This window comes from Triticum aestivum, chromosome 5B (genome assembly GCF_018294505.1).
Source record: "Triticum aestivum cultivar Chinese Spring chromosome 5B, IWGSC CS RefSeq v2.1, whole genome shotgun sequence".
Lineage (NCBI taxonomy): Eukaryota > Viridiplantae > Streptophyta > Magnoliopsida > Poales > Poaceae > Triticum > Triticum aestivum.
In genome coordinates this window covers 39,463,159-39,535,247 of record NC_057807.1, presented here as the reverse complement: position 1 = coordinate 39,535,247, position 72,089 = coordinate 39,463,159, and positions in this window count along the sequence as shown.

The following is a 72,089-nucleotide window of genomic DNA, read 5'->3' as shown; positions in this document are numbered from 1 at the left end:
GTCATGTATTTTAAAATGTTCAACATGTTTCAGAAAAATGTTTCACGCGTACACCGAAATTGTTAAGCACCTATTAAGAAATGTAAGAGTATTTTAAAATATGTTTAGTACCTTTCAAAAGATCATCTGTATTTGAATAAATGTTGACCATATATTTGACTGTGCTAAAAAATGTTGCTAGTAAAATATACATTGTGTATTTAATAAATATATAACGTGTATCAAAACGATGTTTCACATGTATACTAAAACTGTACAGTGAACACTGAAAAAATTAGACATGTATTAAAGAAAGACAAAAAAAGATTAAAACAGATAAACAAACATAAAATAACAAAGAAAGCCCAATCATAGGAAAAAAAGCACGGAAGAAGCAAAATAAAACCAAACAAGAAAAAACAAGAAAGACTGAGCAAGCTTCCTGGCCCGGTTTTGCTTATCTCAGCTTACGGCCCAGTATAACTTCTTCTTTCTGCTTGATTTTTCTCATCAGGTTTTTGTTTGCTCATTTTGTTTTTTAATTTATTTCTGTTTATCTCTCTTTTTTCCATTTCCAATTCATTAAACTTTTGCTCGAAAATCATGAGCTTTCTGAAATTGTGAACAATTGTTTCATCCACAAACTTTTTCAAATTCATGAATGTTTTCTCTAAATTAGGGAACATTTCTAAAAAAAATCTTGAATTTTTTTGAAGCCGTGCTCTTTTACCTTACTTCACAAATTTTTATTTCGAGTTCGTGTACAATTTCCTTTTCACGAATATTTTTTTAAGCCATGATTTTTTTTCAAATTCATGGACTTTTCTACAAATACGCGATTTCTTTCAAGTCTATAATGTTTTCAGAATTTATGATCTTTTTCAAAATTCTTTGTTTTATTTAAATTCATCAAAATTTTCGAGCTCGTGAACATTTTTCAAATTCATGAAGTTTTTCTATAATTGAAAAACTTTCTTTCAAATTCATGAACTTTTTTAAAATTCACGAGCAGATTTCAGTGCCACGAACTTTTTTTTTGAAATTCATGAGCTTTTTTTTCAAACTTGTGAACAATTATTATTTTTTCCTCGCCATGAGATATCAATATTTCTTGTAGGTGACATTTCATTTGATTTCAGATTTGAATGTTGGAGCTTATTGAGAAGAAGGATGCTTTATATAGGTAGCTACGAAAGTAACTACTATGGTAAGCTGAGGGGCAAGCCGGAGGTTACCTCTTAAATACAGAGCTAGATACAATGTATCGGCCGAAGCGTGTGATGTTTCTTTTAGTGTATGTTTGTGCTTTACGACATTTGGTGTGCGCAGAACTGAATATCTTATTCCATGTAATACTTTGCCAAAGAAGAATATTTAACAGTTGCGCTTCGGTACACCCCCCTACAAACCGTATAAAAAGGTAATATGGGCCTTCCACACTTTCATATGTATATACGTATAGGACCATATGCTATTTTTTCTCTTCACTTAAAGTTTCACCTTTTTTATAGTGTAAAAGTAAAGCAGCCAACTAGGTTCGAACTAGGGACATCCTGTTAGACTATACACCAACGTTACCAACAGGCCACATTAGCACTTGTGATATTTGGAGGTACAAAAGCTTTCTTAGTTATAATGATCAATGGTTTTCTTTCTTTTTTTGGCTGAGCTTTCATATGTTTAATCTTTTCTCGTTTTAATCATTCTTTTAAGTTCGTGAACTTTTATTAAATTTACGAAATATTTTCCAAATCTCTGAATTTTTTGAATCAACTTTTTTCCAATCCGCGAACCTTTTTCAAAATTGATGAACTTTTGTTCACATAGACATTTTTTTCGAAATTGATGATTTGTTTTTTTCAAAAGCCGGCTGGCAAGCTGAGGTTCCCAAAACCGGGAACCTTTTTTTGCAACATTCTTTAGTGAACTTCGTTTTTGAAAATCAACGAAAATTTTCATATCCGTGAACATTTTTTCTAAAAATTGATGTACTTTAAAATCCGTGAATGCTTAGGCCGGCTTAACAGGTGCTTGACAGGAGCGATGTTGTCGCCTAGTTGGGCCAAAGCCTAAGCATTTTTTCTTTTATATTGTTTTCTTTTATTTTTCTGTTAAGTCTTTTTTTCTACTTTTTGAACTTTATTATTGTTTTAAAACTTGGTTACTTTTTTTAGATAATAATTTTAAATACTTTTTACTTCAAACCTGACATGGATGACAAAACAAACAACATTTTTAACAGAGGGTGCTCGGGTGGCCACAAGGCTCCATCTGAGAGCACCCTATATCCGGTGAAATTTATTCAAATACACAACAAACATTTTTCAAATATATGGTGAAATTTTTGAAATGTACGCTAAACAAAATTGCTATACACGATGAACATGTTCTTATACACTGTGAATATTTTTTCCAATGCATGGTAAACATTTTTCTTCAATATGAAGAACCTTTTTTAACATGATTTATCTTTTGGAAAATGAACAAAATTAGAATTTTGAACTTTTATTGGTTCTGGCATCGAGTAACCCGACCGACTCAGGCACCCGTCGGTTCTGGTATTTTATTATGTTTTCATTTTACTCATTCAACGCATGTCATGGTTGATGCATTTCCTCTTGACCAGCACCCTCCTATTCTCCTTTATATACTAGAGCTCCACCGATTAGACGCTAGAGCAAGCGAGGTGGTACTAAAAAACTTACTCCTGTGATCAATTCACTGACATGCGCGCAATACACTTTTTTTTAGGATAGCCTACAATTTTTTTTAGACTATGTGTGTTGCACCTTCAGCCTTCGGAGGTCCAATATTAAAACAAGAACACTTTTTGCTATTGCGAACAATATTTCGAAAAAACAGAAGAAAAAGCAGGCAAACAAGAACCCAAACAAAAACAGGCTTGCCTTGATTAGTGTTTGACAACCTCAGTCGAGTTTAAAATTCCCAAAGACAAAAACTATAGGACATTTCATGTATTTTCTAGGGTTTCCCCGGTAAAAAAAAACTAAACACGGGCCGGACATGACACAATGTGCATATGGTGTCCGAATTCGTTCAAATTGTATGTGGGGGGCTACCATGGGCAGGCCCACCCATTGAATTTTTTTGGTGGCATTTCATGCATGACACCAAACACACCATGCACAACCTGGACCTCTCGGGTATGCCGGTACAGTAAGTCTCGAAGCACTTTTTTTCTCACCTCCACCAAATGGACCCAATTTTTTCACATAAGGGAAATATCATGGCAAGCATGCATGCCAAGTTTTGTTGGTTTCCGGCTTTTCATGCATTTTCTAGGGTTTTTTCCTATGAAAAAAATTCTAAAACACAAGCCAGACGTGACACAACGTGCGTTCGGTGTCTGAATTCGTTCAAATTTTGTTTGGCGGACTGCCATGGGCATGCCCACATGATGGCAAATTTTGGTGTCATTTCTTGCATGGCAACAAATACACCATGTTCAACCGGGACCGGTCGGGTTCGTCGGTAGGGCAAGTCTCCAAGCACTTAATTTCCACCTCCACCAAACGTATCCAATTTTATTTCCACACAATGGCATCACCATAGCCAGCATGCATGCCAAGTTTTGTTCTTTTATGGCATTTTATGCATTTTCTACAGTTTTCTCAGTGAAAAGACACTAAAACACAAGCCAGACATGATGCAACGTGCGTTCGGTGTCCAAATTTCTTCATTTTTTGCGTGGGAGACTGCCATGGGCATGCCCACATGCTAGGAAAATTTGGTGTCATTTCATGCATGGCAAAAAATATACCATGTTCGACCGGGACCGAACGGGTCTGCTGGTAGGGCACGTCTCGAAGCACTTTTTTCTTCAACTCCACCAAAAGTACCCAATTTCTTTTCCATACAATGGCATCACCATGGCCAGCATGCATGCCAAGTTTCTTTCATTTCTGGCATTCTATTCATTTTCAATGATTTTCCCAGTGAAAACCCCTAAAACACAGGGCGGACGTGACGCAACGTGGGTTTGGTGTCCAGATTCTTTTAATTTTTGTATGGGGGACTACCATGGGCATGCCCGCATGCTGGCCAAATTTGATGTCATTTCGTGCATGGCAACAAAAATACACCCTGTTCGACCGTAATCGTTCGGTTATGCCGGTAGTGCAAGTCTTGAAGCACTTTTTTTCACCTACAACAAATGTACCCAAATTTTTCCCACATAATGGCATCACCATGGCCAACATACATGCCAAGTTTCATTCATTTCTGGCATTCTATGCATTTTCTATGGTTTTCGACGTGAAAACCCCCTAAAATACAGGTCTGGCATGACACAACGTGTCCGGTGTCCGAATTCGTTCATTTTTGTGTGGCAGTGGAGCTGCTCTAGTGTTGCTTCGGGCCCCAATGTCTCATATCCATCGGCGGTCCACTCCTTCGGCAGCCATGCCGACGATGGAATGAGCAGTCCGAAGCAGCTGAACTCCGCATGCGGCCACAAGAGAGTTGACGGCCAAGATCGACCGTCCCACTGTCTGAAAGTGCAACTATCCCTGGATGGTTTTGGTAATGATTAACAACACATAGCTCATTGAAGTAATGCCATTACAAGATAAATATTTCAGGAAAAGTTCAATGATTGGCATGGCATGGATAAGGAATGTGGACCCCTCAAAATGCTAAGGACGAAAGATTGGCTCAAGCTTCAAAGTCCAAGACTCTAGATTTTCTATTTTAGTGATCCAAGATCACATTGAGTCTATAGGAAAGCCAATACTATTAAAAGGGGGTGAGGTGTTGCTTAATGGCTTGCTTGCTCAAAATGCTTAGTGATATGCTCCAAAAGCCCACAACCACTTTCTCATATCCACACATATGTCCCAAACCAAAAGTCAAACTCGGCCCCACCGATTTGATCCATCCGGCGCCACTGAGTTCATTTGACATAGCCACTGCCAGAAGCCCTAGTCTTTTCGGTCTCACCGATAGGGATCTCGATCTCACCGAAATGGGGTTGCAAACTCTCTGTTTCCCTTCGTAACATTTCGGTCTAACCGAGATGAGCGATCGGTCCCACCGAGTCTGCAATGCAAACTCTCTATTTCCTTTTCGTAACGCTTCGGTCCCACCGAGACGAGCGAATCGGTCCCACCGAGTTTGCCTGACCAACTCTCTGTTAGCTTATTACCAAAGTCGGTCCAACCGAGTTTGAGTAATCGGTCCAACCGAGATTATGTTATGCCCTTACCCTAATGACATCGGTCCCACCGAGATGACATGTCGGTCCCACCGAAATTACCTAATAGTCACATATGTACTAAATCGGTCCGACCGAGTTTTCTGATTCGGTCCCATCGAGTTTGGTATAATGTGTGTAACGGTTAGATTTTGTGTGGAGGCTATATATACCCTTCCACCCTCTCCTCATTCGTGAGGGAAGCCATCAGATCATGCCTACACTTCCATTACCCATTTTCTGAGAGAGAGCCACCCACTCATGTGTTGAGACCAAGATATTCCAATCCAACCATATGAATCTTGATCTCTAGCCTTCCCCAAGTTGCTTTCCACTCAAATCATATTTCCACCAAATCCAATCCTATGAGAGTGAGTTGAGTGTTGGGGAGACTATCATTTGAAGCACAAGAGCAAGGAGTTCATCATCAACACACCATCTATTACCATTTGGAGAGTGGTGTGTCCTAGATTGGTTAGGTGTCACTTGGGAGCCTCCAACAAGATTGTGGAGTGAACCAAGGAGTTTGTAAGGGCAAGGAGATCGCCTACTTCGTGAAGATCTACCCTAGTGAGGCAAGTCCTTCGTGAGCGATTGCCATGGTGGGATAGACAAGGTTGCTTCTTCGTGGACCCTTTCGTGGGTGGAGCCCTCTGTGGACTCGCGTAGCCGTTACCCTTCGTGGGTTGAAGTCTCCATCAACGTGGATGTATGATAGCACCACCATCGGAACCACGACAAAAACATGCATGTATCCTATTGCGTTTGCACTCTCCAAACCCTTCCCTTTACATTCTTGCAAGTTGCATGCTTTACTTTTCGCTGCTCATATATTCTTTGCATGCTTGCTTGAATTGTGTTAAGATTGGTTGACTTGTGCTAAGTTGTTAAAATCTGCCAAGAACTAAAATTGGGAAAGGTTAAGTTTTTATTTGGTTAAGTAGTCTATTCACCCCCCCTCTAGACATACTTTCGATCCTACAATTGGTATCAGAGCTTTGGTCTCCATTTTCCTTGATTTCCATAGCTTTTGGTGATCATAGCCTTGATTTCACAACCTAGGAGAGTATGGCGTCTAGCGAGGGAAATTACCATCATAGAGGTCCTTACTTTGATGGTACTAATTTTGCTAGTTGGAAGCATAAGATGAAAATACATATTCTTGGACATAACCCTGCCGTTTGGGCTATTGTGTGTATTGGCTTGCAAGGTGAATTCTTCGATGGGAGAGAACCGAACCGTGAAGCTACCGCGGAAGAATTGAAGATGCTGCAATACAACACTCAAGCTTGTGATATCCTCTTCAATGGATTGTGCCCCAAAGAATTCAACAAAAGCAGCCGCCTTGAGAATGCAAAGGAAATTTGGGATACTTTGATTGACATGCACGAAGGTAACGACTCCGTCAAGGAATCCAAATGGGATGTGCTTCAAAGTCAACTTGACAAGTTCAAAATGAAGGATGGTGAAGGTGTCGCTGAAATGTAATCTAGGCTTGCTCTCATTACAAATAAGATTGCCGGCTTAGGAAGTGAAGAGATGACCAACAAATTCATCATCAAGAAGATCCTAAGAGCCTTGGATGGAAAATATGATACCGTGTGCACATTGATCCAAATGATGCCAAATTACAAAGATCTCAAGCCAACGGAAGTCATTGGAAGAATTTTTGCTCATAAGATGTCACTCAAGGATAAGGAAGAGCTTCACAACAAGTCAAGTGGTGCTTACAAAGCCTCATGTGATACTCCTACATCATCAAGTGAGAACAAACCTTCAATGAGGAATTGAGCTTAATGGTGAAAAACTCCAACAAGTTCTACAAGAGTAGAAGCAAGGAAAGAAGTTCCAAGTCAAGGTCCTACAATGACAAAAGATCTTTGAGTCGTGAATGTAATTGCTACCATTGTGGAAGACCTGGACACTATTCCAACGAGTGTACGGCTCCTTACAAAAGGAGAGAAGATTCACCCAAAAGGAGAAGTAGAAGAGACAAATCACCACCAAGAGAGAGGAGGAATAGAGATAATCATTATGAACGAAGAACCTCCTGGAGAAGCAAGGATTCGGAAAGGAAGGACAAATCATCAAAGAGCCACACAAAGCAAAGACATCAAGCTCATGTTGGTGAATGGGTATCCGGCTCCGACTCCGACCATCACTCTGAGAGAAGCTATCACTCCGACTCTGAATATACTCAAGATGAAGGTGTTGCCGGTCTAGCACTTGTCTCAACCAACTCCTACGACATATTTGACTCACCAAATGAAGGAATTGGAAGATGCTTCATAGCTAAAGTACCAAAGGTATCACACCCCGAGTATGTTGATTTCAATAGTGATGAAGATGACTTGTTAGGAGATGATGATTTACTTGTCGACAACTCTAGTGATGAATACTATGATGAAACGTTAATTAATCATGCTAATCAAGATAAACCGAATGACAATGATAAGGAGAAGATTGAGCGCCTAACTAAAGAATTGAACACTCTTAAGTTAGCTCATGAAACTACCTTGGAAGATCATCGAGAACTTTTAAAGACTCATGAGAAGTTGTGCTTTGAAAAGCTCAACCTTGAGCAAGAGCATGAGTTTTTAAAGGCAATCAATGATGATCTTCGCAAGAAAAGTTCTTCTTACATTGCCAAACGTTTACTCTTATCTACTTACATGCCACAAGTCAAGTCTAGTAACAAGAGTAAGAAAATAGCTTATTGAAGGGAATTATAGAGAAGGGTGTCTACAAGAGCCTTGCCGGGAGTAAGCAATTTGAGGAAATTGTACGCAAGCAAGGAAGGCACCGGAAGAATCAAGGTGTTGGTTTTGAACGAAAGTTCAATGCCAATGGAGTTGAGTGGGAAGAAGATCAATACCCCAAGACGAAGTTTGTTCCCCAACAAGAGAAGTATGATCCTACTTCATTTCAAGGGACACAAGCTCAAGATGATCTGCCACCACAAGACCACAAGCAAAAGGGCAAGGACAAGCTTCAAGAGTTGATTGATGCATTTGAAGAAGCTCCCAAGGCCTTGGTCAAGTGGGTTCCCAAGACTACATCAAGCTCTACTTCATCAAGTTCCACTACTACCTCAAGGATTCCCATCAAGATGATGTGGATCCCAAAGAAGAAGGACTAGAGAGTTCTTGAGGGTGACTCCGCCAATATACTTCACTCATATCATTTTGGCAAGGACAAGTGCAATCAACTTTCACATCTTGCACTAGTTCAAGGAGTCACAAACCCTCTTGTTGGTAAGATAAGGGACAAGGTAACCTAATGCTTTCATGGACATCATCTTGTGTGTGCATCACTCTATGTCTATGGATATCCTTGCTTGTTCCTTGTGGGACTAACCCATGTAGGTATTGAAAGTGCAACTCACTCCAATGAATTGCTCCAGATGATCAACAAAGTTGAGCACCCACATCTTCAATACTTACATGAAGTCATCATCGACAAAACCCAAGGTTAGTTCATCCCTCTTAGGGGGGATCTCACATCTAGGGGGAGCTTTACTCTAAAGAATTGAGCTAAAGCAACTCTAATGGTGTGAACACAACAATGCTTTATGTAAAAGTGGCAACCCCACTTGTGCTTAAACGATGAGTATGACCTATGATCAAATGTTCTCATTTAACTCCTAAGTCAATATACTCATATATAGATGACCTAGTCATCGCCAATTGTTTGATAGATGCTAGAATTGGTTGTGCATGCTTTGCCACATACTTCATTTGCCATTTTATTGTATGAGCATGTTGGTTGCATATTTTACTCATTCGAGGACATTCACTTGTTGTTTTGATAGTTAGGATCTTTTTCCTTTGCCAAGTGGATGGACAAGAATGCCTAAGAACCTTCTCTAGCTATCTATGCTTTTCTCGTCTCAAACTCTATTCATGCTACATCACAAAGTTTGATCAAGTCAGATTCGAACCAGTATGTGTGAGGAGCACTCGAAATCCCCGATTCGTCATAGACTTAAACTTCCAAAACCTCTTTGTGCATTTCGGTCTGACCGAGAAATCCATTTCGGTCAAACTGAGTTCACTAAGTTGATTTAGGTTTTCATCTCGGTGCAACTGATTTGAACACTTCGGTCACACCGAGTTGCAGCAACCGCTCGCGATTCTGCAATATCGGTGCCACCGAGTTGTTCCACTCGGTCACACCGACAGGGTCGGGATATAAATACCCACGGGTGAGATTTTGGAAATTACTTCAAATCTTCTTGATACGTCTCCAGCGTATCTATAATTTTTTATCGTTCCATGCTATTATATTACCCCTTTTGGATGTTTATGGGCTTTATTTTACATATTTATATCATTTTTGGGACTAACCTACTAACCGGAGGCCCAGCCCGTATTGCTGTTTTTTTGCCCATTTCAGTATTTTGAAGAAAAGGAATATCAAACGGAGTCCAAACGGAATGAAACCTTCGGGAGCGTGATTTTTGGAACGAACGTGATCCAGAGGACTTGGAGTGCAAGTCAAGAAGCAATCGATGCGGCCAGGAGATAGGAGGGCGCGCCCACCCCTGCTAGGCGTGCCCCCTGTCTCATGGGCCCCTCGAGCGGCCATCGATGTACTTCTTCCTCCTATATATACCCACGTACCTTGAAAACATCCAGGAAGCCAACGAAAAACAATTTCCACCGCCGTAACCTTCTGTATCCGTGAGATCCCATCTTGGAGCCTTCGCCGACGCTCCGCCGGAGGGGGAATCGACCACGGAGGGCTTCTACATCAACACCATAGCCCTTTTGATGAGTTGTGAGTAGTTTACCACAGACCTTCGGGTCCATAGTTATTAGCTAGATGGGTTCTTCTCTCTTTTTGGATCTCAATACAATGTTCTCCCCCTCTCTTGTGGAGATCTATTCGATGTAAACTCTTTTTGCAGTGTGTTTGTCGAGATCCGATGAATTGTGGGTTTACGATCAAGTTTATCTATGAGAAATATTTGAATCTCCTATGAATTCTTTTATGTATGATTGAGTTATCTTTGCAAGTCTCTTCAAATTATCAGTTTGGTTTGGCCTACTAGATTGATCTTTCTTGCCATGGGAGAAGTGCTTAGCTTTGGGTTCAATCTTGCGGTGTCCTTACCCAGTGACAGAAAGGGTTGCAAGGCACGTATTGTATTGTTGCCATCGAGGATAAAAATATGGGGTTTATATCATATTGCATGAGTTTACCCCTCTACATCATGTCATCTTTCTTAATGCGTTACTCTGTTCTTATGAACTTAATACTCTAGATGCATGCTGGATAGCGGTTGATGTGTGGAGTAATAGTAGTAGATGCAGGCAGGAGTCAGTCTACTTGTCATGGACGTGATGCCTATATACATGATCATGCCTAGATAATCTCATAATTATTCGCTTTTCTATCAATTGCTCGACAATAATTTGTTCACCCACCGTAATACTTATGCTATCTTGAGAGAAGCCACTAGTGAAACCTATGGCCCCCGGGTCTATCTTTTATCATATAAGCTTTCAATCTACTTTTATTTGCATCTTTACCTTTTGCATCTATATTATAAAATACCAAAAATATATTTATCTTATCATACTATCTCTATCAGATCTCACTTGCAAGTGGCCGTGAAGGGATTGACAACCCCTTTATTGCGTTGGTTGCGAGTTCTTTGTTTGTTTGTGTAGGTGTGTGGGACTTTTGAGGAGCCTCCTACTAGATTGATACCTTGGTTCTCAAAAACTGAGGGAAATACTTACGCTACTATTGCTGCATCACCCTTTCCTCTTCAAGATAAACCAATGCAAGCTCAAGACATAGCAAGAAGGATTTCTGGCGCCGTTGCCGGGGAGGTCTTCGCTCAAGTCAAGACATACCAAGTACCCATCACAAACTCATCTCCCTCGCATTTACATTATTTGCCATTTGCCTCTCGTTTTCCTCTCCCCCACTTCACCTTTGCCGTTTTATTCGCCCTCTCTTTCCCAATCTTCTCCTCTCGCTTTGCCGTTTGCCTTCCCGTTGCCATGGTCGAATCAAAAAGAACTAAGGGTCCTCTCCTGGGTTCTAGTACCTTGGATAACCCCTCTATCCTCTCTAGGCTCATAAATAATGATGCTATGGAAAGACCCACCGGGGTCACCAATGAGAGCTTAAATAATTTTGATGAAGATGACTCTGGAATTTTTCGTTATTTACTTGATGAGTATTTAAAAGATGCTTGGGATAGGTTATTAAGAATTCGGGCTAGCTATGTACCACAATATCAAATTGAGGTTTACTTAAAAAGTTTCTATGTTGGCTTACCCGCTTCTTTCAAGCAAGTTCTAGATTCTATTTTTGAAGAAGGTTTTCTTGAAGGGGGTGCTATAGATACGTATGAAAGAATGAAAATTATATTTGGGCACCCCGTGAATGATAAGGTTGAATCTACCACCCTCTTATGCTTTTATCAAAATGAAATTATCAAAGAGATGAAGTCTAGTTTAGATGCAAATTTCCGTAACGTGCTTAATCTTACTTCCTCCATTAATGGCAATGTGCTTTCCCAAAATAGAAGGATGAATGCCATAGAAAGGAAATTTCCTCTTTTCTTTCGGAGTGCCAAAGATGGCACTACTTAGATCTATCTTCGCTTTTATGCCTAGCTAGGGGCGTTAAACGATAGCGCTAGTTGGGAGGCAACCCAATTTTATTTGTATTTTTTTTGTTTCTGTTTAGTAATAAATTTTGCATCTACCTTCTGTTTAGATGTGTTTTTATGTTTTAATTAGTGTTTGTGCCAAGTAGAACCTATAGGATAACCTATGGTGGTAGTTAATTTGATTTTGCTGAAAAACAGAAACTTTGTGCGCACGAAATTAGTTTTGTTAAATCACAGAAACGTGGTTTTGCGTTGATTCTTTTTGCTGATGATCAATAGAAAAATTGTACAGGACTTCCTATTTTGGTAGGATTTTTAGAGTTCCAGAAGTTTGCGTTAGTTACAGATTTTTACAGACTGTTCTGTTTTTGACAGATTCTGTTTTTCGTGTGTTGTTTGCTTATTTTGATGCATCTATGGCTAGTAAAATAGTTTATAAACCATAGAGAACTTGGAATACAGTAGGTTTAACACCAAAATAAATAAATAATGAGTTCATTACAGTACCTTATGTGGTGGTTTTGTTTTCTTTCACTAACAGAGCTTATAAGATTTCCTGTTGAGTTTTGTGTTGTGAAGTTTTCAAGTTTTGGGTAAAGATTTGATGGACTATGGAATATGGAGTGGCAAGAGCCTAAGATTGGGGTTGCCCATGGAAACCCAAGACATTCAAGAGTAGCCAAAAGCCTAAGCTTGGGGATGCCCCCGGAAGGCATCCCCTCTTTCGTCTTCGTTCATTCGTAACTTTACTTGGAGCTATATTTTTATTCGCCACATGATATGTGTTTTGCTTGGAGCGTTGTGTATGATATTAGTATTTGCTTTTTAGTTTACCACAATCATCCTTTCTGTACACACCTTTTGGGAGAAGCCCACTTTATTAGAATTTTCTAGAATACTCTATGTGCTTCACTTATATCTTTTGAGTTAGATAGTATTTGCTCTAGTGCTTCACTTATATCTTTTAGAGCACGGCGGTGGCCTAATTTTGAAGAAATTTATAGTCTCTCTTGCTTCACTTATATTATTTTGAGAGTCTTTTAGAACAGCATGGTATTTGCTATGGTTATAAATTGGTCCTAGAATGGTGAGCATCCAAGTTGGGTATAATAAGAACTATCATAGAAAGTGCATAAAACACTAGGATCAATTTGATGCTTAATAATTGTTTTGAGATATAGAGGTAGTAATGTTAGAGTCATGCTAGCGGGTAATTATGAAATTGAGAAATACTTGTGTTCAAGTTGGCAAGTTCCGTAGCATGCACGTATGGTAAAAGTTGTGTGACAAATTTGTTGCACGAGGTGCTCTTTTGATTGTCTTCCTTATGAGTGGCAGTCGGGGACGAGCGATGGTCTTTTCCTACCAATCTATCCCTCTAGGGGCATGCGTAGTAGTACTTTTCTTCGAGGGCTAAGTAGACTTTTGCAATAAGTATATGAGTTCTTTATGACTAATATGAGTTCATGGATATACGCACACTCACCCTTCCACTTTGCTAGCCTCTATTGTGCCGCGCAACTTTCGCCGGTATCATGCACCCATTATTTACCTTCCCAAAACAGCCACCATACCTACCTATTATGGCATTTCCATAGCCATTCCGAGATATATTGCCATGCAACTTTCCACCGTTCCATTTATTATGACACACTTCATCATTGTAATATTGCTCTTTGCATGATCATGTAGTTGACATCGTATTTATGGCAGGGCCACCTTCATAATTTTCATACATGTCATTCTTGATTCATTGCATATCCCGGTACACCGCCGGAGGCATTCATATAGAGTCATATCTTGTTCTAGCTTTGAGTTGTAATTCTTGAGTTGTAAATCAATAAAAGTGTGATGATCTTCATTATTAGAGCATTGTCTCAGTGAGGAAAGGATGATGAAGACTATGATTCCCCCACAAGTCGGGATGAGACTTCGGACTTTAAAAAAAGAAAAAAAAAGAGAAAGAAAAAAAGGCCAAAAAAAAGAAAGGCCAAAGAAAAAAAAAGAGAAGAAAAAAATATATAAATGAGAGAAAAAGAGAGAAGGGACAATGCCACAATATCTTTTTCCACACTTGTGCTTCAAAGTAGCACTATGATCTTCATGATAGAGAGTCTCCTATGTTGTCACTTTCATATACTAAGTGAGAATTTTTCATTATAGAACTTGGCTTGTATATTCCAATGATGGGCTTCCTCAAAATGCCCTAGGTCTTCGTGAGCAAGCGAGTTGGATGCACACCCACTTAGTTTCTTTTGTTGAGCTTTCATATATTTATAGCTCTAGTGCATCCGTTGCATGGCAATCCCTACTCACTCACATTGATATCTATTGATGGGCATCTCCATAGCCCGTTAATACGCCTAGTTGATGTGAGACTATCTTCTCCCTTTTCGTCCTCACAACCACCACCAAATAGCACCATAGTGCTATGTCCATGGCTTGCGCTCATGTATTGCGTAAGAGTTGAAAAAACTAAAGCGCGTTAAAAAGTATGAACCAATTGCTCGGCTCGTCGTCGGGGTTGTTCATGATGGGAGTATGTTGTGTAATGAAAATGAAGCATGGCCTAACTATATGATTTTGTAGGGATAAGCTTTTTTTGGCTATGCTATTTTGATAGGACATGATTATTTGATAGTATGCTTTGAAGCATTATTATTTTTATGTTCTATAAGCTTTTATCTTGAATCATTTGGATCTGAAAAATCATGCCACAATAAGGAAAATTACATTGAGAATTATGCTAGGTAGCATTCCACATCGAAAATTCTATTTTTATCAGTTACCTACTCAAGGACGAGCATGAATTAAGCTTGGGGATGCTTGATACGTCTCCAACATATCTATAATTTTTGATTGTTCCATGCTATTATATTACCCCTTTTGGATGTTTATGGGCTTTATTTTACATATTTATATCATTTTTGGGAATAACCTACTAACCGGAGGCCCAGCCCGTGTTGCTGTTTTTTGCCTATTTCAGTATTTCGAAGAAAAGGAATATCAAACGGAGTCCAAACGGAATGAAACCTTCGGGAGCGTGATTTTTGGAACGAACGTGATCCAGAGGACTTGGAGTGCAAGTCAAGAAGCAATCGAGGCGGCCAGGAGATAGGAGGGCGCGCCCACCCCTCCTGGGCGCGCCCCTATCTCCTGGGCCCCTCAAGCGGCCATCGACGTACTTCTTCCTCCTATATATACCCACGTACCCCGAAAACATCCAGGGAGCCAACGAAAAACAATTTCCACCGCCGTAACCTTCTGTATCCGCGAGATCCCATCTTGGAGCCTTCATCGGCGCTCCACCGGAGGGGGAATCGACCATGGAGGGCTTCTACATCAACACCATAGCCCTTCCGATGAGTTGTGAGTAGTTTACCACAAACCTTCGGGTCCATAGTTATTAGCTAGATGGCTTCTTCTCTCTTTTTGGATCTCAATACAATGTTCTCCCCCTCTCTTGTGGAGATCTATTCGATGTAAACTCTTTTTGCGGTGTGTTTGTCAAGATCCGATGAATTGTGGGTTTATGATCAAGTTTATCTATGGGAAATATTTGAATCTCCTCTAAATTCTTTTATGTATGATTGAGTTATCTTTGAAAGTCTCTTGGAATTATCAGTTTGGTTTGGCCTACTAGATTGATCTTTCTTGCCATGGGAGAAGTGCTTAGCTTTGGGTTCAATCTTGCGGTGTCCTTACCCAGTGACAGAAAGGGTTGCAAGGCAGGTATTGTATTTTTGCCATCAAAGATAAAAAGATGGGGTTTATATCATATTGCATGAGTTTATCCCTCTACATCATGTCATCTTTCTTAATGCGTTACTCTGTTCTTATGAACTTAATACTCTAGATGCATGCTGGATAGCGGTCAATGTGTGGAGTAATAGTAGTAGATGCAGACAGGAGTCGGTCTACTTGTCACGGACGTGATGCCTATATATATAATCATGCCTAGATAATCTCATAATTATTCGCTTTTCTATCAATTGCTCAACAATAATTTGTTCACCCACCGTAATACTTATGCTATCTTGAGAGAAGCCACTAGTGAAACCTATGGCCCCCGGATCTATCTTTTATCATATAAGCTTTCAATCTACTTTTATTTGCATCTTTACTTTTTGCATCTATATTATAAAATACCAAAAATATATTTATCTTATCATACTATCTCTATCAGATCTCACTTTCGCAAGTGGTCGTGAAGGGATTGAAAACCCCTTTGTTGCGTTGGTTGCGAGTTCTTTGTTTGTTTGTGTAGGTGCGTGGGACTTTTGAGGAGCCTCCTACTGGATTGATACCTTGGTTCTCAAAAACTTAGGGAAATACTTACGCTACTATTGCTGCATCACCCTTTCCTCTTTAAGAAAAACCAACGCAAGCTCAAGACGTAGCACTTCTCAGCCCGTGCGTGTCCTGCTCTGCCTCCTCGGGTCTCCGGACCATCTCCTCGCTGCCAACGACCTCCCGCCGTTGGACTCTGCCGCCGTCGATGGATTCTGCTCCGCCGTCGCTGCCGTAGCGAACACTCGTCGTACTAGGGTATGTGTTCGACCCCTAGTGTTGTCTTTTTTCACTCCGATTCCTAGCACAAGGACAATGCCATGCTTCTTGCCACGAATGAGATTAATCTATCTAGCTAAATCTTCCTTAGGACTAGATTGATTCGAAAATTTTAGGGTTAGCCCACCGCAGAACTCATCTCGGACTGACCGAAATGTAGAAATCAGTCTCACCGATTCGGCTTAGGCCATTGCACATGCGCTTTTTGGTCTGACCAAAGCGTGCAAATCGGTGTGAGAGAGTTCAGGATTCTGTGAAACTCTATCAATCTCGATGCCACCGAACGGTGACTTGGCCCAACTGAGTTCACTAGTTTAGGTTCCAAGTGTTGCTTCGGTATCACCGAGTTTGTCAATTTTGTAGCTCCAAGATCACTTATGTAGAGAACTAAAACTAAGATTTTTGACTCAATTTGTTTTGCAAAACCTCTGTACTTTGTGATGCTCATCTACTCTACCTCATCTACAACCTATTCACAGGGTCTGCTGACAGTTTGCCTGCAATATGTCTGACTAGAGTGATAGCCAGAACAGGTCTGAACAGCAAGGACAGTTAAGTGAGGTCACTAGTCCCTCCAGCAGCTATGATGAAGGAAGAAGGAGCACACCTAGTAACTTGCCCAAGGCAGCTACTAGAACAAGGAAGAAGAGAACTTCTGATTCAGAGGATGAAGACTATGTTGCAGCTGAGGATGAGGCCACTTCCAAGAAGAAGGTGGTGAAGAAAGAGTTTGGCACTGTTGCATCAACAAAGCCAGGCATGAACAGAAAGGCACCAGCTAGGAGAGTGCCTACATCCAAGCCAAGGAAAGTTGCCACATGTGAAACTATGAATTTCACCATTGAATCTGAAGGAGAGGCAGCTGGTGAGGACAAGAAGAAGAGGGCAAGAACTACAACAGCTAAAGTTCTTGGAAAGTCCTCAATTGTGAGATCTGATGATGAAGAGGAAGAGGATGCTGCTCCAGCACCTAAGGCACAGAAACTCATGGGAGATGCTATAAAGTCAGGGGTTGCTGCTAAGCCCAAAAATGCTCCCAAAGCTGCTGCTCTAGTTCCCAAGACTGCACCCAAGAGGAATACCAGGAATATACCTGCTGAGGAGAAGAATAAGGCCCCAGTGCATGTGACTGAAGAAGAGGAAGCTGAAGCCCAAGTGCTAAGGAAGCTAAAGCCAAAGATCACAGACCATAATGATGCACATTCTGTTGCAGAAGACATGAGGATCACGAAGGATGCAAGACTGAGACAGTGGACAAAGGCTGACCCATATGCTGTCAGGAGGAGAACTGCTGTGGATTATAGGTTCCACACAAAGGAACAACAAGATTTCTATGAGACAATCCTGCTTGACAAGAAGCCCATAGTGTGTGACATGAGATGGGTTGACTGGACCTACATTAGAGAGAATGAAGATCACTTCCCAGGTGTTTATGATAGCTTCAAGGCATGTGAAGTTGACAAGTTTGTTGGCCAGAAGCTCACAAAGTGGAATGATGAGCTGATCATGCAATTCTACTCTACTGCTCATTTTTATCTAGATGGTAGAATTGTATGGATGTCAGAGGGTACAAGGTACCCGTCTATAGTTGATGAGTGGGCTAGATTGATCAATGCTCCAGAAGCTCATGAAGATGACTTGGATGTCTATGTCAAGAACAAGGATCACAACTCAATGGCTAGCATGTACAAGGAGATTCCTAATGCAGACCTGGAGACTCACAAGTTTGGCTCAGTGAAGCACTTACTGTCAGGCCTGCCTACTATCGATACCATTCTGAGGCACACTCTGTTGCCAAAATCTGGAGATCACAGAATGATCAGAGGACACTCCATCAACTTCCTGCATATATTTGATGTCCCTCAAAAGTTCAAAGTGATGAGTCTGATTGTGGAAACAATCAAGAGGACAGCTGCAGATCAGGAGAGATCTTGTGGGTATGCTCCACAAATTCAGGTGCTCATCAACTCCCAGATGGGCACAGGCACATATCTGTTGGACAAGGAGCATTTACCCCTCAGGCCAGACTTTGAGGACAGTATTGTTGTCATGACTGAGGAAGACCTATCCTCTTTGCAAGCACATGAGAAGAGAGAGAAGGCAAGGGCAGAGAAAGCTGCAAAGATGCCAACAGCTGAAGAGGCACCTCAAGTGTTCTTGAAGAGCAAGCAAGATCATCTTGGATATCTGATCCAATCCACCTTGAGGACTGAGAAGGGCTTGGCCACCCCGTGTCAAAACCAGGAGAGCTTGGAGAGGATCATTGAGCAGAAATTCTATGATCTTGATGTCAAGGTAACTCAGACTCAGTAAGTGGTTGAGAAACTTCAGGAGGTAGTGGAGGAAAAGAAGGGCAAGTCTACTACATATGCTTTTACTAGAGTGCCTAGAAGTCAAAGGTCTGCTGCAGTGCCTATCCCAGACACAAGAGCTACTACATCTGCACCAGCAGCCACAGCTTCAGTGCCACCAGCTCCAGCAGCCACTCCACCAGCTCCAACCACATCTACAGACGCTTTCGTCCTTGGAGTCATCTCTACACCACCTCATGAAGACCAAGCCCGAGAGACGCATAGCACTATGCATATTTTTAACTTTTTGGTACTTGTTGCCAAAGGGGGAGAAATATGTACAGATCATAGTCTTCGAGAGAGAGTGTTGTTTTGTCTCTCTTTGCATTTTACTTGCTTGAACTTTATTGTGTGTTTGCTTGTTACAATATGCCTTTTGTGAGATACTTGGATGATCATGTGTTTGATCATATGCTACTTTAATGTGTGCTTGAATGATATTATCCTTCTTATCCATTTATGATCATTCACTTTGCTTGGTGATGAGTGCATGTTTTTCAATTATTATCATTTTGAGCCCTCCACCAAGATGTATGTGACATGGAAGAGTGACCCATGATCCTAACACATTGTGCATTTGCAGTCCAAAGCAAATTTTAAATAATGCACAAACTTAGGGGGAGCTCTTGTTTATCACATACTTCTCAAAGCGACAATGTATTTCAATCTTATTATCATTTGCCGAAGCTTTGATCTATATGTTGTCATCAATTACCTAAAAGGGGGAGATTGAAAGTGCAACTATCCCTGGGTGGTTTTGGTAATGATTAACAACATATAGCTCATTGAACTAATGCCATTACAAGATAAATATTTCAGGAAAAGTTCAATGATTGGCATGGATAAGGATTGTGGACCCCTCAAAATGCTAAGGACAAAAGATTGGCTCAAGCTTCAAAGGCCAAGACTCTACATTTTCTATTTTAGTGATCCAAGATCACATTGAGTCTATAGGAAAGCCAATACTATTAAAAGGGGATGAGGTGTTGCTTAATGGCTTGCTTGCTCAAAATGCTTAGTGATATGCTCCAAAAGCCGTCAACCACTTTCTCATATCCACATATGTCCCAAACCAAAAGTTAAACTCGGCCCCACCGATTTGATCCATCCGGCGCCACCGAGTTCATTTGACATAGCCACTACCAGAAACCCTAGTCTTTTCGGTCTCACCGATAGGGATCTCGGTCTCACCGAGATGGGGTTGCAAACTCTCAGTTTCCCTTTGTAATGTTTCTGTCTAATCAAGATTTGCGATCGGTCCCATCGAGTCTGCAATGCAAACTCTCTGTTTCCTTTTCATAATGCTTTGGTCCCACCGAGACGAGCGAATCGGTCCCACCGAGTTTGCCTGACCAACTCTCTGTTAGCTTATTACCAAAGTCGGTCCAACCGAGTTTGAGTAATCGGTCCAACCGAGATTATGTTATGCCCTAACCCTAATGATATCGGTGCCACCGAGATGACATGTCGGTCCCACCAAAATTTCCTAACGGTCACATATGTACTAAATTGGTCGGACCGAGTTTTCTGATTCGGTCCCACCGAGTTTGGTATAATGTGTGTAACGGTTAGATTTTGTGTGGAGGCTATATATACCCCTCCACCCTCTCCTCATTCGTGAGGAAGCCATCAGATCGTGCATACACTTCCATTACCCATTTTCTGAGAGAGAGCCACCTACTCGTGTGTTGAGACCAAGATATTCCAATCCAACCATATGAATCTTGACCTCTAGCCTTCCCCAAGTTGCTTACCACTCAAATCATATTTCCACCAAATCCAATCCTATGAGAGTGATTTGAGTGTTGGAGAGACTATCATTTGAAGCACAAGAGCAAGGAGTTCATCATCAACACACCATCTATTACCTTTTGGAGAGTGGTGTCTCCTAGATTGGTTAGGTGTCACTTGGGAGCCTCCGACAAGATTGTGGAGTAAACCAAGGAGTTTGTAAGGGCAAGGAGATCGCCTACTTCGTGAAGATCTACCGTAGTGAGGCAAGTCCTTCATGGGCGATGGCCATGGTGGGATAGACAAGGTTGCTTCTTCATGGACATTTTCATGGGTGGAGCCCTCCATGGACTCGCGCAGCCGTTACCCTTCGTGGGTTGAAGTCTCCATCAACGTGGATGTACGATAGCACCACCTATCAGAATCACGACAAAAACATCCCTGTCTCCTATTGCGTATGCACTCTCCAAACCCTTCCCTTTACATTCTTGCAAGTTGCATGCTTTACTTTCCGCTGCTCATATATTCTTTGCATGCTTGCTTGAATTGTGTTAAGATTGCTTGACTTGTGCTAAGTTGTTAAAATCTACCAAGAACTAAAATTGGGAAAAGGTTAAGTTTTTATTTGGTCAAGTAGTCTAATCAACCCCCCCCCTCTAGACATACTTTCGATCCTACACTGTCGGATCCAGAGCTCGCCATCAATAAGAGTACGGGCGACGGGAGTCTGGGGAGGAGGCGGCGTGTGGCGTCTGGTCGGCCCAAGCTTTTTATAGCCGGGGGGCTGGAGGGGGTGGGGGTTGAAGGGCGCCGCATCGGTGTGAATACGGGGGCAGGCAGTGCAACGCGACGACTTAATGGCAGGGCGGGTGATGCAGCATGCGGGCGACAGGCGGTAGCGGCACGGCAGAGGAGACGACAGAGGTAGGCGGTAGGGGGTGCAGCCGTGATTGTCACCCTGTCACGTTCAACCGCTCCGCGTGCGACGGCTCGTCACGCAACACAAATATCGTGACCCAGCGCCAGAAAATAAATCACTACTGCCCTAGGATGAAAAACAAAAAATCCTAAAATCTGTCACAACCAGCCATCGTATTCTAATGGCTAGTTCGAATGTGCTAATGACCTCCGTGTAATAGGTCTCCAATAAAAATCACGGCACCCCAGCGGATGAAAAGATACGCCTTGCAACGCGGACGTACAAATACATATACGTACTGCGCGGGCGGGCAGGCCACTTTTTCAAATATATGACCATCATGCCCTTACCGACAAAGAGGTATCGGATAATCTGAGTCGTCATGTGTTTAGGGAGGGTGTACTGAAGCAGAAGTGTTGAAGGATTTATACTGCTTCCTCTAGCCATTGAATAGGTATTGAGCTCTATATATTGTATCAAAATATGTTAATGATAAAAATATTTTTAGTTATTCCGCTACATACTCCTATTAGTTTTAAACATTTTAAGCTGCACATTAGTTAGCATCTCCTGCATGGCCTTTTAAACTTCAATGCAGCTGTACAAGGTCTGTAACGATTTTTTCCCCAGTTTTGTCTTGATTTAGACGTTTGTAGTTACACATGTTGTGTTTGTTCACAATGCTAATCATGAGGGTTTTACAGGAGGATTTAGACTCACACAAGCTTTCATTATTGTAACAAAGCTGCTGAACTTAAACAGATGTTCTCCCACATATCCATGCCCAAACTGAAACCTATATAATTTACGCCATTTAACCATAGCAATGTTTTCAGAATTAAAGAAAATATGACATTACTTTGCTTCTGTTTTTCTTGTTCTATATGTTTACTGTCATTCTGCTTCCCAGGAGGAACTACTACTGTTTCGACGCAGAAGGCAGCTTTGAAAAATCATAGAGTTCTAAAGAACAAAAGGAAGGCCGACTATGGTGTCTGGGTGTTGTGATAGTGTTCTAGTGTGTTCAAGTAACTAGGCTTGTTTCAGTGGTGAAATCTGCGATCAGACTGTATTTTTTTATTGACTGATTGATGCATCGTTGGAATCTTCAAGTGATATTATGTATCCAATGAGATTATGCCAGGTGTTTAGAATTGTTGGTTATTATGGTCTTTGCTGGTTGCCACTTACAGAACTTGTAGTCTTTCTAAAGCTTGTTTAAAGATGCTGCCTAATTTAGCGAGAGCTTTCCTGCCCACAATGAAACAATGACAGATGTGGTCAGTGATTTCGGTGTAAAGCTAAGTTAGCTTGTTGAAAATCATACAGAACTTGATTCAAACTGGCTTTGTAATGGTAAACAATATCCCCTTGATAGTTCATTGATCGTCTTCTCCTCATGATATGATACTGGAAGGATGTCATGATGGAATTGTATCTTTTCTGCATGCATATTTTCTTAGTTTAGATTTGATAACTGCACTGTTTTGTTAGAAAGTGCCATGCTAAGGTCATGATGGAAAATTATTTACATTTCTCATCTATTATGGATATATTGCTCTCCTTCAAGGCATTATTGGCCTAAGATGTTATTATATACGCGGCATGTTACTGGATGAATATGATTTGTACTTTACAAACTCCTTACAGATGGAGTAGGAATGTAGGATCCAATGAATAGATGGTGAAAAATAAATGAAACACTTGCTTTGATTTGTTCAAATTTAAAGAAATGATTAGAGCACACTTTTATTTGCAAGCCGTATAAGAAGAGGAATATGTTAGATAGACAGAAGATAAAGTTATTTGCAAGCAAACTCTGCTTGTCTGCCATATTTTGCACACCTTAACATCTAATTTTCTTCTTACCAGAGGTTCATCGGCCAACGGAAGGACTCTCTGCAATATCAATTCCAGTATGTCGCTTTAGTTGTTCTGTGATGCAGGGTAATATTTTCTTGCAATTTTTGCAACTTTTACCTTTTCACTTCGGTTGGGGGAAACATATTGTTTATAACAACTGTTACGGTGATTGGCAATTTTATGAGCCGTTCATTCACCCTAATCCGACGGTAGAAAAATAGAAGTTACGAGGAGTTACAAAACCAAAATTACGAGAAATTACAAATAACGGTGGGACCAGTTAGTTATTTTGAGGGTAGATTCGTCATTTAGTTTGGAAAATTCCCCATGGCAATGTCATCTCCCGATCCATTCGTCTCATATCACCAGTCACAACGATGTCGGCCGCCGCTCCTCTTCCCTGCACAGTGCCGCGACGCCGTCGACGACGCCACCTCTTCTGCCTACGCGAGGAACTGGGAGACGGCACGGGGCGAGGTCCTGGAGGCAACCCCGGCTGTGCTTGGTCATAATGGTCGCAAGAGGGAGCCGCGGACACGAGGACCTGGGTCAGGAGCTGGCCGAAGACGTCGGCGCAAGGGCCTTGGCCTGGTCGTAGTGGGGCGAATAGCTCTTGTGCAACATCTTTCGTGGGAATTGAAAGGAGTGAGACGTTGTTCGACGGAACGACTTTGGTGCGACACTTTTGAGTGAGTAAATAGCCCAGACACGACATGGCCCTTAAGCTGAACTGATGCCCTCATTAGCTGTTATGTGCTGGACCCACAACTTATCCACATAAGCGTGGGACCCAGCACTTGTCTAGTAAGCGCGGGACCCACCTCTTCGCACGTGCCCGTCCACCCACCGTCGGGACGCACCTCTTCACCCCTTCGCCCATGCCTGTCTGCCCGCCGCTGCCCATTGCTTCCCCTTTCCCCATTCTTCCTTTTCTCCGGCGACCTAGTCCAGATGTCCACCTCCTCCGCCACACACTCAAAATGGCGTCAGTATGGTCCAGTGCCGCTCACAAGGTGCCCGTCATGCCCACGACCAGAGCCTCTGAAACGGTGGGTCAGTAGGACTGATGAGAATGGAAATCTTGGGCGGGAATTTGTGAAGTGCCTGAGCAAATCAATGGCAGGAAGGGATGGCAAGGTTAGATCTCAGTTCTTAGCCCGTACTTTCACTATTGTTTGCTTTGATTTCTCCATATTTTGTTTTTTTCCCTCGAATTTTGAATTTAGGGTTCATGTTGTTGTGTTCAGATCCTGAAGAAATGCACACATTTCGAGTGGATGGATGATTATGTTGAGAGGATTCAGCTTGAGGGCTATGTTGATTCGAGCGGGGCCGCAACCTGGGAGCTCAATTTGGGCGGGGTGCCGCAGATGAAGAATTTTAGGAGCTCAGACAGAGGGGCGGGCAGAGTCGTGCCGATGGCGAGCTATGCGCGCAATGCTACCCATGCTGAACCGCACTTGGAGTCTCAACTGACCGAGAAACTGAAGAAGATCAAGAAAAATCAAATGGAGATGATCAATTTGCAGAAACAAGCAAATATCATGGCAGGGGGGTTTTATTGTTGTGTCATTGCTCTGTTTATGTTTTACTTGCTACAAGTAAGCTTGCACGTGCAACACACGTCTCAGCTAATGCTCTTCTCAAAGATACATTTATTCCCAATCAAATATAGTTGTTGATGGTAGTGTAAGAAAACGACACAAAAAACTCAAGGTAACGTTCATCATATAGGCTCTAAACCATGTTTTCAGTCCCTTACATCCAGCGAGAGTTTGGTTTAAGGTTGTTGAATTTCAATTTTTTCCATAATTTATCTCCATATAAATAGAGATCATTGATGGTGCTTTCAAAAACTCTGAACATTCTGGTTGATCACAAACTACATACAATAGATATGTGTGAACATCATGTATTTTTGGATCAATGTTGCAACTTGCAAATTGCAAGTTATACTTTTCATCCCCAAGAGAATTTACAAAGGTATGCTTAGCAAGGGAGCATCAATGTTTGATTCTGTCAGATGGCAAGAAGGCACTCATACATTTTCAAGGCAATATTATTTCCAACCAAACGTCACGCATGGCTTCTTTTATCTAGGAGATGAATTTATCAAGATAATCTTTTAGACCATCCATCACTTTGATTTGCCCGCAATTGCAATTCCAGTATGTATGCCATTCAACAGGGTGCACATGCACAGAAAAAGAAGTAAACAGGACAAGTCGGGAGGTGTACATTACTAACTGAAAATGATCTTTTATCTGTTTTCTTAAAAGATTCCTTGTTGATTCTTCTTGGTAAGTAAAAGTAAGTAGGAAGACAAGATTGGAAGGCAACATATCCTTGTCTCTCTCCCTATGGATTGTAGGAGTGATAACATGGTTTCTTTTTGTTTAAGCACTTACATTTTACTTGAGTACACAAGCGATAATATTTGCATTTTGAATATATAAATATTGACATTGGTTGCTTTGGGCAAAAAGATTGTGAAGTATTGGTTTTGAGCCACGATATGAGTATTCATTATATGGTTCGACGAATGATACAAGCAAAAAAAATCTCATTAATTGATGATCAGACTTCTTGGATTGAGGTTAGCTGGGAAAAAACCAAGAGCGCTCATTATTTAATATTTTGCAAAAAAATGTTATCATTTAATGAGAGCAATCTCCCTTGCTCTCTGAGTGCTAAAAAGGCAATGAGACATGTGTGAATGAAAAATAAACATACATAGTAGATATGAACTTTAGCCCTTGGATATGTTGGTTCACTTATATGATCACAATAAGTAAACATACCTTGTTGTCCATAATTAAAGCAAAACACATCATGTGCTCAAGTACATGCTAATTATGAAATAAATGCCAATTATGTCATCGGATACGATGAGCCCACAAGCAAAGATAAATGGAATGACATGCCATGAAATCTCTAGCCAGGTTTCTGTTTAATACCCGAAGAAGAATCTAGCTGGTCTCTTTCAATTGTGCCTCCAACTTTGTTCTGTGACAGCGATGTGGAGTTTGGACCGGATTCCCTGGGAGCATAAGAGAAGTCGTGAAGAAATGATCTTTATGTATGCAGTAGTTCAAACATGGTCCTATTGAACAGTTCTAAGATGAAGCCATGCTACTTGGTGTTGCTGCCTAAAAGGACACATAAAATGATCACCGAGAACATTCTATTGATCCTTCTATTTTCTAGAATGACATCAAGAAGTAACTTCCTGGAATGGTATGATAGTTGTAGTACTTAGGAATCTATTATCTCTTTCATTTTCTAGGCATATATATTATCACGTACAACCTGATCCTTCTGTTTTCTGTACAAGAAAATTGAATTCCAGTTTGAATCAGATGTATCATCATATTCCAATAGTAAAAATGAATTTTGAACAAGCAGTAGGAAAGCAAGCACATCTAAAAGGTATTTTCAAAATAGCATGACCAGAAACCTTGCAAATTGCAGTACAACCATAATATTAACATCATTTATGATTTCCAAAAATTACCAAAAAGGAAACCTACATGTATATCTTCATAACATAAAAATGAGATATTGGGGCAATGATCATGGTGCCCAGCTGCGACGTATCTGCAATGTTGTCTGCTGTCCCATCTATGATCTCTAAGAATTTTCCATAAGTAACTATTCTAAAATATACCTAGCAAGCTACATGTGTAATATCACTCGAATTTAAACAAATGATTACACAATCTTCAGATGGATAAAATCACATCATCGTTGGATAAAAGAATGCTGCTGTCTGAGAGCGTGGAAAGTCCACGACCTGTCTGGAGTTATTGAATACTAACAGATGTTTTAGGAAGCAAACCCTCATTTCATTAGTATTTTCAAAGCATGCAGATCGGAGTCCTTCTCTCTATCATAACAAATTCTAAAAATCAGCATAAGTCTAAAAGCTTTCGAGGTGGTATGTTAAAAAGAGGGAGAGAGAGAACAAGGTAATAAACAAAGAACAGTTGTGGTTTTACCTGTAGTCAAATGTAGGGAAAATATAATGAAGAGCACTCACTACTAAATCCACGTTGGCGATATCTATTACAGAAGTATCCACCAAGTGGTCATGTTGAACCTGTAAGCCAAAACAGGAGTCAAAAAAGTGAAAGACAGACAACAAGCTGGTTAAATTTGAACTCTGATGTCATAATTTAAGAGTTCAAACTTAATATAAGTGAACTCAAAATGAACTGCAGTCTTTTCTTGTATAACAACAACCTTGACAGCGATTTGTTTCCCATCATGTGTTGTGGCGGCATGAACTTGCACAAGAGAAGCACTTGCAAGCGGGAAAAGGAAGAATTGTGCAAAAACGTACACCACCAGGAATAGGGGGAAGCCAAAATTTTATGTCAGAGTTTCTTCTAAACTAAAAATAGGCTGAGCATAAATATAGGTACTGATTCAAGGTGAATACTCTATTGTCCAACAACTGAACTAAGCACGCTCAGTCGGATTGTTTGTTTTTGCTAATCAATACAACAACCAAGTTACTTCAGCAGGGTGTAGGACAATGTTGTAATGCAATGAAGGAACTAACAGTTTGTGGTAATTTTCTCCAATCTCTTTATTGAAGACTCCGCAGACGTCCTCGTATGAGGAAACTGGGCACCTCTTTTGCATCGGCGCCCTTATCGTCTGCACATACAACTGTGGTAGTACAAGCAAACAAGCAGTTGTTCCTCAGCCACAAAATTATGCAGTCTTACAACAGATGAATCCAAAGTGAATTCAGGCGTGTCCACACAGAGTTAGGAATTCGTTTTCATACCAGTTTGCGATGTGCTGGCCGAGCTTGACGTAGATGCCGCCTTTGCGGAAGCAGAGCTCCTGGAAGCGGTTGACGGAGAGTCCGCCCTGCGTGCACCCACTTTATAGGAAGGGAGGAGACGTGCGACTGGAGATGCGAGGGATGCGGGCGCCGCCGGGCCGCTGGATCATGTGCGGTCGCGTTCGCCGGATCTCACCCCGCGTGCGCCCAATTTATGGTTAGGGAAGCGACTTGCGACCGGAGAGGCAAGGGATGCGGGCGCCGCCGGGCCACTGGATCGCGCGAAGCCGCGTTCGCCGGAGCCCACACCGCGTGCGCCCACTTCATGGTTAGGGAGGAGACCGGTGCGGCCGGGGGAGGGGAGGGCGCCGCCGCGCCGTGGGCTGGAGCGCGACATCCTTCGCAGGTGGCTGCCCACGCTCGAGGGGTGAGATTAGGGGCAATAGGTGGGTGGTTAGCGTTAATTTTGGGCTGGGATTACTCGTGGGTGCGGCACTTCTGCGTGGCAGAGTTTTCGTCCGCCTGTGGATGTGTTTTCTTGTTTAATAGTAGTATATAGATATAGATTCATCCGTCATTAGAGGGGGCTTTTAGGTCTGTCAGGGCATAGGATGCGATATGTGCGCCATGCCAAGTTCTTATAACTGAATCGAAGCAGAAATATTCAGTGTTCATGCTCTGTTCTTATTCTTCAGTTAACAGAGTGCACACCCCCCAAATTCAGAAACAACAAATCTTGCTGCCGAATAGATGTTGGGCCGTGAGAAAATAACCATGCCCAAATTGAGAAAAGCCCACCCGCGTAGGGGCACCAACCCAGTTTTATAGCATAGAGGCGTCCATGAAACCCAAATTTGATGGGGATATGTGAAAGCCTGAGAAAACATTTTTGGAAATGATCAAGTTAAAATTCGCTTGAAATAGGTTCAAGAAAATGTTCATGTTTTGCTCTAAAAATAATGTCCAGAGGTAAAAAAAAATTGACGAAACCTCGTCAGAGGGCGGGGAGCTCCCGCATTTGCATATAGAAGAAGAGAGTTGGTCCGGTCAATAAGGGAAACCGGACCCAAAAACCATACATGCATTGATGCATAGGTTAATTAAGGGAAACCGGCCAGATGTAAAATTCAAACAAATACTTCTAGGAGCACAGAAATATTTCTTTTGGGCATTTCAGTTAATCCAATAATTATTTGTATTAGTTGCATGTCCATGGTTGCACAAAAATTTGCACCCTACACCTACTAGCTAGGGTGACCCTATTAGCCAGGGCCTAGATACATGCGTACACACATGCAGCACACCAAGATATGATTTTTTTTTGCAAAAAAATTGGGTACCCATACACTTGCATGTCCATAGTGGAATCTACCCCCTTTTATTAGTAACACATAGATCAATTAGATAGAACATCAAGCACGATATATATTAACTGACCAATATCAACTAGATAGAAAAAAACAGATAGAACACATCACAATATAGTAGCATAAGTAGTAGCATTGCATGAGATAGATAATAACACATTACAACTAAGATAGATAAACGGGTCCCAAGCACGACATACATAGTACCATTACAACTTATATAGAAATTTCATAGTTCAAACCAACACGACAATAATAAAACGACACCCTCGATAAGATAAAACACCACCGGCTTGTTTGCTTGCTCCAAGGACAACTCCTCCATGGACAACTCCTCTCCTCCATGGCTAACTCCTTCACTCGTCATCGTCGGTGGGGTACGGGAGGGTGTGCATGTGCTCATCGGCAGGGAAGGCGCTGTCGAAGTCGGTGAAGATGTTGTACATGGTGAATGCAATGAACTCGCATCCACACCAAAAAACACGGCCGGGGAGGTAGTAGGCATTGAAGGGGTTGGTGAACCTCACGATGAGCCCGATAGGATAGCCATTATTACTGACCTCTTCGCCTCAAAACATGTCCGGAGAGCCCCTCGGGAGGTGGCTGTAGCCGGAGGAGAGGAAGAACTCGGTCAGCCCCCTTGCCTCCCTCCACCTCGAGATCGCCCACACCCATAGGGTGTTCTCCACCCGGACTCCGGCAGGGTAGAGCCTCTCGAGGAAGGTGGGCGGCACACGGTAGGTAGCCCCGGTGAACTGCATGGTGGCTCGATCTGGTTTGATTTGTGGAGGAGAAGGAAGAAGGAGGGCAGATGGGAGAGGATGGGGTAAGGGGTATGGATGAGGAGGGAGAGGAAGACGATAGGTGTGGCTTAAATAGCCCAAGTGCGACGTGGTTTTTGATTTCTTTGAGTGGTTTCACCGGGTGGAATTAATGAGCGAGCGGTGTTTGGTGGCGCCCCATCGAAGTGTGTACACGAGCATGGGTAACCAAGGCTGGCAGCAAACGTTGTATCAATAGCCAGGATGCGACGCGTCTGTGCCATCGGTCGCGGGTCAAGGGGTCATGCCTGCCCTTTCTTCTATCCCGTGCATCAATTGCCATGCTGTGACGTCCCGCACGCGTCTGTGCCATCGTGGGTCAAGGGGACACGCCTGCCCCGTTTTCTCTGTGTGTGCCGCCCGTGCATGCATGCATGGCAATGTAGCCTGCTAGCTAGGGCCTGGGTAGAGGAGGCAATGTTTGGTGCAAAGGTCTAACGGGTGGGCTTCTTTTACCAGAGCCCAATGGCTAGCCCACTCGCCGCAGGGCCTGGCTAGAGGAGGCAACGTTCGGTGCAAAGGTCTAACGGGTGGGCTTCTTTTACCAGAGCCCAACGGCTAGCCCACTCGCCGCAGCATAAAAAGCAAACGGCTACTACATGGCACTACATCCTCTAAAAACCACTACAGCAAATCAGAGCATAGCCCGTGGATCGCTGACGTGGCACTACATGCTGATCCACGCCGTTGAACACGCAGTGATCCATCGATCCAGAGAAGAAGGGGGGGGGGGGTTATCCAGCGTTGTTAAATGTAGCCAGTCACAGAGCATCATGCGGATTAGTGACGTGGCCCTAGCGCCTGATCCAGACCATTCACTAATAGAGATCTAGTGGCTCGGAAGGATGCGGGGTCTCAGATGGGGTTATGAGGGGTTTTGAGAGGGTTTTGAGGGCTAGGGTTGAGCATAACTAATTCAGAAAAAATCATAAAAATATGAAACTTTCACCCATCATCATATTATGTGAGTGAGTCGCTGGGAAAAATAAGAAACTTGATCTATGGGTATTTTCTTAAAAACCCTTCACAAAACATAGCTATCATGAATGAGGTTGCATATGATTCAAGCTAGTGTTGAGCATAACTAATTAAAAAAATCATAAAAATATGAAACTTTGACCCATCATCATATTATGTGAGTGAGTTGCTGGGAAAAATAAGAAACTTGGTATATGGGTATTTTCATGAAAAACCCTTCACAAAACATAGCTATCATGAACGAGGTTGCATATGATTCAAGCTAGTGTTGAGCATAACTAATTAAAAAAATCATAAAAATATGAAACTTTCACCCATCATCATATTATGTGAGTGAGTTGCTGGGAAAAGTAAGAAACTTGGTCTATGGGTATTTTCATGAAAAACCCTTCACACAACATAGCTATCATGAACGAGATTGCATGTGATTCAAGCTAGGGTTTAGGGATAAGCTTGTCATACTTTATCCAAATGATCCTATATTTGGCATGGACCCTATATTTGCACACTAGATGTCAAGTTTTGATTTTTGGCCCATTTATAAAATGTCAAATTTTTTTGCTTAGGAATGGGGTGTTTAGCCTAGCTTCGGAGCTCATGAGGAAAGTTTTTCACATCAATAGTAAGTGCTCGGATTGATCGCTTAACATGCATATGACTAATATTAAAGCATTGTACCATCAATACCACATACTAAACAAATTGGAATTTGAATTTTGGGTCAAACTTGAATCTTGGGTCAAATTTGAAATTCGGCCAGAATTTAAATAGCATTACACAAATACCACTTTACACAAATTGAGGCAAGTTTGTTATTCTACAACACACATCACCATTACACAAGTTTGACAAATGAAGTTTTCACTTCTTCTTAGCACTCAATTTCTTCTTCTTCTTACCAGTTTTTGATCATATGCCACGTAATTCACTCAAACGCTTGATTTTCATAACTGGACTAGCTGGAGTTGGCACCACAACATCTACATGAGGCTCAGTTTGCACAATAACAACTCCAGTAGCTTCAATTGGTAATACAACTTGCAATATAGGCTCAGTTTGCATCAGATCTGCCGCAACAGCTTCAGTTTGCACAACATCTTCAGTTTCAGTTTCAGTTTGTAGAACATCTTCGGTTACAGTTTCAGTTTGCAGAACATCTACCACAACAGCTTCAGTTTGCACCACATTCTGCACCACATCATCATCCGAATGTTGGTCATGACGCATCACAAGATCAAAGACTGCCTCATTTTGCATCACAACATCATCCAACTCTTGCTCATTTTGCACCGCAGCATCATCCAACTTTGGTTCATCACCATAACTTCTCTTTTTTCTACAGCCATATATTCTTGCCTTTTTGATTGCCCAGCAATCTTCAACAACAAGGGGTTGACCTCCACGCTTCCTCCTGGAAAACAAAGCTTGTAATTTGGCTAGTGATTAAATACAACAACCAAATTAAAGAAAAACACAAACGTAAACATACTTTGGCCTTTCAGGAGTGTAACGACATTTTGGAGATCCTTTTCGGTGCCCAAGTTCCTGGCACAATTTGCATATATTTTTGTTACCTTTTTGGGACCTTTTTGGCTTTGCATCCTTCTTCCCCTTCCCCTTTTTACTACTCCCACTTTTCTCAAACCATGCCTTGAATCTACTCTCTTTAGGCCTTCCAGCTTTTCTTTTTGTTAGGGGAGGACACATGGAAAATTCAATTTCCACTTCAGGCCATTGAGACTGATCTGTAAGTGCTGGAATTGGAGTTGCATATGCAGCGTTGAATTTTGCGACTGAGTAGTATTCATGCAAGTATGGGTGCATGTTTATCTTGGGTTGGGAGGCCAAGAAAAGTATGGCATGGTCACAAGGTTTCCCGGTGTGTTGCCACTCGAGGCAAGTGCAGTCATGCAACTCAGTGTTAACAACATGCCTCCTTCCAGTATTGGTATCTCTAACATCAGCACCCCACAATGAAGATTTTTTAACAGACAAATGTGTAAGATTCCTGCTCCTGTTCACCACCTATTGTACCACTTCAGGAAGCTTATCCCCTTGCAGACAATCACCAATCCTTCTTCTCAATTCCCACATGCGCATGATCATGATCCTGATCTGGTCAACCATGTCATGCACAGGCAAGTTCTTTAACTGCTTTATCTTGTTGTTAAAACTTTCTGCCAAGTTATTGTTGATATGATCACACTTGATGGCACTGTTAAATCCTGACCTGTACCACAATAGAGAATGATAGGTGTTCAACCATGGAGCAAACTCACTGCATGCTGCTTTTATCTTATCAAGATGATATGAATGTGTTTGTTTGGTGTAAGATCTTGCTGCTGGCCACATTCTCCCAAATTCTCCCCCTCTGAATTTTTTGATAAAATTCATCCACATATGGCCAAAGCACTCCCTCTGCTCATAATGAGGAAAAACATTCTTCACTGCATTTTCTAGCCCTTTACATGCATCTGTGTGTACTGCCAAAGGTGACACTGGCCCTATGCATCTTTTCAACTGCATCATGAACCATGTCCATGAAACCTCTATCTCACTGAAACAAACCAATAGCAACAGGAAACATCCAATTGTGTCCATATAAAGCATTGCATGCTGCCAATTGGCCATTCCATTTGCCTGTCAAAAAAGATGAGTCTATGCTCAAATATGGACAACACCCTGCTTTGAAGCCATCTATGCAAGGCTTTAAAGCCATAAAGAACTTGGAGAAAAGAACTCTACTATCCTCTGTTACCTCAGTATCTATCTCCACAACACTGCCAGGTGACCTCTTTTCCACCTCTTCTTTGAAGTTATAAAGCATCCTAAAAGTATTTGCCCAATCACCATATAATTCTTTCATTGCCCTCTGTTTTGCTTTCCACACTGTGGTATACTTCACCTTAATGGGGTACTGCTTTCCCAAGTCCACTTTAGTGAAAAATCACAAAACTGGCCCTTTGGCCAAAGTTCAGCACAAAATGGCCCTCTTTTGGAAATATTTCACAAAATGGCCCTACACGCATGACGCCTGCACCCGGTGCGCCATGCTAGATACCATAACGCCTCGGTCAATGGCACCGTGCGCGCCGGCGCTGACTGCCATGTCGGCTTGGCCTTGGGCCCATGACGCCTTGGCCCAGGGCGCCATTGGTTGTACCACGACGCCCCGGCCCGGGGCGCCATACCCCTGCACTACATCGCTGCCCGAGCCCCTCTCCTCTCTGTTCGTTCTGTCTTTCCTCTCTCTGTTCTTTCCCCACTCCATGGCACCCCTCAAATCACCCCTCCTTCTCCCCACTCAAGAGCTGCGTATCTGAGCCGAAGATCGGTGGCTCCGGTTGCCCTTCGAATCCTCAAGGTATTCTCCTCCCTTTCCCCTCTTTCTATTGGTTGGAATCTCTCCATTTGATTGATTTGGGTGAAACCCTAGTTCATCCTTTTGTTGAAATGTATAGTGGATTTTAGTGTGATAATGTAGGGATTAGTGTGATTTAGGATATGTATGGCTTACAATATGTATGATATAGGATTATTATGAAAGTGCTATGAATTTGGTTAGGATATGTACGCACATATATATGGTGTATGGAAGAATTAGTGCAAATATATGGTGTATTATGTTGTAGAAAATTATATGCACATATATGGTGTATGGAAGAAGAATTAGTGTAGAAATTTTGCACATGTATGTATGTTTTTGCACTAGTGTGGATATTTGCAAATGACAACGGGGCTTACCATATACATTTGTAATTTGCAGGATGGCTTCTCTTATCCATCCATCGTATGATCAATTGCATCGTGGACGGTTCATGGAAGATGAAGGAAGGGTTTTTGATCAGCTTCACCTGAGGTCCGGTTCGGTTCATGACAAGATGAAGTATGACGAGCGATACACGGAGTATATCTAGAAGACCGGGCTTCTCCCTTTCATCTCACTCGTGTCTCGTTCGATGCCAAAGATGAAACCTTGTGCGATCACGACACTCGTTGACCGATGGCGCCCTGGGACACATACTTTTCACTTCTATGCTGGGGAGATGACTGTCACTTTGCAGGATGTTTCTCTGATCACTGGACTTTCCATCAAAGGAGAGCCTATTTGTTTTAGCATAGACTCTGATGGATGGCGTGAGATTATGGTTGGACTCATAGGGAGGGAGCCAGGGGTACAAGGGAAGTCCGCCGGTGCAAGTTATCATTGGATTGCTAAACACTTTGGGGAATGACCGGCTGATGCGGACGATGAAACAGTGCAGTAGTATACCAGGGCATACTTGTGGTATGTAGTCAGCCAGACTCTTTTCTCTGACGGCACTGGCGTGAACGCTTCCTTTATGTGGCTTAAGCTGTTTGCTGGGTGGGAGCATGGACTCAGTTGGGGTACAACAGCGTTGGCTTATTTGTATCGTCAGGTAAGTAGGTTTTCTTATAATATTGTGTTCACCATGTAGAAATTTTCTCTAGTTTGTAATGACATATTTCTTGTTTGTGTGTAGCTGGACGAGGCATGCCGTAGGGGCGCGAATCCAAGAAACATCGTAGAGTCAAAGGAAGCCTACATCAGTGGTCCGATGCTTCTATTATCGATCTGGAGTTGGGAGCACTTGCCAGTGGGGCGGCCGACACCAAAGGGTTACGACCGGTGGGATGACCATCATGACCCGGACCGTATGCCTACATGGGCGTATAAGTGGGACAAGGTTGAAGGTTTTGTTGGCAGTTCAAAGACCATGTATTTGCACTACTGCAACGAGCTTGACATCATGACCCCGGAGCAGGTATCTTAGTAGCCTCTTGCTTTGTCTCTTCGGTTTGTTCGGTTTTCCAAAATTCATACTAACAATGTAGTTTTTTCTTAATCTTTGTTTATAGGTTACCTGGGAACCGTACGGAACGGAGGGCAATATTGGTAGGGGAGCTGGTTTTATTACTTTCAGACTTAACCCAAAGTGTCTACAGGAAGCACACTTATGGCGGATGCGTTGCCCGTTGATTTGTTATTATGATGTTGAGTTTTATCAGCCACACCGAGTTATGACATAGTTTGGCTTATTTCAAGAGACCACGCCGAAGTACAAGAACACTTCGCTACATTTGCATAGGTAAGTGCTTAGCAGCGACTAATGCTTTCTCCATTGTTTTCAAGATACTAACAAAAATGCAATTGTCAAATGCTATGCAGTCTTGACAAGATGAAGCAGAAGAGTATAAAAAAATGGGATCGAGGGCATGGCATGTATATCCAGGAGTTCAAGCACAAGCTCAATAAGATTGAGATTTCATTGTGTCAACCGACTTCTAAAGCCTCCCCCACGGCCATTTGATACAGAAGCATTCAACAATTATCTTGTGTGTTTTCGTTCCGTTGCCCGTACTCAACTTAATGCACCCGCATTTCAGCCAGGGGACATATTACATGAACCCAATCAAGGTTTTGATCGGATGGCCAATATGGAGTACAACAGGCTTATTAGAGATGGTAGACGGTATGAATCGGCGGCAACTATCCGCTTTGTGGTAAGTTACCGTTATATCTATATGCTTGCCTACATTGTGCCAAAATGATTTGTCCTATTGTGTCCAATAGCAAAACGAGCTCTCGAAGCATGTGAACGACGCCGATGAGGCACTCAAGTACCCTCCAGGTGGAGAATCGTACAATAAGCTTAAAGCTTTTGTTGAGGTATGACATTTGATAATTTGTTTTTCATACACATTTTTGAGGCATATCTCCTTACTTCATGATATGTCAATTTCATAGCGGAGCAAGTCTTGGGCACGTGGTCTTGGTGCTCTACTAGGTTGCCGCTTCACCGATGTCGCCGTCTCTAGAGCTTCGAGGTTGAGATCATCATCAAGTGGCACTCAGCAGCAAGGCGAAGAATCGGTTGATGACATGGAGGAGGAGGGGGATGAACAGACGCATGATGAGATTAACACCTCACAGATGCCCGATGCGCCTCAGCCTAGTCAAAGGCGTGGAAAGTATACTCCAGGCAAATACGCAAGGAAGGCACGTATGGACCCGGTGATTGAGGCTGCCTCAGAGGAGGAGGAGGTGCCACTGTAGAGGAGAACACGCTTAGTGAAGGGGAAGGATGTTGCACCGAGTAAGAGGGGGAAAGGAAGGAAATAATGCATTTGTCTTCAACTATGTAGGAAACTTTGTGGTGAACTATGTATGAAACTAGATGCATTTGTGGTGAACTATGTATGAAACTTGATGTATTTGTGGTGAACTACGTACGAAACTTGATGCATTTGTGGTGAAACTTGATGTACTTCAAGCATCATGAAAACTCCAGCAACAACATCAGTATAGCATAAGTTGACAGCACGACGCCCTGGGCTGGGGCGCCATGCCTGTTGCCAGCACGACGTCCTAGGTCAAGGCGCCATGCCTGTGCCAGCACGACGCCCTGGGTCAGGGCGCCATGCCTGTTGCCAGCACGGCGCCCCAGCCCAGGGCACCATGGTCGGCGAAAATGGCTAAGTCCAAACTGAAAATGGCTTCTGATGTTGGGGGCGCCATGCAATTTTTCTGGGCGCCATGTATGACGCCCTGGCCCTGGGCGCCATACTTACTAACATGGCGCCTTAAGCTAGGGCGTCGTGACCTGCACTTCTCTGTTTTTTGCCAGGTATGTGCTTTATGTTTTTTGTAACTAACATGGTTTCAGTTTTCATTCCACACATACATAAGTTCAACCACATAAGTTCAACGACATACATTCATTCCACACATACAATACTTTCATGACTTACATAGTTCAACCACCCAAAAGGTTCACGACATACATAAGTTCGACCACCCAAAAGATTCACGACATACATAAGTTCGACACATCATTAGTTTCACACCACAAGCCAATAAGCGAAGCCTCGACCATCACCATTAGCACAGCCACGTCCTCGAGGACCACCATCAGCACGGCCACGTCCTCGAGCTCCATCATCATCACGGCCACGTCCTCGAGCTCCACCGTCACCACGGCCATGTCCTCGAGCACCACCGTCACCACGGCCACGTCCTCGAGCTCCACCGTCACCACGGCCACGTCCTCGAGCACCACCGTCACCAAGGCCACGTCCTTGAGCTCCACTATCACCGTGGCTGACACCACCATCACCATCTCATTTTGATCTCTTTCTTTTGCCCTTGAGCTACAACCTCTACTATTGTGCCCCTAGTTGTTACATTCACCTCAACGGCTGATATCATGAGGCTCTGCGAAATGTTGGCTGCCCCATTCCTTACGGAATCCACCACCCCAATCATCCATGTCACCCAAGAAACGCTTTGTCTTCGTCTTCCACGTGTCACCACCTTCATTTCCAAATCAGGGTATAGTGGGGGTCCATGGTATTCCGGCCATTTAGATTGGTCTAGATAGGGATGAAAACTCGCAGCCCATGTATTTTTGACCGCATTGATCGAATACTCCTCCAATCTTACATTGTTGGTCATGTTGACACTCACATTTCTAGTGCGAGATGCAGCCAGCAAGTGAGAGCACGGGAGATGATACAATGTAGGACTCTCGCATGAACACGCGCCCATCTTAAGATAAACCTTGAAGGATCCACCTCCATATGGCACGCCATCACGCGACATTCCATCGTGCTCATCAACTTGGTAAATCAATTCTATGTTATCAAAGGACCGGATTTTGTGTGAATCTGCCTTCCTTGCTTGGTATTCCATCCAATCGTCGATCTTTGGTGGATACTTGTACATCTTTTTGGCCTTGTTTTTCCCGGACATCAGGTTGGATGTTTCTTCACTATACTTTTGAAAATAGACATTCAACTTCTGGAATGTATACTCTACTATTGCTGTCACCGACAATGCACGGACACCCTTTAGCACCATGTTGAAACATTCAGCCATGTTGCTTTTCATGTCACCGTACCTCACTCCATCGTTGTCAAAAGCCCGTGCCCACTTTCCTTTATCGGCAAGATTCCTATTTAGGAAATCTTTGCCACCATTGTTTGCTTTGGCATACACTTTGTCCCACAATTTCTCAAAATGTCTAGTGGTGAATGCGAGACAACAATCATGAAGAAGGTCAGACAATTCCTTGTCTACACATGCTCGGTAAAAGTTGGAAACAAAATGCCTCATGCACCACCTATGGTGCACGCGAGGATGTCCTGGAATGTCAATCTCCACTGCATTGAGTATCCCTGGGTGGCGGTCCGAGATGATGCAAACCTCTCTTTCAGGTCCAATTACCTTGGTCCTCACTAGACTAAGAAACCACTCCAGTTGTCATTGTTCTCCGCCGACACCAAAGAAAACGCCAATGGAACCAATTTGACTCAACATCACCAACATAATGGTTATGAAGATAAGCCTCCGATTCATCACCCTCAAACTCACCACCATCCATGTGCAAGTCTTCATTATCAACTTGGTCATTCCCGCCGGGGCTCAAACATTGGGTCATTGGAGGTTGGCTCATTGTTGTGTCATGCACATCCAGAGTGACATGTGTTGAATCTCGAACCGGGCTTCTAACATCATATGAAGATGCACACCGATTCAAATCAATGTGCAACTGAGCACGAACAACCTTTGTGGCAAATAACTCAAATGATTTATCTTGTGAGGCCAAAACACTCTCTTTGTATGCTTCCCAATGAAACTCGGAGTCAAGAGGCATTATCTTACAATGAATATGTTGCCCATACCCAACATTATACCTTCCGATTAAGTCTACTCCATCGCTTTCTTCCATCCAATTCAACCTTCTTCGAAGCTCAACCAAAACCTCCACAAGGCTAGGACTTGTGGGAAACACCATCACTACCGGGCTTCTTCTTCGGGTCACCATACTCCGCATCTCCCTTCTCAAAGGAGACAAAGTCCAAATGATGGACATTGACGATCCTCGCCATCTAGAATCATAAACAACAAAATGCATCAACAAAAATAGCAAAATTGGATGACCTAGGGTTTCCCCAAATCCGCACAATGTGGAGATTTCAACCAACAGAAAGAGGAGGAATGATGGAGAATACCTTGAGGGGTCGAAGGGAAGGATAAATCACCGATTTGGAGCTCCGATCCATGAAATTTTGTGGGCATTAGGTAGGGGCTTGAGTGGGGCGGCCGGGGTGGAGAAGGGGGAAAGTGAGGGTATGTGGAGGGGAAAACAAGGGAGACTCTGTTTTGTTCATGCAAGGGGCATGGCGCCCTGAGCAGGGGCGTCATGACCATCAGCACGACGCCCTGGCCTGGGGAGCCATGGTGGCATGCACTGCCAACGTGGCAAGTCGGTGCTGACCAGTATGGCGCCCTTGACCGAGGCGTTATGATATCTAGCATGGCGCCCCGGGTGCGGGCGTCATGCGTATAGGGCCATTTTGTGAAATATTTTCGAAAGAGGGCCATTTTGTGCTGAACTTTGGCCAAAGGCCCAGTTTTGTGATTTTTCACTCCACTTTAAGTTTCTTTGCTATAGTGTTTGGTTTCTTGGCTAAAATTGGAGTGATCTTTTCTGTAATCCAAAGCTGTGATGTCATGGTTGATACTCTCTATGAACTTGTAATACAAGTATGTGGATTTGGGATTTGATTAACCGTAATGGTACTTCCATCAGGTTGAATTCTAGCAGATATGTACCACTTGCAAGGCCTGACGCTTCCATCGATACGTCTGCACCTTGCATAAAATTTCTTTCTGTCAGTCCACATAGTCTTGGCATCAAACTCATATTTGACTGCATAAGTCTTGAAACACATCCTAAACTCCTTCATGCTTGGGAACAACTTGCCTACTTCAATAACAGGATTTTCTTTGTCATACACACTTACAAGCTCATCATCATGTGCATCATCTACATCATCTGCAACATCTTTCATCAGTTGTCCATCCACATCTTCACAAGCATCTCTGTTAGCATCATTAGGCAAACTAGATTCATCCCTCTCTTCCTCATCTTGATCATCTACTGGATCTACTGGAATGCCAAAATTTTAGTCCATCTCAGTGTCAGCCATTGGTGCAATGACCAAATCAGTAGTGTCTTCTAATTGTACTGAATTCCAATCAACACAAACAACCCTTGCAGCACCATCACAACCCTCTTCCACATCTTGATCAACCCCCTATTATTGTCACTTCACCCGTAAACATGGTCGTTATATATCTCTGTGAAGCCCAATCATCATCTACCATTTGTGAAGCCAACTTTGAGGGCACATATCCAACCATAGAATCTGATTTCAGATCAATGAGCTCTGCATGAAAGGTAGTCTGTTTGCTTGCCCAGCCGGCTTGACGATCGATTTCATCAACCATCTCTTCACCATTCTCAATTCTCACATACTCACCCTTCCAATTATCAAACCGTAGCAATGCTACCTCCTGCTCTGGACCCCAAAAAATGCTCTCCCCAATTTTCTCCACGATATTTCTCATGACCCTCTCTTTCGTGCTCTGTATTTCCTGAGGATCAATCTCTGCACATTCAACCTCCCATTTCACAATTGTATCTCTCTCTATCTCTCGCACGCTACCATCACCTAGCTTCGCCTTAGAAGGAAAGACTTCGACAGTGAATTCGAATGTCCTACCCCTGTTTGTCAATGGTAGGCAGTGTGATCTAGCGGAAGCAGACGACACACAATTCGCATAGGTTGGAAAGGATGCACATACCTAGTCGATGTTGTTGTCTCTGGCGGCTCCATCGCAGTCAGGCCCCCTCCCCCGCACCCAAATCTGGATCAAATCGACCAAAAACAGAGGAAACAGAGGCGATGCGGTTAGATCTAACACGACAAGGAGGGAAACAGGACAAGGGTTCAGGATTTACTCACCACAGCCGCCGTCGTCGCTGAAAACGACAGCTCCGCCGCTGCTGTCATCAAGAAAAAAAGCTCCAGCGTCGTCGCCGGCTCACCGTCGAGAACGAAGAGGGAGCAATGAGTCACTGCTCACCTGATTCAGACAGGCATGGAGCCACATCTCACCTGATGCACTTCCAAGTGGGGCCGTAACTAGATGCTCCGTCAAGTGGGACCCACATGTCTTAAACATAATCTCATTCCCGTTGACGACCATTGTAATCGCCCGAGTGGGCCTTGGCTATTTGGGCTTCTGAAGCGTTGCATTACAACTATTTTCGTCAACCACGTCACACTCCTTCCAATTCACGTGAAATGTGTCGCACAGGAGCTATTGACCCGTCGTAGTGGCCACTCCCCCACGGCCCTGCGGACGCCGGCGCGAGTTCCTGGAGGCGAACCCCTGGCTGGGCTTGGCGTAGTGGTCGACCGACGGAGCAAGGTACCTCGCCCCAACTCTCATCTCTTCCTACCCTTCCTCCCTGCGGCGACAACGGAGCAAGGTCGCTCCAACTCTCATCTCTTCCTACCCTTCCTCCCTGCGTCCTTCAGCGTCGACCAACTGCTCCTTTCACCACCTTTGAAATAAAGATTCAGTTAGTAGTTGAGCAGTGACCACACCTCATGTAGCTATTGCAGAACATGATTCGTATTGTTCCCCTGAAACTCTGAATCCTATGTTTGGTGTTATTTGTAAAACCAAGTACTAGTAGAACACGATTCGTATTTGATCAAGCTGACAGTTGGCAATACCCATCTGCTGCCATGACTTTCACATTTGTCAAGGCCTATAAAATTCTCATTCGGGAGACTACAACCATTCCTGTTATTGCCTGGCTTTGGAAAGCCTGCACTCAACCGAAACATAAAATATTTTTCTGGTTGTTGATTAACAACATGCTGAACACCACAGAGCTCCTTCGAAGGATCAACTTCTTCATTCAGGACTACAGATGTGTCAATGTGTGATCAGTATGTCCTAGAAACTAGAGATTGTCTATTTTTTCACTGTGATTTTGCACAAATTTGCTGGAAATATGTTTCCCTAATTGGTCTCCTCTGTCAGAAGGGATTCAGGATCGGCTTAGTAACTTGAACACCATGCTTCATATTTCATTTGCCATGGACAAAATCATTTCGATTTCTTGGGCCATATGGAACACTTGCAGTGAGTTCATTTTCAGAGATATCGCTCCCAGTCTATATGCCTGCAGAAGCAGATTCAAAGAGGAGCTTCAATGGTTGGTCCACAGAGCCAAAATAAAATCATATGCTACACTCTCAGATTGGGCTGAATCTTTCAGATAGCAAGCACTAGCAGGCCTCAGTTGATTTTGTACTTTCTTATTGTTTTTGTACTTTGTAGGCCTAGCTTTTTCTTTTCTTGTACAAAACTACATTTCTAAAAAGGATTGTGCTAACTTCTAACTAGTTGGAATTTAGCGAACAGATCCGAACGATTACCCGCATGCAGCAGATGCCTACCTCACATGCATGCAACACTCATCTCATTTTTTCTGCATGAAGCGCACGTACTGAATCAAATTAACAATGCATCCATGCAAGATAAGACGAAAAGATGATATTAGCAAAAATTCTATTAAAAATGAAACTTCAAAATGTTTTGTGGCTCAAACTATTGGTCCGATTAAAAAATATTTTGCACATAAAAGATTCGTCTCGACGAGACCTTCGAAACTAGATCCCATGTTGTATGTTTTGACGACTTTTTCCGGGTCAAAAGTTACCAGACCTAGGCTAAATAAGTTATCATTTGTGTGCTACGTCTGTTACCATCCTGTTTACATATATATTACCGGGGCATAAAATTGGTTCCTCCAACATTCTCTTCACATGCAAATGCACTAGAGCACAAGAAGGAAAGCTGATGTCATTGTAGATTCTCACTATTTCAAAACTGTAAAATGGTTTATAGCTCAAACTGCCGTTTATGATTGAAAACACGCTTTCACATAAAAAAACTGTCGCGAAGAGAAATTTAAAATTAGATCTCTTGTTGGCATGTTTTGATCACTTTTTTGATCAAAGGTTATAGTACGTTATCAGTTGTGTTATACGTATATGAACATGATATTCATGCAAAAGTGACTGGGGGTGTGTTTTCAGCGACTTCTTTTCTCCGGGTCAAAGTTAGCATGGTATTTGCACCTAAATTATTAGGTCTGCGATGCATATATTACCGTGATATTTACATACAAGTAACCGGGGTATGTTTAAACAACTTTTTATTCGGGTCTAAAGTTACTGCGGCATTTGTACCTAAGTTATCAGGTTTCTGATGTTTGAGTTATCATGCTATTCAGACAAACGTTACCGGGGGAGAGTATATTCCACCAACAACTCTCCCCCACCCCTCACCACCGTTGCCAAAGTTACCAGGATACGTAAATTATCATGATGTTTACACAGAAGTTACCGGATGTATGTTTTCAACAACTTAATTCCTGGATAAAAGATTACCGCGGTGTTTGCACCTAAGTTATCAGGTGTGCGGTACGTAAACTACCAACAACTTTTTTTCTCCCGGGTCAAATTTATCGTGATGTGTGTACATAAGTTATCAGGTCTGTGGTGCGTAAATTACCATGTTATTTACGTAGAAGTTACCGATAGTATGTTTTCAACAACTTTTTTCTTGGATCAAAATTGCTGCGTGTTTGCACCTACGTTATCACACCTACGATACGTTAACTATCATGCTATTTACAAAGAAGTTACCGGGATTTCTCCCGGGTCAAAATTATCGTGATGTTTGTACATAAGTTATCAGGTCTGCAGTATGTAAATTACCATATTGTTTACATAGAAGTACCGGAAGTACGTTTTAAACAAGTTTTTTCTTAGATCAAAAAATTACCGCGGTGTTTACACCTAAGTTATCACGTCTTCGATACGTTAACTACCATGCTATTTGCATTGAACTTACCGGGGTTTCTCCATAAATTAATTATCAGGTTTACAGTACACAAAATAACATGCTATTTACATAGGAGTTATGGGGTATGTTTGAACAAATTATTTTCACCGAATAAAGTTACCACAATGTTTTGAAACAAATTTGGCCTCTCTAAATTTTTGGTGGGGCACTTAATACGGTTCACTTGATATACAAAATACGCTAGTTTAGAGATGTACCAAATATTGTACTAGTAGACTGTAACACCCAGACTAATAGATTGTCCTATCTACTAGACAAACAACATGCATGGTGCATAAAAATCGTTACATTGGCCCGCATGAAACATGTTGTCTGGCTTGACTCGTCGTTACATTGGCTTCATGAAATGTGTTGCCTGGCTTGAATCTCGTGCGTGCCTGAAAATGGAATGGTAACTGATATACATGGGACACTTTTTCAACTGATTCTGTGTACGAGAGATAAAATCACTGTTAGATTCCCTCCCGGGTGATGCTATACATACCATGGTTCCTGTCCAAAAATACATACGGTGTTGAGTTAAACATGCATCTTCACCGCTGGCTGTTATGAGAGAAAAATGAAAAATGAATCACGGTCAATCGCGTTCTAGTCATACTTGGGACGGAGCAAAAAGGTACGCCAAAAATGTTTTTTTTCGTTTTTTGGTTCAGCACCGTTCAAAGTCAGTGTCATAGTTAAATCGTACATGAACAGAGCAGAGTACTTCCGATGGTGATTTCATGACAACTTGTGCCAACCAAATCGGAACACATGCTGTGGCCTGGTGGCTGCTAGCACTATGATACGACCTTCAGGTTGCTGCTTCGACTCCCACGGGGCTGCTCTTTTTTGCGAGAAATAAACCGGAAAGGAAAGGCAGAGTGGCAGACGAGCAGGAGCGTCCGATCGTGATCCAATGATGTTCGAAGCGTGCGTATCTCTTGCAGAATTACGGACGGCAGGAAATTAGCTTTCCCGTTCTAAAAAAGCTAGAAAAATGCTCTGGGGAAGAAATTCCTACATGTTTGGGTCAAAAAACTAGTGGAAGTGAACGCTTTTTTTATGTCATAACCCCATACATTATTTCCAATAATGTTTCATAGCCACAACCTCCCCCCAAAAAAATTGTATCATAGCCACATGTCGAGTTCCACCGAAGTATTAAATGTCTTTCACTTATAGTCCCAGATGCCAATTTCAATGAATGTCTTTTTCTTAGTATCCATAATTTTGTAGACATCTTTGCTCAACGATAACTGATGTATCCTAATCAATGTACTTCATCCCCTTGAATTTACAAGGCTTATTTGATTTGTCTTTACATTAAAATAGGTTGGCAAAAAAGGAGAGTTTCAAAGATTGGCATCATCTTAGTAAAGTCACAATGTAGGGGGGGGGGGGGGGGGGAGCAACGTCGTCAGCAACTTTCAAGGCCACGTTGTTGCAATCTTCCAAATGTGCTAGCAGCAAAAAAAGGTGGGTGCATGTTGTTAATCTCCTTGAAACAAAACTATCCTTTTTTTTCAAATTGCTTTACTGACCATGCTCTGTTTTTCAAGGAGGAGTAAATCACATGCAAGCAGGAACCAACAGCTGCTTCTTCCATCAATTCTTCAATCTCCAGTCCATATTTTTTTATAACTATCCATCAGTTCCTAGTTTGCATATAGGGCAAACTTCTTGTTTCAAATACTTGGAGAACGCTTTTGATCCAGTGGCAACTTGCGGGGCGTAAATAATGTACATTATAATGTCACTGAAGGGAGTTTCACAGTTCATATTGTATGTCATGGACAATGTCATATTATGGTCAATCCATTTCATGCAGTTTACTTTCATTTCTTGCGAACATATGTCATGTACAATAAATTTCAGAGTCCGGACAGAAATCTAGGAACCAATTATGTTTATCGAGTGAAAGAAATTGCATTATGGCATGTTTACAGGGATCAAATCTCTACGCTGATGCTCGAATTGAAGTGGCGTTTGTTCAGACTAATGCTATCAACATACATGAGATCGGATTGAAGTGGCGTTTGTTCAGACTAATACTATCAACATACATGAGAACATAGTTTCATACATGAAGTGGGCAAGGCATGCTCCGAGGAGCCTGAACTAGTGAACGTTAAACACCTGAAGACAAGTCTACTTGTGAGCTAGGATGACTCAGACAGCGGTACTTTTGACATCGGACGATTCACCGTGATCCGTAGTGGTATGTGTGGGCCTTATGAACCAGAGTGATTCATAGTGGTATTTGTTGGCCTGGACGACCCAGCGTGACTAGCAATGTCATTGGCAGTCTGAGTGACGTAAAGGGGCACGATGTGGTATTGGTGGCCCGACCCATAGTGGTACTTGTGGGCACACAACTAGCAGTATGGGTCGTTCGATCCCACTACTAGATATGGGTCGTTTGAATCCAGAACTGTAAGTATGGGTCGTCCGGGTATACAATCACCACTATGGGTCGTCCAAACTTAGAACTTCAAGTATGGCTTGTCTGGGTCCACATGCACCAACCATGGGTCGTTCGGTCCCACAACTAGCACTATTGGTCGTCCGATCCCACTACTAGCACTATGGGTCGTCGAACCCAGAACTACTAGTATGGGTTGTCTAGACCGACAACTAGCATTACCAACCATTCAGACCCACAACTACCTTAACAAGTAGTCTCGACACAACTAGCAGGGCGGATCGTCTGGTCCCTCTACTAGCATTGCAATGTGTCTTGACACAATACTACCAGTACGGGTCGTCTGGGCAACTAACATTGGTACTTGTGGGTCTAGAGGACTAAGGCCACTATACTTGAGGGCCAGAATGACTCAGATCGATATTTGTTGACCCAGAAAACTAAGATCAGTACGTGTGGGCCTAAATGACAGATAAATACTAGTGAGCCCAAATGAGTAAGGCTGGTACTTGTGGGTCCAGCTGACTAAGATCGATAATTGAGGGCCCGAACGACTAAGATCGGTACTTGTGGGCCCGAACAACTAAGATAATAGCGAGTCCGAACGAGTAAGACCGGTACTTGTGGGTCCGGACAACTAAGATCAATACTTATGGGCTCGAACGACCAAGATCGGTACAGTGGACCCAGACAACTAAGATTAGTTATCCCGAACGAGCAAGATCGGTACTTGTGGGCCCGATAGGCTAAAATAGTAGGCTCTGTGATTGTCTTCTGTGTGTTTTCACTCGTGTTGGGACAAAGGGCATCCTTAGTGACATTTACTTTACGATTTTGTTCTCCAAGAGGTTGGAATTTTTATCTATCTTTCGTATCTTGGGATGAATTTACATTATTTGTCGAGTTCTTCATTCTTTTGAAGTGAACTACTTTGCTTGTGTTTCTCTCTTTAAACTTCCATGTGAAAATGGTGTTGCCTGGACAAACTTGTCCTTACACTATATTCTGTCCATGAATGCAAGATGGTTGCCTAAGTAGACGTGTAGATAGCTCACTAATAGAAATCACCTTATATCACACTGGCAACAATCTGCACTTCTACCTTGTGGTCCTCGTTTTGAGACAAGTTGACCAATTTTTTGGAATGTTTTTCTTTCGAAGAACAGGGATCGAATCTATGACAGAACTGTACTTACCCACCAAACACTATTCTTCGTATATCGCAATTATGATTTAAATGTATTATGCACCAGCAAAATATGTAACGAGGCAATGACAAGAATAGGCATGCAATCTAGCAGCCCCAGCTTTATCAATCTTCATGAGCCCCAGCAATACAACGCCCAACACGGTCATGCATCCGTCTAAATTTCTGTAAATCGCAAGGCAAGCAATACAGCCCCCAATACACAGACACAAACCCACAAATAAAAAAAATTCAACTCGTTACTTTGCCACATTTGAAGAATGCAATCAAGCTACAGGGATGGAAAACCGCACAGCCTAGTTCATCAAAACAATGCTGCTCATATTACCGTAAGATTAGGCATTCACTATAGTCAGAGGAAATGATCCAAGAATGCATCTGCAAGAACAAGAAACTGCGGTCTCGCTCGGCCGTCTCTGCAGAGATAGCAGCAGGGAAACCTGGTATGATCCCAAACACATCCCATTCAGATCAGTTCCACCTCACCAACAGTATTTCCCATCTTTATATGTACATGACCTCAAAATGCCGTCGTTGAAACAACTCCCTGCACCGCAACCCACAATCACAGACCATGTGAGCAAACATTAGTCCTACTTCTTTTGGTCAAAAGTATTAGTAACATTTTCCTAAATAAATGAGGCAACAACTTTGCTAGAATAAAAAGACAGTCGCAACCTTATAAATCCCTGACGTACAATTCTATTAAGTTCCACTCAATAAAAATCAATAGGAGTGGATATTTTGAACAAAAGATAGATCCCCATTCCCTAAGAATAGCAAACAGCATTAAAGGACGGTCATACTGAAGTATAACATTGTGATGACAAGATTTCATTTGCTCTCTACCCACTTTCATGGTCCAGTCTTATTATCTTTGAGCACTACACAATTTGTAGAAAGCATGATTACATAATTTATGATATGAAGGATATAGATGCATTGATCAGGCTTCATGGTAAGTAAACTGTAATCACTAGCAGAATTCATTGTAAGCTGAGATATTGAACATTTTAACCTGAGACCTAACAAACTAAATAGCCACACTTCGAAAAGGGCATGTTTGAGTCATTGTCTATTTAACAAAATTTTCTCCCTTTGAACTTCCATCAGCAAATACACAATTGTACCACAAACTAGCAAATGACTGGAAGCATGTAAAACATGCTTAGTTACAGAGAATGAAATACTTGCAGAAAATAATACTACCACAAAAATAGGAGTACCTAACAGCGCATGATACAAAATTTTTAGATTAGATCGATGGCAAGGCCAGTTCAGACTGTTATGTATATGTACACGAATCATATGCATATGCCCACACAATCGGGACTGTTTCCATCATCCTACCACGAAAACATGCTTAGTTACAGAGAATAAAATACTGTTCGCCTGGGATTACTTGATAATAGGACCACAAGCGCAATAGTTTCCTACCACGAAACCCCTTGTAGCTAAAAGTTTAGTGCCATCATCTCCTACACAACATGTATGCACCTACCTTTAGTGGGCGGGAAGGTCGCCGGCAGCACTGGCTGAAGCAGTAGGGTATCCGACGTATGGTGGACAGCAGCAGTTCAATTAATTAGACGTGCAAGCAATCCTTGTGAGCAAGGATTTATACTGAATCCCAAAACAAGAAAATGCAGAGCAGGAACTGAACTGGGGACTGATTAATTCCTGAAAAAAATAACAAATTGTGGTGTTTTCCAGTCCTCCATTACTCAGATTTGAAGTCAACATAGATCAATCAAGAACCGAAGATGAGGTAAAGAAAAGGGGCTGTGGGAGAGACGAATCTGGATGGCAGTCTGGCCTCAGGGGTCAGGGAAGAGTCCGGAGCAATTCCGCGCCTTGCCGACGAAGCTCCCGATGATGGCGTATAGGGCCGGCCGGCACACGGATTAGATGGGCCGCGACGTAGGGCCTGCAGTACTACCGGCCGGCCGGTAGGAGCGACAACAAGGTCGCGGACTGCCTCTTCTCGCCCCTGTATCGGGATCGCCGCGTGGGTATGATCCAAACGTCGCACTGAGCTACCCGTCTATGAGTGGGATGTGTGGCGGTGGCGGCGGCGGCTATGCAAGAGTAAACTGATTCATTCGTGCGTGGGGACGTGCCCTGAGGAACGGGAACGGACGAGCGAATCAAGTACTATTATACCCTTTTAGAAAAAAAAACTTAAAAATGATTTTCCCAGATCTAATGGCCAGAAATAATCAGAGGTGGAGTTACATGAAATTACGAATCGTAACTCCCCAATCACCGTAAAAGAACGGAACAATACTCACCGTACGAAGTTCTTCCACCAAATAATTTTTTTTTTGAGTGCAACTAAAATCGTTTTCCTGCTCATTATGATACCTTGGTCTGACACAGAAGATGGATGTTCGGGTTTCTTTATTAATTGCAACGTCTTCTAGATGTGCTACTGTAGGTTTATCTGTCTGCGCTTTAATATCCATTCTGCCTGTGTTCTTCAGTTTATTTTCCAGATATCCTGGGCTTCTGAAACATGCTCAGTTCAGCTGAAAGGATATATTGCAATCATGCAGAGAGATGGAATTGTTTGGACTCCAGTGCCACCTTCACCAATCGATGGCATGCCAAGACACTGCCACAAGAGGTACCTTTTGTTTGTTCTTTTATACTCATCTTATATGTTTTATTGTTTTCTAACTGTTTGGTATTCATTCTTTAGGAATCTCTTGAATCACCTAATAAAGAATCAAAATCAGCATGCCATTGCCCTCTTGGTTGTTCTTCTGACAGCCAAGATATTATTTTTGTGTTTTATTCTTATGTGGTTATTAATATCTAACTATCACAAATGCAATACCTGAAGTTCCTGGATAAACAGAAACAACAAGAATATTCTCCGGTCCGTTGCAGGTAGATAGCCACACTAGCAAGGTAGTAATTGTTCTTGGCAATCATGAGCCTAACCATGCAGTAATTTTTCTCTATAGCTGATACAAGATGTGACCACACTAGTGGTGAAAATGCAGGCCCATTGCTTGTCGTGAACACCAGAACATAAGCAGGTTGAAGGAAAAAAGCATACCATTTGTGGACATTTGTTGTTCCCAAAGAAAGAATCTTTTGTAGCATTTACACTCTTATGTACTATAGCTTTCCATTCATTAGCAGGCCCAGGAAGCATTCCTAATTAATAATGACCACCCATTTAATTATTTTGCCGGATCAACATATATAGTCTTTTTTATAAATATATATTTGATTTATCATTGATGTTTGGCAACTTGGTGCAGCATCGGTGCTTCTAGGATGAAGAATGAATGCATGTCATTCAGGGATAACTGTGGGCACTGAGGTGTTTAAGGGTCCATCTCTCGCCCCATTCCATTATAGATGCTTAGTTCTTCATGGGCATTGTATCCAATGTTTTTTGTAAGATACTTTGGCTTGGAAATATAAAAACTCTGTGCCGCATGTCACAGATTTTTGTCATCTGGACAAACGACCCCCCTTTCCACAGTATGCATTGCACTTCCTTTAAACATGAATATCTGAACGTGCACGGTGTATATTACTTAGTCGTGTTCTTTTTCTGTTTATATTTCCAGGATATATGAAGTACATGTATTGCATTAGATCAGGTTTCAGGATTTAAATGTCCTTTGTTTTGTATACCAGGTGGTTATTACCTAAGATTTTATTTTCTTATTCTATTAGACCGTGAGCAAATTAAGCCATATATGTTGAGCTCGCAATTGATAGCATTTCCTGTCATATTGTTGATTCTCTTGCAGATCCACCACCTCAGATGGTCCTAACAAGGGTGCAAAGCACTCTGCATTAGAGCTTTGGTACCGAGTTTTAAAGAGAACATTTGCCCTCATGAAGTCCCCACTTTGTGGCCACTGCAGCTGTGGCTAAGGAGAATACCCGTCCACGTCCACGCTAGCTCACTGCTTGCATGTGTAATCAATCAATATTTCCAACCTTTTTGTTTCTAGTAAGTAGAAAAGCACCTGGAAAGAATGAAAGCCACTTTCTAATTACCTTTGCTGCATCTAACCTACCTGCCAAGAAAACACGTTATGACTCAACCCTTTCGTAATCATCTATATATGTGCTACACATCCTTTTGTGGTCATGTATTCTAAATGTAGTCAAGCACTTCCTAATATTTTTGTATTCCCTCCGTTGAATTGGTACTGCTACATATTTGTCATAATACTACCAATCATATATAGCATATTCAAAGGTGTCTATATGATGCATCTCTACCTATGTGCCTTGCTTATAAAAATAATGTAAATAAGCTTCGTAAACTGATCTTATGCCTCTCTTATATGGATCAACCGTATCTAAATATCAACTTATCAGGTGATCTCATTTCTTCCTTTTAGTCTATCATAGCACCAACTCCGCCTATGTCTTCTAGGCATAGCCGGTCCCAAGCCCGGGTAAAGGAGGAGGGTTGTGATAGGCTTGGCGAGCCAACGTAAAAACTAGCCAGTCCCATAGGTATGAAACCCATTTGAGCGAGAGTAGTATTAGGATGGGTGACCTCCTGGGAAGTCCTCGTGAAAGGGTCTCATATCTAAGGGTTGTGATAGGCTTGGCGAGCCAACGTAAAAACTAGCTAGTCTTTTGGGTATGAAACTCATTTGGGCGAGAGTAGTACTAGGATGGGTGACCTCCTGGGAAGTCCTCATGAAGGGGTTGCATATCTAGCCTACCCCAACTTGTTTAGGATAAAAGGCTTCGTAAGTGGTAAGTGGTAAGTGAGTCTATCATAGCACCAAGTATCTATTAAGTATCAGTCACATATACATGGTTTGAATAATTGGCTCGCTCTTGCTTTTTGCGCCATGGGCGCAACGGGTCATCTAGTGTTGTTTAACAAATAATTCCCCCGTTCCTTTATATAAGGTGTATTAGTTTTCCCGAAAACTTTCACAATGTAAGGTGTATTTCTGTTTTCTTTTCAGTTTTTCATGCATGCACCTGCCTTAGATAAAAGTACTACGTGGTCCCAATAGAAAGGTAGTAAAAAATAATCTCTCGCCCTAATTGCGTGCACTCACATTTCTCCCTCACTCCTATCCCACCGATTGATTTTATTCAGGTGTAGCGAGATTTAGTTCCATTTTATTAGACTATTGGTTATTTAGTTGTCGCTAGTTAAGCTGCCAACTACCTAATTGTTAAGGGTATTTTTGTCCAAAATGCTCCTCAATTCTGTGCCTTGGTCTCCGTGCACAAAAAAATACACCTTATATTAAGGAAACGGAGGGAGTATTTTTTTTACACAGGCTCGTGAACCATATGCAAATGGGGCCAATGGAAACAAACTTTATCAGATGGGGAATACAAATTCATCCGACCCAACTAAGAAACACATGACACTATCAAATTGGGAACTGCAAAACGCAACATTAATTCATTCGCCCACAGAAGTTATTTCGATCAGAACTCATTACACGGTATGTAATACTCCTCCATTACTTTATATAATGTGTAATTGTTTTTTCATAAAATTTCATAATGTAAGGTGTATTTCTTTCAATTCCACATAATTCTATTTCTAACCCTCCAGAAAAAGGAAAGTATCTCTTCCCGATTGCATGTATCTCTCCTTGTAGAGAAAAATAAATAAAACAACATATCTCTCTGGATTGCGTGTATCTCTTCCTTCGTAGCCTAAATGATTTACTTTTTGCTAATCAACGAATTAGCTAAGAGTAATTTTGTCCTAAATCAATAATTTTATACCTACGAAGGGTTACGAAGGAAGTTACGTAACTTTCCTTCACTAATCGTCTCGCCCCCCTGATTTTCAGTGGGGGTGGGGCCCCCCTTCCCTCTAATCCCAATCACAATCTGCCAACTGTCTAATTACGTAAAATTTACGTAACACCCTTCGTAGGTGTAGCATTGCTCATCCTAAATTATCTATAATTATGTGCCTTGGTCCGTACCGAAAACAGTAGCTCTTAAATAAAGGAACGGAGGGAGTATAGACTAAAAATAATAAAAATATTTCTTGTCAAATAGGGGAATTTCAGTAACTGTTGGCCGGAGTCCGGTCCATGCGGCAATGCGGTGATGACGGCTCACCCTTCACAGGCACTGATGGCCTCTCAAAAAACGCTAAATAATCACTTGTCATCTGACGGCGGAGACTACTGGTGACCGGTGCGGAAAACCGATGCCTCTCCGTGGGAAGCTCTGACGTGACCACATGTGGCCCTGGCTGCCCAGCGGGTGTCAGCCTCGGCATCCGAAGGGCGGGCGAACTCGACGGGGACTTGCCCCGCGCACGAATGACTGCACACTTCTCCCGATCCTCGGTGACCTCTCACACAGTCTTCAAGACGGGCTGCTAGAAGGGCTGGTCCATGGCCACATACAGGTCCCGCACCGATGGGCCACTAGATATGCTCTAAGTATTGCATATTTAAGTCCTATGTAATTAATTTTGCGGGGAGATTTGTGAGAGTATTTTATTTTTTTTATTTTTCCCTTTTTTTTTGATTGAGTCACTTAGATGTGCAATAACTAGGCCATCCTAGACTAACCCATATACTACTAAAGAGAAAAGACAAACACAACAACAGATTGACAAAAATATATCATTATTTGTTTAACTACATCAACATCAAAATCTAGCATATTTATTCCACATGTTCTGGTGTTGCATGATACTATGTTTGTATCATTTCAACAACCTCCTGAGTCCTCGTGGATCCATCTTGGTGTACTGGTTCGCAGCAACAGTAATTCTTCCCATCATCTCCTATGAGGCAAACGCCGTTATCACAATATTTATGACATAGCTTAGTACAGTTTTCCGAGGGAAATGGACCGTCACATCCTGAGAATCAGATGCACTAGTGTAGGTTAATTGCCAAAATTGTATCAAGTAACTTGACAGATCTAGAAATAGTGGCTGCGGTGATACTAATATCCACATGTCTCATGACCGCAAAATTTACACTACGTAAAACTGGATTTTGATGATTAGAAATAATACCATCGATGAGAAAAAACGAACCATGGCCCGGGTCTTGATAATCGGCACGTGAGGAGAGAATGGTGGCCATGAGCACTAGTGCTATGAGGCACAAAGCGCTAGTGCTCTTGCCTAGGATTGCCATGAGGAGATGCTGGAGCTTCTTGCTGATCTGGATCTGGGTGGTGTTGTTGCAATGTTTACTTTGCTTACTTTTGAGCCTTGATGGTATGGGTTTATATAGAGGATCCAGGTTTGAACGCATTAAATGTTTTCATGGATTATATGCTAAAATTATTGAAGGCATTAACTTTTGTAAATAAATACTATGTATAGAAGTATGTGGATAGCTCTTGCTGACCAAGCTTTGACCGAAAATTAATTAATTTGCATAAGATCATGCGTAAAGGTTGGAACCTTGTGTTGAACACTAGTTTTCTATGAACTTCGCTCAAAAGTTGCCCGCAGAGTTTTTGGCCCGGTGGAATGTACGGTTCTGCAGCCAGAATATTGCTCTCTCAAGGCAGGAGGTACAAGGTCTCTGGGTGGAAGCAAGGTAAGGCTATGGTGTCGTCCACCAGAATGGTCATACACCATAGTAATGGACTTTTTGTGCAAAAACCAGACTACACTAGTGGATTAGAATACGTTAGTTGATGGGGTGTGGTGACGAGGAAAATCATAAGAGTATGCATTGGTTTGCTTGGTGGAAGATGTGTGTTACAGAGGAGAAAGGATGGATGGGTTTCAGTGATATTCATAGTTTTAACTTAGCACTGTTAGCTAAGCAGTGTTGGAGATTCATTGACAACTCTGACTCCTTATGTGCTAGAGTTTTGCGAGCCAGATACTACGCAGATGGAGATATCCTGAATTGTGAGTTGAAGAAGGTATCATCTTTTGTATGGCAAGGTATATGGGCGGGAATTTAATAAGAAGGGTTGTATCTGGAGTGTGGGCGATGGTGAAAACAATTACATCTGGAATGATAGCTGGATTCCAAATAGTGCTTCAAAGAAAGTGGTAACTATTCGAGGTAGCCGAATGCTCTCAAGAGTTTCTGAGTTAATTGATCCACATTCGGGCGAGTGGGATATGAAGAATTGATACGTGATAATTTTTGGCATATAGACGCTGAACACATATTGAAGACCCTGTTATTCAACCAAGTTAATGAGGACTTTGTTGTGTGGCAACTAACAAAGAATGGTATTTTTTTCAGTCCAATCTACATATTATAAACACTGGGAGGAACTTATTTAGGAGATAACGCAACGACGGGTGGCCAGGGTGGTTCTTCACCACACCCGGTATGGAAAAAGCTATGGAACCTTAAGCTGCCTAGGAAGATTAAGATCTTATATGGAGATGTCTCCACAATGCAATCCCCTGCCTTTCGGTACTAGCCAATCGTCATGTTGGAAGTGTTGCAAGATCCCTAGAGGAGGAGCGGAGGATATAAAGCATGCTCTATTAAGTTGTGCTTGAGCAAGGAAAGTGTGGACTGCACTGGGATGTGCATAAAATGATAGAAGACGCATCTTTGGTTGGCAGATCGGGAGCTGAAGTGCTCGACTTTTTACTATTTGATAGCTCAAACCAACGGCAATTCATAGAACCAATCGAGATGCCTGAATTAATGGCCACGGCTTCATGGTACATATTATGGCAACGCAGGATGCATGTCTCTGAGGTGAAGTGGGCCATACTGCTGTACGAACTGCATCAGCTATCCATGTACTGACGCTAAATTTTATTCGAGCAGAAGGAAAGACAAGTGCGGCTCCAAAAACGAATAGATGGCGCCCAGCGCTTGTAACACATCAGATTTTTAACGTTGATGCATCCTTTTGTGAAGAGGAGTATGCGGTTTCATGTGGGGCAATAATTAAAGATCACCGAGGCAACTTTGGCGTCCACAACGAGGCTGGAGCATGTTGCAGATGTAGTTTCGGCTGAAGCGTCCGCGTTATAGGAGGGGCTGAAACTAGTTCAGAGCATAGGAAGCAGTAATGTCCTGGTAAGGATGGACAATATCACGGTAGTGGAAACTTTAGAGCGAAACAAAGGTCAATCTATGGTGGCAGCTCCTATATTGGAGGATTGCAGAGATCTACTTAAAGATATAGGGAAGGTTACTATTGAGCAATGTAATAGAGAATCTAATGTCGTTGCTCATGAGAGAGCTAACTGGGGTCATGCAAACAATCCGTGTGTGGAAGGATGCACGCGCGGGTTTTATTGCTAAGTATTTAGCGGATGATAATAACGTTATTTGACCTTAACAAAGCTAGCCATGAAGGCCTTCCCGTAAAAGAAATTATATGTTAAATGACACCACACGGGGCTCATCCTCTACGAGCACTGCGACATGCACCCGTAGTCACAATTGGTCTCTTAATTATGCTCCCTTTTTTACTTGGGTTCTCACACTATTTCCCCACACAAATTGAAGTACAAACATACATACTATGCACAAATCATTTATACTCATCCAACTGTGTACTCGGTACAAATAACGAAGCACACGAGATATTCGCAAAGGGAAACGGTGCATGTCTACCAGTGGTTATAAGAGGCAATGCATATTTTAAAAAATTGCTAAGAATTGATCTGTTGCATATACACATGCAAATCTGTGAGTTGTACTCCATAATATAAGATCTTACTACATCTAATATTCTCACATATTTGATGTAATAAGATGTTATATTATGGGACCGAGGGAGTAATATTCTTCATGCTGCAAAATGTGATGGAACTGGAATCAAGCCCCAACCTTCCACTCGACTTTCTACAAATATGAGCATTGCCAACAACAATTGCGACATCAACGTATATACGAAAACGCCACATCACAAATCACAACAGACATACTACCTCTGTCCGAAAAAACTTGTCCCAAGCTTGTCCATAAAATGGATGCATCTAGCACTAACTTGGTGCTAGATACATCCATTTGAGGGATAAGCTCGGACGGAGGGAGTACTCATCAAGCATCGCCAGTTTTAGCGTCTAGCTTCTTTTCAGCTTCACCAATGACCTCCAGTTGCTCCAACAAAGGGTCAATAGCTCCTGTGCGACACCTTTCATGGGAATTGGAATGTGACGCCCCCGATTCAATCGTACATTAATCATGCACGCAAATGTGTACGATCAAGAACAGAGACTCACGGGAAGATATCACAACACAACTCTAATAGTAAAATAAGTCATACAAGCATCATATTACAAGACAGGGACCTCGAGGGCTCGAATACAAGTGCTCGAACTAAACGAGTCAGCGGAAGCAACAATATCTGGGTACAGACATAAGTTAAACAAGTTTGCCTTAAGAAGGCTAGCACAAAAGTAGCGATGATCGAAAAGGCGAGGCCTCCTGCCTGGGACCTCCTAACTACTCCTCGAAACCGAACTCCATGTAGAACCATCCTCGAGATCCTCTTGCTCCTGAACTCCAATGTCTGGTTGCGGCATCCGAAGAAGAGGAAAAAAAAGGGGGAAAAGAGGGAGCAAAGCAACCGTGACTACTCATCCAAAGTACTCGCAAGCAAGGATCTACACTACATATGCATGGGTATATGTGTAAAGAGGCAGTATCAGTGGACTGAACTGCAGAATGCCAGAATAAGTGGAGGATAGCTAGTCCTATCGAAGACTACGCTTCTAGCAGCCTCCGTCTTGCAGCATGTAGAAGAGAGTAGATTGAAGTCCTCCAAGTAGCATCACATAGCATAATCCTACCCGGCGATCCTCCCCTCGTCGCCTTGTGGGATAGCAATCACCGGGTTGTCTCTGGAACTTGTCTGGGTGTGTTTTATTAAGTATCCAGTTCTAGTTGTCATAAGGTCAAGGTACAACTCCGGGTCGTCCTTTTACCAAGGGACACAGCTATTCGAATAGATAAACTTCCCTGCAGGGGTGCACCACATAACCCAACACGCTCGATCCCCTTTGGCTGGACACACTTTCCTGGGTCATGCCCGGCCTCGAAAGATCAACATGTCGTAGCCCCACCTAGGCACAACAGAGAGGTCAGCACGCCGGTCTAAATCCTATGCGCGTAGGGGTCTGAGCCCATAGCCCATTGCACACCTACACGTTGCGTGGGCGGCCGGTGAGTAGACCTATCAACCTCCATTACAAAGGAAGTTGTATTACGCGGTCCAACCCGGCGCGCACCGCTCAGTCGCTGACATCAAGAAGGCTTCGGCTGATACCACGACGTCGAGTGCCCATAACTGTTCCCGCGTAGTTGGTTAGTGCGTATAGGCTAGTGGCCAGACTCAGATCAAATACCAAAATCTCGTTAAGCGTGTTATTATGAAGTAACCGCGAACGCCGACCAAGGCCAGGCCCACCTCTCGACTAGGTGGTCTCAACCTGCCCTGTCGCTTCGCCACAAAGTAACAGTGGGGGGCCGTCGGGAACCCAAGCCCACCTCCACCGGGATGAAGCCACCTGTCCTTTCATCCCCCATATCTGAATCACTTGCGCGTACTCAACGAGCCGAACCGACTTTAGTCACCATCCGTATAGTATGTATGTATGTATAGTATATATCCGTGATCACCTTCCGAGTGATCACGGCCCGATAATATAGCAAGGCAGACTGACAAGAATGTACGGCCAATGATGATAAACTAGCATCCTATACTAAGCATTTAGGATTGCGGGTAAGGTATCAACGACTGTAGCAACAATGATAGGCTATGCAACAGAATAGGAGTAACCGAACAATAAAATGCTACACTACTCTAATGCAAGCAGTAGAGAGAAGAATAGGCGATATCTGGTGATCAAGGGGGGAGGGCTTGCCTGGTTGCTCTGGCAAGGAGGGGTCGTCAACTCCGTAGTCGAACTGGGGTCGCCGGCAGTCTCGGGGTCTACCGGAAAGAAATAACGGAGGGGGAATACAATAAATAACAAAGCAATCAAAGCATCACAAAGTGTAACATGGCAATACACGGTGCTAGGTGTGCCCTAACGCGGTAGTAGGTGATACCGGCGAAGAGGGAAAACATCCAGGAAAGTATCTCCGACGTTTCACGTTTTCGGATAGATGAATCGGAGGTGAAATGTTGCAGGGTCACTATGCTAGAGACACGTGGCTGACGAACAGGATGCGTATTTGGATTCGTCTCGTTGTTCTGAGCAACTTTCATGTACAAAGTTTTTTCATCCAAGTTACAGATTATTTTATATTAATTTTTAAAATTTTAATCAATTTCTAAATTATTATTATTAAATTAGTTCAAAAATTAGCATTATTGTATCAGCCTGGCGTTAGCATGACGCCAACAGTCAACAGGGCTGTTGACTAAGTCAAACTAACATGTGGGTCATGTTCGTCATTGTCTTTTAGGTTAATCAAACATGGTTAATTAACTTAGCTAAATGATTAGGCTAATTAAACATCATTAATTAAGTTAATATTTAATTAATTAGTTAACTAATTATTCATTTATTATTATAATTAATTTTCATATATTATTTTTTTAAATGTTCCGGCGGGTGGGCTCCGGCTGTCATTGGGCTAGGGGCCCTTAGCGGGCACGCTGTTAGCGGGCGTTGGGCGCCCGACCCAGAGGAGGGCCGAGCGGGGGCAGATGGGCGCTGGTCAGCGGGATTGAGCATCCCGCAGGGTCGAGCGGCAGGTGTGGCGCACGCACAGCATGCTGGGGAAGCAGGGCATGGCTTCGGCCGTGGCGGCCAAGCGGGGTGCACGGGGGCTGGTGGCCGGCGCTAGGCATTAGGCGGCAGCGGCTAGCAGCTGCGCGAGGGGAACGCGTGTGTGGGCGCAGCTGAAACTCCAGCGCGTCCACGGGCAAGCGAGACGGCGGGCGCACGCATGCACAGAGGAGGAGAGGGAGGAGGGAGCTCACAGGGGGCGCTAGGGGTTAGGCAGCGGGGGTCGAGGAGGGCGACGGGGACGCCGTTCCGGCGAGGAGAGGGATGAGGAGGCGCTCGGGAAGGACCTCCAGCGGCGCTGGGCGGAGTAGAGGCGGGGAAGACGGGGCGATCCGGCGGCGAAGCGGCACCGGTGAGGTAGAGGTGGCGAGGCGGCGCCGGCGAGGTGACGCCGCGGAGGAGGACGGAGGTGCGGTGGCAGTCCGGGGGCGACGGGTGGCGGGATCGGCGATGGGGGCGGGTGGCTGTTGCCCGATCCAGAGGGAGTCGTGGGGAGGCAGAGAGAGGAGTGGGGAGGGGGAGTGCGGGGGCGAGTGGGGGGCATGGGGAATTAGGGGGGCTAGGGTTTGCCCTATAGGCCAGAGGGAGGGGCCGGTTGGGCCAAGTGGGTCGGCCAGCTGGGCTGTCTAGCCCAGTTGGCCAGGGGCCTTTTCTTTTGTTTTGTTTTTTTGTCCTTTTCCCTTTTTCTTTATTTTATTTTATTTTGTTTAGTTTTATATACTGTTTTGCATTAAGTAGAGGCACCAAATGATTTTCGCTAAATGTGCCACTTGACACATTAAATACTTTGCAATAATTTTGATTTGGTACAAAAGTCTCAAAGCATTTGAAAGTGTCTTATTATTTTGGGAAACTGGAAAGGAAAAATAATTGATGTTGGACCACTATTCTTGTTGCTAGGGTCAATTTGGAATTTCAAATAATGTTGGTATTGTATTTATAATTGCTTTGGGATTATGTGCAACACTTTGAACATTTTTATTTGACCGCTTGAAGAAATACTAATTTGAGTTTATTTTAATTTGATTTTGAATCAGTTTCAAATCAACGTGAGTTTATCAACAGTAACCGAGGTGATGTGGCATCATTAGTAGAGGGTTACTGTAGCTTAATTATTCGGGCGTCACAATTCTCCTCCAACACAAGAAATCTCGTCCCGAGATTTAGAAGGTGGGTAAGGGGGAAGGTTCTGGCTATGAAATTCTAGCAAGTGTTCCCAGTCTTTGTTGCTCTTCTCGAAGAGGTCGATCCATTATGTTTATGTCTTTGTTTCTCTGCTTCAGGTCATCATGATGAAGTCAACATCATTACTTTGGAATCTTCATCGTACTTACGAAACGGATAAGGGGGCAGTCTTCGAAAAGACGGATCTCTACAAGGTTGCTTAGCTGGTAGACAATATCAGGGAAGGTGGCGGAAAGTAACTCTCGAACTAAAACTTAAGAAAACATTAAGAGCAACGTAAGAATGTAACATGAGAAGTTTCGAATGGGCAGGCAATCGTTCGATGCCTAATCAGAAGGTGAAATGGGTTCAGAGCAACGAGAATAAGTATTGCGTCTAATACCAGAATTGATGATCTCTCGGGGGTTGGCTTGTGAATTACGTATGAGGCCACGCGCGAGGAATAACTTTGGGAACAGGGGGTGTAGAGGAGAGTCAGGTTTCGATCCTGTGGAACTGTGGGTTATGGGCCCACCATGTGGGTTAAAAGTAGGAAGGGCGGTGACGTCTTGCACGACCATATAAGCAAGGCATGTCAGAGGATAGTTTGTTGGTCATGTCGGCAACAACATCGGCACCAAGGGCTAGGGACGAAAAGAACCATTTTCCTGCTCGTTGAACGAGGCGGACCAATAGGCAAAGTTCTCGTCCATCGGTGATTACCAGAAGGTCATCAACAAAAGGAACAGGGTCTTACTGACATATTTGTACATCGAGGTGTTTACATAAGTAGGGGAATATTGTTGCTTAGATCATATAGATCACAAGAAAGGTTAAACCAAACAATGAAAGGAAAATATGATTATCAGATCAAATAGAACAATGGAAAGGAATATGTGTTTAAACACATATTTCAGGGGTATATCCTTCCCAAGGACAAGCAGAGCATGATACCCATGACAGGATATAATTGTAGAAAACCCTTTAGGAAAGGGGAGAGAATTTTTATGACATTACCCATACAACGATGTTTGGATATTTTGATTAAGAAAATTTAGCATTGTGCTTCAAGTGTTCTTATTGAAGATAGGAGTACCACATACATGCTTCGAGATAGCATTGAGATGGTCTTCAAGCAAAGGTCGGACTTCGGATACACCAAGGATCCATCAGGATAAACTTATTAAACAAGGCATTCAATTTCCTCATGGAAAAATGGTGAACCTTGTTAAAAAGGAAACTATAACAACAGAGCCTCTGGCCAGGTGGGCTAGGTATGACACCACCTTACCGGGTCATATAAAGACCAAAGTTATAACTCTTGGAATTATGTTCCAACCATCATATCAGATTGACTTTCAGTTCTGATAGGTGGCAGGATACCTCAGACTCAGGATGCCTGAGAAGAAAGGTGCAACACAAATTGTCGAGATGACATTGCAATGTTCTCAAGGAAAAGAACTATGGAAGCGAGTTCTGAAACAAGGGTTCATCATTAAACCAAGGAAAAGTGTGAGGGGGTAGCTGATAGAGTCTGCGACAATCCTTGAGATTTCCAAAAAGGTGGATTTCCACAGTTATGTGAAAAAGGAGATAACATTTGTCGGATCAAATGATATAATGATGTATGCTCGAGGAAAACATACATAAATAAACATTGGCTGAAAAGTGCACCAAAAACATGGGATTAGGTAGTACGATCAATGTTAGAATGATGATTCGATAACCAATGGTCTAAGAATGAAATATCGGCCATTAACTTCAAAGCAATAGGGTTGGTAGAAGTTTTGAAGTCGCACATCACAGTTCAATTATCGGTTCTCCAGTTAGAAACAACACGGGGACCAAGGAATGAACGGATATGGCAAGAAGGATCACCTGTATCAAGAATTATTAAGAGGTGGTGAAATTCTCACAACATTTTTGACATAAAAGATGGTAATACTCCAAGGTAAAGTAGAACAAATGCTGGATAGCAAGGATCTCAAGGTAGAACACAAAACATGAACAAGTTTCTGTTGAACGGAAGGCAATAAAGTGGTCGATGATAAAACAAATCATCGAGGGCAAGGATGGTATTTCTCATCATGAACATAGTTAACATCTCGAAAGAAGTCAAAGTGTTGAAGGTGATCCGACACATTTGCTGGGAGGTTTCGAGAGGATGCAATCAAACAACAACGGCAACAAGCAAGGGAATGACGAAGTGGCAAGTTATAGGATCAATATATAAGATGCAAGCTCGGAACCAAAGTTGCCTTTCAAGACAAGCAACATGATGTTGAAAGCTCGACGTAAGTCATGCTCACACACTTAAGAATGTGTGCACCAGAGAAGCACGAGGTAGCACAGTCAAAGATAGCAAGACCAGGATGCAGCTGATAGTCTAGGAATGACCAGATTGAGTTCAGAAGTTCCTAGTAAAAATACTAGGGGTATTTGATTTGTAGTGCAGAATAATTTCACTAGTCGGTGTCCTCGGTTGACAACAACCCAGAACCTGTAGAGTGATTACGACAAGGAAAGACATTACTTCATCAAAGTTAGTAAGATGTGGTGCAATGGCAAGACATCTTCGAGATAACAGGGGGGTAATACTTTGAAGGTAGAACATGATAGAAGTAGAACCGGATCATTGACCTGTGACAGTAGATACTTCAACCTTGCCAAGAATAAACGAGGCACTGGAATGAATTCCCATCAGATATATTAGATCAGGACAACATGGTCGGAATCATAACTGTAAGGAATCAATTCAAGAATACCAAAAGAATCATACAGCTAGATAATCATTTTGCAAGAAGCTTCCGAGATGGTCTACATCATTTTCATGGGCATGAACACAAAGTTCAACGTCGACTCCCACTTCTTTAATGCATATCAGTTCATTCACCTCTCGCTCTGATAAAACTGTAGTGTGGAATTTTATCTGGTAGAACACCGGAAGAGTATGACTTGTGAAAACTTTCGGGTTCTCACGGATTAGGGGAAGACATAGGTTTAACCCATCGGGCATCTTAGTAACGTATACCACAAGTTTCAAAATTAAATACACAAGCTCAAAAGCAGAGCATGGTTGGCCAAGCAGATGATACAATTTACCAAAGGCACTATCTATCAGGGGAAGAACTCACAAGGTGATTGAATATGAAGGACACTGTCGGATATCAATCCAACAATGGATTGGACGATCCACAATGGAGCTTATGTGAGTATCGGTACTCGCTCAGAGGAAGAAAGAATGCAGAGGCATCAGATTCAAGAATCACCCGATTAGTCTGATGCTTAAATAGAAAGAAATTATGGTTTCCAAAATGAAGGATCAGAAGCAGATCCCCTGATCAAGGATGGATAAGTTGAAAACACTTAGTTGGACAATCAATAAAGGTTTGAATTGCTGATAACCAACTCATTTATAGAATGACGTCTGAGTCGGAAGGAAAATTTAAAAAAGGATAACCTAATGACTGCGTGCGTACGCACATATTGAATCAATAGGCTCAAAATGAAAATGACAAGGGAGGCCAATAAGATTACGAGATTTATGGTATTAACCATAACGCAAGCAAGCAAAAATTTCAAGAGCAATAAGCTGCTAGGGTTTTCGGAAGATCGAAGGGCATTTTGGAGACTTGTGTGAAATACGTGAATCAACTGGGGATGAGCGGATACTCAGTAAGTGCGACAATTATCTGTAGGTGTATTCAGGTGACAAAGAACAGCAAGACAGTAAGCTCAAAGGATTCTCGGAACAACAGAGAGAATTTCGGGGTATCTTGTAATAACAAGAACTGGGAAACATTGTATGAATGGCGAGTATACGTGGTTATCCACAGGGGTTTATCGATGAAAGGGAATTGCAAAAGCGACGCCATAAAGTCTCGAGAGAACATCGGAGAGTATCTTTGGATTCTTTTGGTGCAGCAGACGATCATCTGTAATAAGGGGCTCTCCGGGAGAAAGTTGTTATGAGAACCTAATGTTAGAGTTAGTAAATTCGTTTAACCCGAGAAGGAGAGAGTTCAGAGCCCTAGAGTAAAGGTAGAGGAGTAAAAGATCCTAATACCACCCAATGGCGACGTGGGCCCGTAAGACTCACGACCATGTTAGTAAAAGTTTTCTAATGACTAGACTCGACTTCGGCCAAGGAGTGTGGAAGGGGGATTCCTACAGGCAGTCGGCTCTGATACCAACTTGTGACGCCCCCGATTCAATCGTACACTATTCGTGCATGCAAATGTGTACGATCAAGATCAGGGACTCACGAGAAGATATCACAACACAACTCTAAAAGTAAAATAAGTCATACAAGCATCATATTACAAGCCAGGGGCCTCGAGGGCTAGAATACAAGTGCTCGAACATAAACGAGTCAGCGGAAGCAACAATATCTGAGTACAGACATAAGTTAAACAAGTTTGCCTTAAGAAGGCTAGCACAAAAGTAGCGACGATCGAAAAGGCGAGGCCTCCTGCCTGGGACCTCCTAACTACTCCTCGAAACCGAACTCCATGTAGAACCATCCTTGGGATCCTCTGGCTCTTGGACTCCAACGTCTGGTTGCGGCATCCGGGAAGAAGAGGAAAAAAGGGGGGAAAAGAGCGAGCAAAGCAATCGTGAGTACTCATCCAAAGTACTCGCAAGCAAGGATCTACACTACATATGCATGGGTATATGTGTAAAGAGGCAATATCGATGGACTGAACTGCAGAATGCTAGAAAAAGTGTTGAGCATAACTAATTCAAAATAAATCATAAAAATATGAAACTTGCACTCATCATCGTTTTATGTCAGTGAGTTGCTGGAAAAAATAAGAAACTTGGTCTATGGGTATTTTCATGAAAACCCCTTCATAAACATAGCTATATATCATGAATGAGATTGCATGGGATTCAAGTTAGGGTTTAGGGCTAAGCATGTCATAATTTATCCAAACGATCTCATATTGGGCATGGACCCTATATTTGCACACTAGATGTCAAGTTTTGATTTTTGGCCCATTTAGAAAAGGTCAAATTTTTTTGCTTACGAATCGGGTGTATAGCCTAGCTTCGAAGCTCACTTGGAGCCCATTTTTCGTGACTAGTGTTTCACATCAACAATAAGTGCTCGGATTGATCGCTTAACATGCATATATATGACTAATACTTGAGAAATCATTGTAACATCAATACCACATACTAAACAATTTCAAATTTGAATTTTGGCTCAAACTTGAATTTTGGGTCAAATTTGAAATTCGGCTATAATTTGAATAGCATTACAGAAATACCATTTTACACAAATGGAGGCAAGTTTGTTATTCTACAACACACGTCACCATTAGACAAGTTTTACAAAAGAAGTTTTCACTTCTTCTTACCACTAGATTTCTTCTTCTTCTTACCACTTTTTGATCCTACCACACCTAGTTCACTCAAACTCTTGGTTTTATTAACTGGACAAGCTAGGACAGCTTCAGTTGGCACCACAACATCTACATGAGGCTCAGTTTGCACAACATCAAGTCCAGTAGCTTCAATTGTTAATACAACTTGCAATATAGGCTCAGTTTGCGAAACATCTTCCGCAACAGCTTTAGTTTGCAGAACATATGTCGCAACAGCTTCAGTTTGCACCACATTCTGCACCACATCATCATCCAAATGTTGCTCATGATGCATCACAAGATCAAAGACTGCCTCATTTTCACAACATCATCCAAATCTTGATCATTTTGCATCACAACATCATCCAACTCTTGCTCATCTTGCACCGCAATGATACGTCTCCAACGTATCTATAATTTTTGATTGCTCCATGCTACTTTATCTACTGTTTTGGACTATATTGGGCTTTATTTTCCACTTTTATATTATTTTTGCGACTAACCTATTAACCGAAGGCCCAGCCCAGAATTGCTGTTTTTTTTGCCTATTTCAGTGTTTCGAGGAAACAGAATATCAAACGGAGTCCAAACGGAATGAAACCTTCGGGAACGTGATCTTCTCACCGAACGTGATCCAGGAGACTTGGACCCTACTCCAAGAAGCTTCTAAGGAGGTCACGAGGGTGGAGGGCGCCCCCCTCGGTGCGCCCCCTACCTCGTGGGCCCCTCGGAGCTCCACCGACGTACTCCTTCCTCCTATATATACCTACGTGTCCCCAATAGACCAGAGATAGAGCCAAAAACCTAATTCCACCACTGCAATCTTCTGTATCCACGAGATCCCATCTTGGGGCCTATTCCGGAGCTCCACTGGAGAGGGCATCCACCACGGAGGGCTTCTACATCAACACCATAGCCCCTCCGATGAAGTGTGAGTAGTTTACTTCAGATCTTCGGGTCCATAGCTAGTAGCTAGATGGCTTCTTCTCTCTTTTTGGATCTCAATACAATGTTCTCCCCCTCTCTCGTGGAGATCTATTCGATGTAATCTTCTTTTTGCGGTGTGTTTGTTGAGACCGATGAATTGTGGGTTTATGATCCAACTTATCTATGGAAAATATTTGATTCTTCTCTGAATTCTTTTATGTATGATTGAGTTATCTTTGCAAGTCTCTTCGAATTATCCGTTTGGTTTGGCCTACTAGATTGGTAGTTCTTGCAATGGGAGAAGTGCATGGCTTTGGGTTCAATCTTGCGGTGTCCTTACTCAGTGACAGAAAGAGTTGCAAGGCACGTATAGTATTGTTGCCATCGAGGATAACAAGATGGGGTATTTATCATATTGCATGAATTTATTCCTCTACATCATGTCATCTTGCTTAAGGCGTTACTCTGTTTTTAACTTAATACTCTAGATGCATGCAGGATAGCGGTCATGAGTGGAGTAATAGTAGTAGATGCAGAATCGTTTCGATCTACTTGTCTCGGACGTGATGCCTATATACATGATCATACCTAGATAACCTCATAACTATGCTCAATTCTATAAATTGCTCAACAGTAATTTGTTCACCCACCGTAGAATACTTATGCTCTTGAGAGAAGCCACTAGTGAAACCTATGGCCCCTGGGTCTATTCTCATCATATCAATCTCCATCACTTTATTTACTTGTTTTGCTTTTACCTTTTTTACTTTGCATCTTTATACCAAAAATACCAAAAATATTATCTCTATCAGATCTCACTCTCGTAAGTGACCGTGAAGGGATTGACAACCCCTAAGCGTTGGTTGCGTGTTGCTATCGTTTTCTGCTGGTACGAGGGACTTGCGCGTGACCTCCTACTGGATTGATACCTTGGTTCTCAAAAACCGAGGAAAATACTTATGCTACTGTGCTGCATCACCCCCTCCTCTTCGGGGAAAACTAACACAGGCTCGAGACATAGCAAGAAGGATTTCTAGCGCCGTTGCCGGGGAGGCTTACGCAAAAGTCAACATACCAAGTACCCATCGCAATTCCTATCTCTCGCATTACATTATTTGCCATTTGCCTCTCATTTTCCTCTCCCCCACTTCACCCTTGCGCTTTATTTGCCCTCTCTTTCCCTTTGCCTTCCTATTTGCTTGTGTGTTGGATTACTTGTTGCCATGGCACAAGATAATACCAAATTGTGTGATTTCTCGAATACCAATAATAATGATTTCCTTAGTACTCCGATTGCTCCTCTTAATAATGACGAGTCTTGTGAAATCAATACCGCTTTGCTGAATCTTGTTATGAAAAATCAATTCGCCGGCCTTCCTAGTGAAGATGCCGCTACTCATCTAAACAATTTTGTTGATTTGTGTGGTATGCAAAAGAAAAAAAGATACAGATAACAACATTGTCAAATTGAAGTTATTTCCGTTTTCACTTAGAGATCTTGCTAAAGTTTGGTTTTCATCTTTGCCTAAAAATAGTATTGATTCTTGGAACAAGTGCAAAATGCTTTTATCTCTAAGTATTTTCCTCCCGCTAAGATTATCACTCTTAGGAACGATATCATGAATTTTAAACAACTTGATCATGAGCATGTTACCCAATCTTGGGAAAGAATGAAATTGATGCTTCGCAATTGCCCTACTCATGGTTTTAATTTATGGATGATCATACAAAATTTTTATGCCGGATTGAATTTTTCTTCTAGAAATCTTTTAGATTCGGCCGCGGGAGGCACTTTTATGGAAATTACGTTAGTGGATGATACCAAATTGCTTGATAATATTATGGCTAATTATTCCCAATGGCACACCAAAAGATCTTCTAGTAAAAAAGTGCATGCTATAGAAGAAATCAATGTTTTGAGTGAAAAGATGGATGAACTTATGAAGATGTTTGGTCCTAAAAATACTCCTCTTGATCCCAATGATATGCCTTTATCTACTTTGCTTGAGAATAATAATGAATCTATGGATGTGAATTTTGTTGGTAGGAATAGTTTTGGTAACAACACTTATAGAGGGAATTTTAATCCTAGGACTTTTCCTAGCAAGCCTTCTAACAATTATGGAAATTCCTACAACAACTCTTATGGAAATTTCAATAAGATGCTCTCTGATTTTGATAGTAGTGTGAAAGAGCTTATGAATTCACAAAAGAATTTTAATGCTTTGCCTAAAGAGAAATTGCTTAAAGTTGATGATTTGGCTAGGAACGTTGATAGAATTTCTCTTGAAATTGATTCTTTAAAGGTTAGATCTATTCCTCCTAAGCATGATATCAATGAGTCTCTCAAAGCTATGAGAATTTCCATTGACGAGTGCAAAGAAAGAACCGCTAGGATGCGTGCTTCCAAAGATGCCTTTATTAAAGCATGGTCTTCTAATCCCTATGAAAATCAAGATGAAGATCTAAAAGTTACTGATGTGTCCCCCATTAAATCTTCGTTTTGCAATATGAATCTTGATGAATCTGAATATGATCTTCCCTTACCTAGAAGGTGTTCTAAGAATTCTGAGTTTCGAGATCTTGATGATGAAATTGATGAAAGTAGGATTGAAATAAATAGAAACCGTGATGTTGCTAAACCTACTATTTTGGATCTCAAGGAATTTAATTATGAAAATTGCTCTTTGATTGATTGTATTTCCTTGTTGCAAAGCATGTTAAATTCTCCTCATGCTTATAGTCAAAATAAGGCCTTTACCAAACACATTGTTGATGCCTTGATGCAATCCTATGAAGAAAAGCTTCAGTTGAAAGTTTCCATCACTAGAAAAATCCATGATGAGTGGGAACCTACCATTAAAATTAAAATTAAAGATTATGAGTTTCATGCTTTGTGCGATTTTGTTGCTAGTGTCTCTACTATCCCGAAAGCTTTGTGTGATTTGCTAGATTTCCGTGACTTTGATGATTGCTCTCTAAACTTGAATCTTGCGGATTCCACTATTAAAAAACCTATGGGAAGAATTAATGATGTTCTTATTATTGAAAATAGGAATTATGTGCCCGTAGATTTTATCGTTCTAGATATAGATTGCAATCCTTCATGTCCTATTATTCTTGGTAGACCTTTCCTTAGAACGATTGGTGCAATTATTGATATGGAGGAAGGGAATATTATATTCCAATTTCCCTTAAAGAAGGGCATGGAACACTTTCCTAGAAACAAAATAAAATTACCATATGAATCTATCATGAAAGCCACTTATGGATTGCCTACCAAAGATGGCAATACCTAGATCTA